At 45.7% G+C, this 72,089-nt stretch overlaps 1 long non-coding RNA gene across 3 annotated transcripts; it reads left to right on the top strand.

Moving 5' to 3' along the window:
• The first annotated feature begins 43,288 nt into the window (after positions 1–43,288).
• On the top strand, positions 43,289–68,348 carry LOC116738327. 3 transcript variants are annotated; one of them, XR_004344135.1, is made up of 7 exons: positions 43,289–43,454; positions 45,546–45,640; positions 47,727–49,203; positions 49,362–49,429; positions 49,835–49,936; positions 59,272–59,334; positions 67,760–68,348. It is a non-coding gene; the product is annotated as an uncharacterized LOC116738327 (long non-coding RNA). The 3 variants fall into 3 exon arrangements; XR_004344136.1 differs by adding an exon at positions 54,057–54,095 and having other exon boundaries at positions 47,727–49,429; XR_004344134.1 differs by having other exon boundaries at positions 47,727–49,429.
• Positions 68,349–72,089: the final 3,741 nt, after the last annotated feature.

Here is a 72,089-nt window from a genome sequence, read left to right as displayed (position 1 = left end):
CCTGAGATCTAAGACTTTAGCCCCCCACCAGAGCTTTTCTGATGAGGTCATGGAGGAAAGCAGAGGCAAAGAAATAATTGATATAAAATAGGCTTCTACAGATCCCAATTCTATACCCAGCCGTTAGGTCTAAGGTAATAACTATAGTTTCCTTTCTACCACCCATTCTATGCTTTCTATGCCCTCTGCCAGCACCATGTTTGGATGACATCCTTTACCTTTTATGACCCAAACCTTCATCGCCACAAGATCTGAGTCCTGAGGGCAGCTCTCTTCATTTGCATGCCACAGTTATCCCATGATCAGGACCAAAAGGCAAAGGGTACCAGGATATGCCCCTGGTGTCCTATGTTTGGAATCCCCCCAAATTCTAACCATAGTCATTCTTGGCCCCATTGTGTGGCAGCATGTCAATTTTTCCTTACTAATACAGTGATTCTCTTCTCTTTCGGTTCAGGTATATGAGGTTCCCATGATGGCCAGCAGCAAGCTCAGCTGATAATTCATTAGAACCATAGCTGTGGTCCCTGGGGGAAGCATTCTACCTTCGGGCACTAGGACCTCCAATCTTATTAAGCTCACAGACACAGGGAAAGGAGGCAACATTTTTTTCTAGGAAGGTTATTTCTTGTAACAATGAGAGGGGGCACTTTTACCACCACCCCTGGGGTTCCAAATCTGTGCATTCTCCAGGTGGGGCAATGTTGACCATATGTTGACTATTTGTCATATGCTGCAGATTGTGGGACAGCACCCTAACCTCACAGGGTAGTGCCTGACAGATAGATCTGTAACTGAGGCTTCTGCAGGCTGTCTTACTATTACTCCCAGGGTGATAGGCAGTCTCTAAAATGCCTCCCGATGATCCCTGCTTCCAGGTATTCATGTCCCTGTGTATTCTCTTCCCCTTGAATGTGTGCTGGACCTGGTGACCTGCTTCCAATGAATAGAATATAGCAGAAGGGACGGGATGTCACTTCTAAGATTGAGTTACAAAAAGACTCTGGTTTCTGTCTTCCTCACTTCCTCCTGCTTTCTTGTTGGCTTGTTCTGATGGAATCCAGCTGTTCTGTTGTGAGCGGCTCTCTGGGGGAGGTTCACATGGCAAGAAGCAGATTTCTGCAGCCAATAGTCAGCCAGGACCTGCAGCCTGCCAACAGCCATGTGGGTGAGTGACTCCAACCCTAGTCAAGTCTTGAGATGATTACAGTCTTGGCCAATATCTGGCTTCTAACTTTGTGAGGGGCTCTAAGTACCCAGAGAAACCATGCCCATAGTCCTGACATCTGGAAACTGGGAGTTAATACTTGCTGCTTTAGGATGTGAAGTTGTGAGGTAATTTGTTAGGTAGCAATAGATAACTAATACATCCAGCCAACTTCTTCTGGTTGTTGGGGTATATGGAAACATCAGTAAATTCTGTAGTCATGAACCCCATGCTGTACTATTGTTACAAAATGATTCCCTTACTTGGAGTCAACTTCATATGGAACACCACTCTAGCAAATAAAGCTCTCTATACAACCCCAAAAGATAATGCTACACAGCACTGAGGGTAAGGAAAGAAAATTCTGTAAATGAAATGGGTGTCTTTTCCTATGAGGACAAAAGCCTGCCTTCTCCATAATAAAAGGGACTCATCTTGCTAATCATCTTGCTACCAGGCTGGTCCCCGGGGAATGGAAACACATTACAGGCTTATAGTTGTTTCTTTTTGGGGCAGAGTGGTCTTGGCAATGGTGATAGCTATATGAGCCTTGGTAAGGGAACATTTATGTTGTTGGGCCCACATTGCCACCCACTCCTGCTGCCATGACTGTTTCTCACATGGAGCAAGCACAGGGTCATCTAGAAGAGACTGATATCCTTCAGACAGATCACCTTGTCCATTTGATTATTGGGAGCCCCGTCCGCAGTAAATGCCCTTGGTGAGTATGTATAGAGGACACAGATAGCCTCCCACTGTGTGCCTCTTCCCAGAGAGCCATACCTCTCCCCAACCTCCTTGTCACTAGTCTTTCAGTTCTTCTCTTTCCAAGTCCCCAGCCCATCAGAAGTTCTACTCAGAGCATTTCCCATCACCGCTGTCTCTTAGGGACACCCCTGACTGTGTCTGTAATAGTGGCCATCCACTTCTGTTGGTGCCAGGATCCCATGCAGACCCATCCATAAACTTGATCTGTTATTGTCTCTTCTTCTTTAACTAACCATGACAAATTTCCATGAAGGCATCCATATGGCTGCAAGGAGAAGGACTAAATGCCATTGGGGTCTGAGACACTTGCTCATGCAGAGTATTTGTGCCTTTCAGACCACACAACTGGCCGATTTTCTTTCCTTCTTTTTTTAAATTTATTTTTGAGAGACAAAGCATGAGCAGGGGAGGGGCAGAGAGAGGGGGCACAGATGATCCAAAGCGGGCTTTGCGCTGACAGCAGCAAGCCCAATGCGGGGCTCAAACTCACAAATCGTGAGATCATGACCTGAGCCGAAGCTGGACATTCAAGTGACTGAGCCACCCAGGTGCCCCGGCTTGCTGATTTTCTACCTGCATTCTCAGTTGAATATTCAAAGCTTCTAACTTGCCCTTTTCATTGTGTATACTCTTTTAGGGTCTCCAGAGATAGCCTGCCTGCACCATAATCTTTATAATCATCATTGTCACCTAAGGGACTAAAACCACAGCCATTGATCTCAAAACAATACCCATTGCATCGCCTGCCATAGCAGAAACGATCAAGTACTCCTAAGACCACAGCAAACCACAATAAACAGTGCCCCTCCACCCACAAGATAGTTGTATGTGTGCTTAATGGGTCTTAGCAACCCAATCCCAGATTCCCGTTTTGCAGGGCTGTTTTCTTGGGCCACTTCTGGTACCATTTACTATCAGTGTCCTGGCACAAAACAGACAGCACTCTGACTAAGGGGACTGAAGAGAATTCAAGAGGGTACTGTTCACAAACGTGTGGCTGGGATACTAAAGCACTCTGGGCGTGACTAACGAGAAAGCCACCACCACTCCCGCATCGGAGGAGGAGAGGAATGGAGTGGTTCCCAGAACCTAGTGGGGCCTCAAGCCGTAAGGGAGAGCTGGTTTCCGTAGAGGAGCACAGCTGTTGTGGAGGTCTGGTTGGCAGGGAGCTGGGGAGTAAACACTCTGAGCACGCTCTTATCCCGCTCTCCACCCCCCTGCCCTTGTCTGCCATGAGCCATCGACCAGATGTCAGAGGCAAGAGAGGCTGCTGATGTGCACACACGTCAGCCTCCAGAACTACAGAGCATGTGGACCAGGGTGGCAGGTGGATATGAAGGGGCAGATGGGGACCTTTCAGCACATGCCATCCTCTCAAGAAGGTAAGAACGGAGTTGGCCTAAATGTCAGGAGACTCCACTTTTATCACCACCTCTGTCAATCCTTCTCATCTATAAAGGAGTTTTAGTTTCCATGCTTGCCCAACTGTCTTAGTACCAATGGGGTTGGGGACACAGGCAGGAGAGCGCTAGCGTTGGCTCCAACTATGGTGGGATGTGGGTCTTGAGTTTTCCTTGAAGGTTTGAGAAACAAATCATTATTTCTTTAACATGCATTATGAAATCGAGCACAACGTTTCTAATTGTGTTGTTGAGATACTGTGCATTTAGAGAGGTGAAGTTTAAGTGCCACCCTCCCCCCCATTCTGTGCTGGGGACATGATCATTCTCACATGTCACCACGTGGGCTTTGGTGGAGGAATTCAGCAAGCACTGAATGATTCTCAAGAGTGTCTCCACATCTGACCTCCAGAGCTCCCAAAGATCCAGGCTTCTCCTGGCATTTGAGTTCCACTCCCTTAGAGCCTGGATTCATTTTTCAAATAGCCCCAAATAGAAAAGCTCAACTTGGGAAGGTATGAAGCCCTCTCAAACATGCATTGAGTTTGCGAGCCCATCACATCTCAGCCCCACCTTGAAATATCTGACCGGGATGCAGTGCTGCCCATTGGTTGACCTCCTAGCAATGAGCTGTTCCCTGGAGGGCTGCTGGCTTCCCAAGGGCAAGAGCTGGGCTCAAAACATAAGAAGAGTGAAAGGTAAGCAGACACTGGCAGCCAGAAGTGTCAGAGCAGAATAAGACAGGGATAATGGTGGCAAGAGGTGGAAGCAGAGAGGAGCTTAGCAGTTGGTAATGGGGGCACGGAAGTGACCGTGGAGGTGGTGGGACTTACTGTAGGTCTCGTGCTAAACTTCGCTGTTGCTGCAATAAAGCAAAAGGAAATAGACCTACATCCAGCTGAGCTACCATTATTTATTGGCTCGGTGGCAGGCTCTGTGTTAAGAACTGAGGACAGCACCCAGGGAGTCAACTACGGTCCTCTGCTCCGAGCTACTGAAGGGATGAGAACAGTACCCAGATAAGACAGATGAGTCTATCGGCTTGCATGGCACTTACATCTGTCTAACGGAGGCAGAAGAACAGAAAAATGAGGAAGGAGACTGACTCATCCATTCAGATACTGCTAGGTGCTATGAAGAAAAGAGTCTATGGGCTAGACAGGGGCTGGTGAACTTCCCCTTCAAGGGTCAGACGATAGTTTCAGCTTTGTGGGCCATCTGGTCTCTGCTGCTACCTGTCATAAATAGTACTCAGCTCTGCTCTTGTAGCACAAAGGCAGCCACAAGCAGCATGTAAATAAATGGGTCTGAGCAGATCTGAGCCTCTGACCATAATTTGCCAAGCCCTGGAATAGGACAAGCTGGGAGGAGGGGAAAGGATGTTAAACACCCCGGGGACCTGAATAATAATAATAATAATAATAATAATAATAATAATAATGGCCAATCATGGGTGGTCTTGGAGAAAAGCAGTCCAGATAGGACAGTGAGCACTTGCAAAAGCCAGGGGGTGAAGGATGCGGCATGTTCCAGGGAGAGAACGAAGGCTGGTGCATATGGAATATATTAAACCAGAGCGAAAGAAGTATGGGGTGATGTCACCAAGGTAGGATGCCACCGAGTCTGGAGTTTTTCTAAGTATGACGGGAAGCCACTGGAGGGTTTTGAGGACAGTGACAATCAGAGAGGTCTGTTTCTTGTCAGACAGAAGAAAGAAAATAGTAATTCCTTATTTACAGGGCATCTGGACAGTGTTTCGCACATGGTGGTATGTAATACCTTCTTGTGTATTGGTTGATAAGGCACTGTGCCTCCAAAAGTCATCAAACACAGGAGAAGGTGGGACTATAGAAACCAGCTGGTGCATCTCCTATATTTTAGAGCAGAGTGGATGGAAACACAGAGAGGTTAAACACTTTGCCCAAGATCAGTCAGCAAGTTAGCAGCAGAGCTCGGCCAGGAACCCTAGGGAGAGAGAATGTCAGCAGAGAAGCTTGGCCTGATAACAAAGCATTCATTGTGGGAAGGGCGGGATGATTCTGGACCCAGTAATGGTGAGGTCACTTGGCTATATCAGTGAGCCCGACTCCATATGGACTTAATGTAAGAGATCTGGGGAGAGACAAGCTATGAGCAAAACTTGAGCAGCAAAGATTTGTAGGTACTATGAGTTGAGCGGTGGCCTTGAGTGCACGGAGAAGGTCCTGGGCATGTATGTCCTTCCAGTGCCTGTTAGCTGAAGAATCATGGACACAGGACTCCAGTGGGAGAGGTCAGATGTGGACAAGAGGTCACGAGCAGCCCCCAAATGGAAGTGACAAGGGCTCATTTATGAGAGCGTTTAATAAAACACTAAGAGAGCTCAGAAATACTTTAGTGACACTTTGAGAAGAGCTGAAGGATATAGTAGCCGGCGAGACCAGTGAAAGGTGACTTCTCGCTGTCACCTGCATTCCATTTTTGCCCCCCTGTCTGGTGTGCTCTCAGGAAGCACGAGTCACGTTTCAAATCCAGGTGAAAATATATGCACCCATATCCTTGTCCATTCAGCAAATACACGGGCACCACCTTAAGTACCTATCTACTGGCTCTTCCAAAACATTGGTTTTTCTTGGAGCTCGTACACATAGCACTAATGACCCCAGACCTGTGCCAAAAGCAAGCTTTGCCAACCAACCTTGCATGCTGGTCCCGGCAGGATTATGAAAGACAGAAAGGGTCATACCTTTCGTGTGGAATACAGCAGGGCTGGGCACCAGGAGGGCCATGCTCAGGGTCTTGATGTCACCTCTCAGGAGATCGGACTCCCCCACAAGCGGGGGAAGCAAGGTCTCACCGACTTAAGATCCTGATGGCCTGCCAGCCAGGTAGCTTTCCTGTCATTCCGGGCTAGGGCCCCAGGTCCTGCCTCTTGCACGACAAAGCTAACTTTCTATTTTTAGGGGGAAAACTGCAATGAAATGTACTTTCCAATTTTAGGGCTCTTGCCTGGGTTCTATTTCTAGTGACCAACTGGAAAAATATCTCTCATTCTGCATGTACGTATTTGAAATCTGGCCAGTGACTTCAGAGTCCACTCCCTGGAGAGAGTTCGCAAGAGAGAATCAGTTCCAAACAATGACAGGACCGTGCTTTAAGGAGAATGTTAGCCTGTATTTTGCAGAAAAGATGTTAACCTTCCCGGCGCCGACCCTATCACCTTCAGCCACAGGGAAATTTGATTTATGTTTTGTTTCCCTCTGGGATTCAACCATGGCCTTGGGGCTTTCTGTCAGTGAAGATGATGAAACTTTAGAACACCTAAGGAAGAAAAGTCAGAGTTCCCAGAAGAATGCCAGCCCTTTTGTGACTTTCTCCCAATGGGTTCCAATTCTAGGAGGAATCATGGACAGAAGAGAAATGCCTTACTGTAAACAAAACTGAGCATAAGATGTGCTGCATGGGCCTGTATTATCTTCACTAGAGAGGATGTAAGCCTGCCCAGGAAAAGGTGTTGGAAGGAAGCCACAAAAACCAACATCAATTGAAACATTAGATGATCCACGCAGTGGGATTGAGACAGTTAAGGCGAGTCAGATCCGTTGGCCCAACAGGACAGTTACGTAGCTGGCATTATTCAACATGTCTCAAATGTGCTTCCACTTTTAGGAGATGGAAACCGTGCTCTCTTTTGGGGGATGATGACTCATCTTTAACCCCAGATACACTTGATGAGGCTGGGCAATGCGTCTGGAGCGCCCAGGCCTGGCTTCTCAATCTGGAGTAACTGTCCCCTGGAATTCCATGCACCATGACAGGTTCACGAAGTTTAGGAAAACAGAGCATATGTCTCTGGAACATTCTTTTCACTTGCAGGTTGGTAGTTTAAAAAATAACGGTAAAGTATATAATGTATCGGGGCGCCTGGGTGGCTCAGTCAGTTAAGCATCCAACTTTGGCTCAGGTCACGATCTCGCAGCCCATGGGTTCGAGCCCCGCGTCGGGCTCTGTGCTGATGGCTCAGAGCCTGGAGCCTGCTTCAGATTCTGTGTCTCTGTCTCTCTGCTCCTCCCCTGCTCACTCTCACTCTCTCTCTCTCTCAAAGATAAATAAACAGTTTTTAAAAAAGTAAAAAAAAAAAAAGGTATTTAATGTATCAATGAGGCCTATTGATGACCATATCGTATGTTCTGAAAGTCTTTCTCTATTGGGAAAATGTCTTCTATTGTGAGTCCTGCTGGGATTCACTCTTCCACTTTCCCTTGTAGCTAGGCTAGGGGCTGTGTCTTAGGTGATGCCAGGCAGATACATTCAGCTTGGCAGAAAGCCCTCCAAGAGAGGGGCCCTGGAGGATTCCACATTTTGGCACCACGGTGGCAGAAGCGTCGTCTCCCACGTGCAGCAGTGCTGGGTCTCCGGTATCATCTCCAGTGGGATCAGAGTGAGGAGACCCACCTGGAATGAGCTGTGGCATTTGTGTTCAAGCCTGATGCCCCGGGGGGTTTGCCGGGGCAGCCCCTGCCGGATGATTTGGGCATGGTTCCTGTGTGTGGAGAGCACGACTTTCTGGTTCTCCTTTAAAATCCACAGTTGCCCTTAAATGTCCTGTTCTACCTCAGCTTGCAGGAACGGCCTCTGCTGTCTTCAAGCAAGAACTCTAGCTGCTACCCATGAATGGCTCACGGAGCCAAAACAAAGGCTTGCCAGCCAACGTCCATGAAATTTCACACTTGTGTGGAGCACTGTAGGCTTAACTTTTTTATTCTTTTTGGTTGCTAAGGGCATGTTGACCGAAACGTCTTGAAAATCCCTAGCTGAAGGTAAAGTATGGGGGGACAAAGGAAATAAATGAGAGGTGGGAAGGAGGCAGGACAGAGGACAAAGGAGGCGCAGAGAGAAAGATAAATAAGCGAAAGCAGTGTTGGTGGGGCTCCGCGTCGGGCTCTGTGCTGACGGCTCGGAGCCTGGAGCCCGCTTTGGATTCTGTGTCTCCCTCTCTCTCTGCCCCTATCCTACTCGCATTCTGTCTCTGTCTCTCTCAAAGAGAGATGACCATTAAAAAAAAATTTTTTTTTTAAAAGAAGTATTTGTGTACATCATCGCCTCCTTAAAAAGGCTGAGGCATGCATTATCCCATGTGTTCCTCCCATCAACCTCCTGACTGTGCCCATTTTACAGATATGGAAGTTGAGGCCTACTCAGAGAGACTGTGGGACTTGTCCAAGACTATGTAGGCAGAAGGCAGCGGAGGCAAGTGTTGGAGCAGACACTTCTCCATCGATGGGCGGACGCTCTGTTTCTTCATCTTGTTTTCCTCAACAGCAAAGGAAACTGAAGCCCAGAGGGGAAGAACCAGAAGCCATCTTTCCGATCTCCCTCTCCCAGGATCCTTCTCTCTAAAACTTGTTCCCCACACCCAACACCCTGTCCGTGCCAGGTGACCAGATCCCCGTGGCCCAGCTGTCCGGCAGGTGTGGGTCTGCTTGGGTCCTGAGGTTTCAGGTGTTGGAATGCCCCTCTGAGCAGCAGGTGCTGTCCTCAGCGAGTGTAAACAGTCCCTGGCCAGAGGCACTGCGGCTTCCAAGGTGCCAGCTGGCTTTGGCGGGAGCAGGAGCTCTGTCTCTTCCTTCCCTGCCCGTCCCTCTCATTATGCAGTGTCACAGTGGCCTGAGCCTCGCATACACACGGCTTTGTCTGGAGCGACACGTGCCAAAAGGGACCTGGAAGTGAGAACTGGGCCGCTGACAGACAGCATCTCCTTTTGGAAACTCGCACACCGCCACATGGCCTGTGTTGGCAAGACAGCCTAGGGCAAGCCTGGGGAGAAGAGGGGAGACCCAGGGCCCCCAGGCGGGCCCGGAGCTTCTGGCTACGTGGAGTTGGAACGTGATACCACTTGTGGGCAGAAAGGAAAAGACATAAAGGGGGTGCGGGAGATACACCCAAGAGTCCGGAACTTAATCGCTGATGATTCTGGCTCTCATTTATTGAGTATTTACCATACGCCAGCCATTCTGTTGAGCACCTCCCATATTCGTTCTATTTGAATAAAAACCCTAAGATAGGTACTATTATTATCCTTATTTTTCAGACAAAAAAGGGTTAAGATATTTACCCAGAGTGACACCATTAGAGAACGGCAGAACAAAGATTTGAGAACAGGCCATGCCGTTTGCGGAAGCCACATTTGATTATGCTCTTATTACGTACTCAGCCTTTAGAGTTCTAGGTGGCTCATAAAGCCATCTAGGAACAGTGAACTTGGTACAGTGAATTTGAGCCTTTTCTCTCCCCTGCAGTCGCCCAAGGATTGTGCACCCAAATCCAGGCCGAGCTCCTCGGTTGAGCGACTGAGGACCCCTCCACGGTGTTCGTTAAATGCCCGCTGGGAGCTCTGCCTGGCACCCTACCAGTCCTGCAGGCTCCCCAAGGCTGTCAGCAGATCATCCACATTCATACCCAGTAAATACAAGAAACCTGACTGGTGGGATTTTCTTTATTTTGTTGCTCATACAACGCCAAGTCAGTACGGGCTGATAATATTTTAGTGCTTATTTTTGAGGCCGGGTTATTGTCCCCGACATCTTCAAACTCTTTATCCTCTGCTGGAGGAAGGTGGGACAATTTTTGTCACCATGGAGCATAGGTTTGGGCTCCATACCCCACTCCACCCCATCCCTGCTTTGAGGACTACGTCTCTGACTTACAGGGGAGGAGTACAAACAGATGAGAGAAATTATCATGCCCTTTTGTCATTAAAAAAAAAAATGCTGACTCAGAACCACCTTCCTCAGTATATGTCCAGCCCCTTGTCACCCAGCCAAGGTGGAAACAGGTGGTGGGAGATGGCTTTTACATCTAATACATGCAAGAGGCCTAGTTCATGGGTCTATAACTAAATGCTACTATGGAGCCAGGATGTAAAACTAGACCAACCTCCGGGATGACAAATATGTGGCCAAAGCAGACATTGCTAGTCAATCACAGCACTCCTTGGAATCAGGATGTGACCCCTCAAATGCTCAAGAGAGTGCTCTCAGCAGTGGATACAAATCAATCAGAGCACACGAGATAAGATCTGGTTTTAAATGTAAATCAGTCTCTGTGTTCCTTACCGGGAGAGACCCTAACTTTTGAATGCATTTGTCTCCCCTCAATGTAACTTAATTGATATAGTCTGAATAGCCCCCCATGCTGGTTGAATGCATAAATGGATGAAGCAGTGAATTAAGGTAGCTATTTAGACAGAGGTAGCTCAGTCTTCTTCTGGATGCCCTATCTTTGATGGAGGTGCTGGATTCTTCTGGTTACCAAAGCTGGAGTCTTCTGGGTACCAAACCTGTGTTTCGTTCACATAGATCCCCTCTTGCTGCTTTAGCTCTACAATTTTCCACACCGATCCCAAAGCTGGGGAACTTGTACTCCAGTGTCCTACAGGGCTGTTAAGGAGATACCTTTTGCCCATACTCTTCCTGTACCCTCCACCATAAAAGTCAGACAAGACTTCATTGAGTTTAAGCCAAAAGACCCATTAGAATAATAGACACTAGGGTGGATTTTCTCAGCCTCTGATGACTAAGTCTTTGTTCCCAGCCCAAGCTTCTCTGCTTGACTTGTTCTTCCCTTGGGATGAGTTCTCTCCTGGGAGGCACCTCATGCAAATAACCTTCTACTAGACCTGCCCTGTCAGCTCCTCAGAGTTTCCTAGTCACGACAGAATTTTAGCGGTGGACACCACAGCTTATACATAATCTTTTATTCTCCCTCTTAGCCCTACATGTGGGAGATCCTATGTAGCAGTTAGTTATTGCTACATAACAAACCAGTCCCAAATTTAGTGGCTTAAAGTAACAACCATTCCTTATTTCTCACAAGTCTACAGGTCAGCTGGGCGGTTCTCCTGGTCTGGGTTCAGCTTGACTGATGCCAGCTGGGCTCACCTATGTGGCTGTGGTCAGTTTGTTAGGTGATTGGGGATACCCGGTCTAAGATGACAGGACGACTTGGCTCTCTTCCATGTGCTCCTGACTTACTTCTAGCAGACTAGCCTGAGAATGTTCTCATGAGGAGGGCCAGGGTCACAGAGGGTAGGCAGAAATGGACTAGTGTTTTTCAAGCCTCTGTTGGGGTCAAAGTTGATTACATGACCAAACCAAGAATTAGTGTGAGAGGATACTACTAAAGGGGTAGATGCAGGGAGACATGAAAATGGGCCATGAATGCAATCTATCTACCATACCATGGAAGAGGATGTGGCTTTCACCAGTGGGAAACATTTGAAACAGTGCCTGGATGTGAGCCTGATTCCCTTTCATGATGGGAAAAGTTTCAAATCAATGATAGTCATAATTCGGTTGAATGTCTTAGGATCAAAAGCCTCAGTTGAAATGCTCTCTGTGTTGAATGGGCTTTGGCTTTGGTCAGTCTGCTAGATTTTCCTCAAGGACCTTACAAGATGAAGCAAAAACAAAGGACTTCCTTGGATGGTCAAAGCTGACTTTAGGGTCCCCAGCCACTTCCCCTCTGTGTCCTGAAAGTATTTCCTTTGTATCCACAATGACACAGACAACCAACTTCCTGTCACTCCCCATCACTTGGCTCTTGTACCAAGCTGGGCATCACTCCACTTGCTTAGATTTCTACAGCAGCTGTCATCATCTGGTGGTTTGGATGTGGTAGGTGTCAAGAGTGGGAGTGAGGATTCATTTTTGGTGCCTCCAGAAGCTATCTGGTTCCAGCAGCAACTCTTTAGCCAAAGCAAATTCTCGGTTTCAACAGGGAAGACGTTCAGGAAGTACAGACTGATTACGCCTTTCTGAAGGTTTAACTCCCTTCACGCCTATCGTGGACTAGCTGAGTCCTACTGAAGATCTGATCATTCTCCCGGGCTAGCCTGAACAGCCCTACAAGGATTATTGAATGCATCAAGACTGTAAATGGGCAACCACCTTTTGGGGATCATCTCAATTGGAGAGATCTAAAAAAAAAAGCAGTTATTTGCAGTTTTTTCACTCTTTGGGGAGATCCCTCCTTTAGGAATGAGCAGCAGGATTTTAAAGCCTTCTGCTCGTTGGGTGAGCAGATACACGACAAACCCCCCTATTCCTTATGTCCGGTACCCATTAAAAAATCCAAACCAATTCCAATCACCTTTCCCATTAATCTTGGATGTTAATTCACAACCCTTTTCTGTGCAACTTTCCAGGTAATCACTCCAACTGATTAGAGCTGGCAACTGAAATGAAGAAGATTTATCATATTGAATAGGGATGGACCAAGGATACCAAGAAGCTGGTATACGTTTTAAAAAAAAAAAGAAATTTGCACATAGATTCACCGGGGGAAACACCATATGAACATGAACACAGAGCTGTATAAACCAGGGGATATCAAACATTGCCAGCAAACCATCAGAAAGTAGGGCAGAAGCATGGAACAGATGCTATCACAGCCCTCAGAAGGAACAACCTACCGACATCTTGATCTCAGACTTCCAGCCTCTAGAACTCTGCGACAATAAATTTCTGTTGTTTAGACCCCTCAGTCTGTGGTACTTTGTCACGGCAGCCCTAGAAAACTGATAACATAGGTCAAGGAGAATCTTGCCTATGGAGCGCAGATTATTTCTAGGAGGTTCAAAGAGATGGGCAATTGGAATAAAGAAAGGCAGCTTGGAAACCAGATAGATGAGCTCTCACCCCTCAGCCACAAACCCACTTAGAAATACACCAGAGCCCAGAGAAGTTACAGGGCTTAACTATAGTCAGTGAGCCAGCTAGTCAGAGATGCGATTTAAGGTTAGGTAACTTTTGACCGTCACTTTCCCATGCCCAGTTTCAATGCGTACCTTATTTTGTCATTTGCTTACACACACGTCTCCTCTAATTTACCATGACACCTTGAAAACAGGGATTATATTCCTGGACTGTGGCTTGGTGCCTCCCATGTAGCAAGCCCTCAATAATATTGGGTACTTATGGCTAATTTTTCCAGGGTCTTCCACAGGGTCGTCTCCATGTTGACCCAAGACAGTGCCTTTCCAAGAGAAATGTCTGCTGACAATATGGCGTTCCGGGTGAAGGGAGCCGCTACGAAAAGACTGCCAGCCACCCGTAAGGTTTTGGCCAGCTCCCTTCTACAAATTGATGTCTCTTCCTCAGCTGATACACTTCTTAGAGGCAGGGACCCTTTTATTTATCTCTACACCCCCCCCCCCATGTTGCCCACAGCCCAGGGTCGGGCTCAAATCATGGCCGACTCCCAGTGAACATGTGTCAGCTTGGACAGACCTTCTATGCAGCCGCCTCGCTGTTGAGCACAAGAGGAAAATTTACAAGGTGTTATTTCGCTAAAAATATACCTCTGAGGGGAATCTGATGCTCTGCCTTGTTATTTGTAACTCTTTCTTTCCAAAGGAAGCGCTGAAAGAAATCATCATCAAAGTGACACTTTTCAACACTTAAAATGTCTGCCCAAGTTGAGAGAACAAAGCTTCAGTCAGTCCAGTCTTTGCAAGAAGGTCTCCCACGAGGCACGCGTATGGTGTAAATTTTACACCGTGCTTGATTTTCCATAATAAACAAATGCTTGTAAGAGCTTAGGACGTGGAACTCGTTTTATGCATAAACATACAGTAAGATCATGATTGTACTGATATATTACATAGATCAAATAAATGTCTTAAATGTACTTAGGAGGTGACCTCATAGTACTCACGTCTCGCTTTCATAATTAGTTTTGGTATGTTTATGGTTTCAATGGGTTCTGGGGAACAGAATGTTATTTGCTGTAATTGAACTGGTAGGAAGTCAGGATTGGCTTTATTCATGACAGCTATTCAAGACCTGCTTCGACTGTATACGGAGAGTCGCTGGTGGTGTTCAAGAGCAAGGTGAACATACGGCAGGCAAGTGGAGAATCTCCCCTTCCCCTTTCCTGCCGCCTCAACCCACCCCCCGCCCCCCAGAGGATTTCAGCCTCCACCATACACAGATTGGGGTAGATGAGAAGACCCCGCCATGTCAAATACACCATGGCACTGTCAGCCCAGGGCAGGGACAGCACTGCCATGCTCTCCCCCAAGATGTCGTGGGGTGCATGCCCCAACGCATCCCCCGCTGAATCTGCTCCTAGGTCTCCTACCGGGAGCAGATGGGAGCACGGGGCATCCTGCCCGCAGACGAGGCCTGGCAAGCCACCCTGGGTGAAGGTGGCAGCACTCATGGAATGGTGGTGGGGACAAGGCAGTCGGGTGAGGTCTGGGGCACTAGGAGGTGGGGACAGGGGGCAGGATCGCCAGTGATCTGAGCTTCACTGTCCCATCAAACTTCACTTACAAAACACAGATTCAAAGATGAATTAAGAAACGCAAGACTATAGCAATGCCTTGTGTCAGACTCAAGCAAGGTCTCCTGAGCACAAGTCTCAGATGACAGCACCAGCTCCTTGCCCTTGAATCCAGCCTCCCCTGGGACATTTGCAGAGGGGCTTTCTTTCTCCTATGGGCTTTGATAGACGTGCCGGTCCCACGTGGAGGGTGTAATGCTTTGTTCAATGCTGTGTACGAGCCTAGCTAAACTAGCTTGTAAGATTTGGGGGAGTCATCTTTATCCTTGTTTTCCCCAAAGCACGCAGAATGGTGTTTTCGACACGCAAGGCACTGACAAACGCCACAGAAGTCGTACGAGTCATAAACCGGTGAGCTGAGAGTTATTCTGTCGCACGTTATGTGGAGCTGAATTACAGTTTCAGTCGTGGCCACGCAGACCTCATTCCCATCCACAGATTTCCATGCAGCGTTTGTGGCAGAAAGGGTGGAGGGGGCAATTTCAAGGCATGATGCGGGACAGAGGTCCGAGGAGGGAGGTTTCTGAGAAAGAGGTTGCCTGTTGTCTCGGAGCCTCAGTGCACATCAGCGATATACATGCATCGTAAAGCCATGTCGACTCTTCCGGGAGAATTAGATAATGGTATGCCCTGGAAACCATAAGAAAAATGGAGACACGCCTTAAGTGTTGTGGTTGAAAACTGGAAACCACAAACTCTCAGCTCCTCACCATTGAGACTTCTTAATAACTAAATCCCTTCCTGACTCTGTGCATAATTGCCTGGAAGAGGGAGCGGGAGATGAGGTCCTTCCATCCTGTAAGGTCCACACGCCTATTGGCCCCATTCACTGGCTCCCTGCCGTTGGAGATCTTCATGCCAAGTGGCTGCTGGGAGAGTCACGAAGCCGGTGGATGGAAATAGCCCCACTCGCTGGGGGAAAGAGGACTTTGGAGCACCCTCGTCTTGTCTTCTTACAAATAGCAACCAAGCATTTCTGTACCTCTGCCGGTTGCCATAGAGACCGTGGGGGGAACACATGTAAATATTCGGCATGTGTGAGACATGCTAATGTCCTCCAGGGCAGTGTGGTTCCTCTTCTACTTGGCTTTTCTCTCTCTGGCCGAGCAGAGCAGCAGTTTGCAGCCACATCAGTGAGCCCTGTGGTTTTAGGCGTCAGACTCGTGCAGCTCGTTTTTAAGGAACTCATCTACCGGGAGGGACTGGGAAACACCCCACATTTAGATCATGAGACCTGGGCTTGCAATGCTTGTCTGTCTACTTTGTGGTTGCAGAAGCTTGTTCCACCTCCATCTTCTCGTCCTCAAAGCAGGGAAAATAAAGCCCTCTTCCCGTGCAGAGGATTACGAGAACGGACACAAGCTCTGGAAAGATGCGAGCACTAGGTGCGCTTAGTGACATTATTATGTCATTACGGTGCGCTCCCAAAGGCTCGTCAAACTGGATCCACGACTCAGGGGTTGGCATGTAGAAACGGGGCAGCTCGTCATGAGAGTCAGCGGCTGGACGGCAGTGCTCCTTCTCGGAGTTTGGTGTGGATGTCTCCACGCAGTGCACCTTGCTCTATTGAAGGCCGGTGAACTCACAGGAGGAATCCCAGGCCCTGGGGCTTTGCCCTGGCCTCTCTCCTTCCATTTTCCCAGGGCCTCCGTGGTGATCAAGGGCCCTAGCACAGCCTTACATCCATACGAGAGCAGAACAGCTCAGCCACTAATCTCCCTGAATCTTGAAGAAACCCAGGTGTCTTCTTAAAACGCAAATACACCCCCGAGGCTTGGAGAAGTCCACAGATCCAGCAGCAGGAACCTCCTGCTCAAGGGGGCACCGAGAACTGAGGGGTATGTGTGGGCTCAGCTCCGGGTTTGAATTCCAAAGTCAGCCCCTTGAATTCCAGCCCCTTGTGTGGCTCCTTCGGGGGGGGGGGGGGGGGGGGGGGGGGGGGAGCCAAGGATCAGGGTGTTGTCCTCGATGGCTGCCTGTCTGCTGCCACCCACGCTCTGAAGAGTTTCTTTCCCATCGGAATGTTCCTGCGTATCTCCTTGACAACCCGGACACGGTGCTGTGGTGAGGGGAAACAATGCGAGTCAGCCAGCTGGGCGGAGCCGGGCCTGCAGTGGCTTCCCGCACTCTCCCTTCCAGGGTTCTAGGTTCATGTTTGTGCTTCAGTCTAGCACAACAGCGACGCTGAGGCGCGGCCCCAGAAGAACCAGCCTGGCACATGTTTCTTGGGCCGCACAGCCAGGCTGTGTGGGGAAGTCGGGACACCCAACCCTGGGGCTCCAGCCTTCCCTGACCAGATTTGCAATCTGCTGAAGCACAGAGCTCACCACGTGGATCGCTGACCAGGAGAAAGGCAGGGGGCAGCCAGGAGGGAGAGAAGATGTATGGGAGCCGGCGGCTAAGAGAGACCGGCTAGGCCAAGAATGTTCCACATTCTCTTCCCTTGACGTTCTACAAGCCAAATCTCGCGTCTAGAAGGAAAATGGACAGACAGTCCTGACTTATGATGCTTTGACTCAGTGGTGTCCAACTTTACAGTGTGCCCAAATGATGCACACTGAGTAGAAACCGTACTTGGACTTCTGAATTTGGATCTTTCCCCAGGCTAATGATACGCAGTATGGGCCTCTCTGGTGACGCTGGGCAGAAGTAACAAGCCTCAGCTCCCTGTCGGCCGCACGATCGCGGGGGTCAAGCTCACAACCAGCCTGCACCCACACAGCCCTTCTGTGTGTCACTTTCAGTACAGTACTCATAAGTTACACGAGGGAGCCAGCCGACACTTTAGTATCAAGTGGGCCTTGCCTCAGATGATTTTGCCCAACTGTAGGCTAAGGTATGTATTCTGAGCACGTTTAAGGTAGGGTGGGCTAAGCTACGATGTTCGGTAGGTCAGGGGTGTTACATGCATTTTTGACTTATGATATTTTCAATTGACGATGCTTTTATTAGGATGGAATCTCACTGTAAGTTTAGGAAGATCTATAACATAAATATATATGTAAATATGTACCAGAATTTCCATGAATGATAGCATCTAGTGGGCTTTTGTTGTTGTCGTTGCTGTTGTTTTGTTTGCATTTGCTTTGCCAGGAAAGGAAAGAGAATTAAAAAGCAAGGCACTGAGAAAGGGAAGACATGATATTGACAATAACTAGTAGGAGCAAGCTGAGAACTCATGTATTCAATTAGCATGTATGAGAATTCGCTATATACCAGGCTCTGTTTTAGGCCTGGGGATACAGCAGTAAACACAATAGACAGAAATTCTGCCCGCGTGGAGCTCACATTCAGGCGACAAAGGCAGGAAATAAGAATGACAAATTTATTACCAAATGACAAAATTACCCAAAAACATTCCAGTAAGTGAAATAATATCGTGCGTGCGCATGCAAAAAGCAGAAAAGGATGGGCGAGGAGGAGAGATTTGCCATCTAGGATAATAATAACCAGGGGGATCTGAGTCAAGTCCTGACAGATAGAGATGTGAACTGTGCTGGTATATGGGGAAAGAATACTCGAGACCAACAGGAGGCCACTGCAAGGAAGGGAAGGAAGTGAGTGGAAGAAAGAGGATGGGGCTGTAGCGTAAAGTGTCAGTTCAAGTCGGGCCTCGGCACCACTGAAGGGATTTGGACTTTCCCTGTGAGTTAAACGAGGAGGTATTGGTGGGTCTTAAGCAGAGAAGGGGCACTGCTTGACTTCTGTTGAAGGGTCCTGGTGGCTGTCTCATGCAGAATGGACTGGGAATGGAAGGCCGCCAATACTCTGAGTCTGACGCCTGCTCTCACTTTGTTAAAGACGGGAACTGGAAAGTGCTCATGAGGTCAGAGACAAGGCTACCGCCAAAACTTTTGCTCTCATGTGATTAGAAGGGCCGAGACATTGGAGAAGTTGAAAATGGGATACTTGGGTGTGATTCAGTGCTAATTGATGGTGTTTACACACAACCTAAAATCACCCTGGCTATCACCAGTGGTTTATCTCCCATCCTTTGAAAAATGCGGTCCAGAGAGCAGCCCAACCGTCACCATACACAAATCTGTAATTTATCCAACCCGTGGAGGTTTCTCTGCAGGAAGTTGCTGTTCAGCTATGACTTAGGAGATGCTAAGCCTGACCTCTCCTTAACTCCATTGCTTGGGCTAACGTTCAAAACGTAAAATGTTTTTATTCAAGGGCAATGGGGTCACCAATTGATTCCCACACACTCAGACATGGAAAAACATGCAGCTCCTTTGTTTTTTTACCACTAATCAAACCTTTGCACCCTCCCAACCACATAGAACTTGGAAGAAAAGCCTGGACTTACACACTCAGTCAGCATATCTTGGCCTCTTCCACTATCCCCTGGTCTTCCGACATAGCACCTGCACCTCTGGTTGATGGAGGCGTCCTTACTATGTGTCTGTGGGTATGGGAAAAAGCATGGCGAACTCTGGTCTTGGTGGCCTCACCTGCTGGGTTTCTGGACCCAGCTAGTATCCTCAGTCGCCCCGGTCTAGTTTGTTTATTGGCATGGTATGGCATCTGTAGTCACGGGACATTGATGCTGCCCTTCCTCCCAGAAATCAAACTGCTTGATCTCACTGGCCTCCATTTCCAAGCCTCAGGCTTCTGCATTGCCAACCATCCCTGACCTTCAGCAGGGCACGTGGTAACGCAAGGATATATCACATCGCTGACTACCGAGTTCCCTCCATCTTCTAACGCTGCCGTGTCCTACTCAAGCCATGAAAAATGTGGGGCTTCCGGTAGACGCTTCCAGCCTCCTCCAGGTTATATGGGGGACATAGTTCACTTGCCCCAATGGTATTAGTCTCCCCATACCTTTCTGAACGCATCCATGGTTCCCTCCCCAACAAGGCTTGGCCCCAAGGAGGAGGCCCCAAGGAGGCACCCAAGTATGTGAAGGTCTTACCCTGCCCCCACCTCTCTTCTCATTTCTGTACCGTCCTGGGCAGGAAAGAGTAGGCCTTTCCCCGTGCCTTCCTTTCTGGTAAGAATGTTGCCCTCAAAATATCTTTTCCTTTGCTAGATTGGCACCTGGCCTGCCTACTTCCTTGGGGCCCTGATGGCTGTGTCAAGTGCGCCCCGAGAAGCAGACACTTAGGACAGAATTAAGAATGTAAGAGATTTATCGGGGAGTGACACTTATGAAGATAGAAGATGCAGAGAGCAAGATTGGACAAGGGACAGCCTCAGACCGCTCTAAGTTTTGGCCAATGCAGTGGGGGATTCCAGAACACAGATCACTCAGTAGAGGAATCTCATATTGAAAAGAAACGGCCAGGCCTATCACTGGCTGTGGCTCAGCCATTAGCTGGGGGCTGCCCCAGCTCAAAAGATGAAGCAGAGGCTAAGGTGCTAATATCTGGAGGCTTTAAGCTGACTGCACACCTTACAGCTGAACGGCCAGTGCTTTCTTGAAGGGAGGCCCAAACGGGCACCTCCAACACCACTACCGTGTGAAAGTGTTGCTAGAGAGATGATCGATCGGGGGGGGGGGGGGGATGGCAAAACCACATCAGTTTAATCTTTTTGACATATCTTACAAAATACCCAAGCTCTTAAAGCCAGCACTGAGACTAATAATAATCTCAGCCCACATCCTCTTCACTGGAGGTGAGGCTTCTCCACTGACTGCAGCATGGGACAAATCACACAGATGTGACTTCTCCTGAATCTCTCCTAAGAACATCTTCACCGAACACAATGCTGGTGTAATGCTTTAAAACCACGAGCCTGAGCGTGGCCCTCCTGGAGCCTTCTGCTTTTTACCTGAGGCTTTCTGTAAATACCCCGAATGCCCACTTTAATCCAATGTTTGGAACCGTCGAGTGCCCAACAGTTAATCTAAACCCAGGTGTTTCTGTTTTGTTTTGTTTTGTTTTGTTTTGTTTTGTTTTGTTTTTTTAAACCAAGGCTCTGTGTGCTGCTAGGGAAATGTTAGTGGTTTGTCAATGGCAAACTAACGGTGATAGATGTCTACAAATCTTTAGCAAAGAAATTTTCTGTGAGTCAGAAGCCTATCATCCAACTGTCTGCTCACCAGGTTTCCTTCCTGTGAGTCACATTAAGAAGATTGACTTCTTCTTTCTCAGTTTTCAGCCCTGTTTTTGGTTTAATCAATGGCAGTTGAAGCCATATTATAATTCTTGGAAGTGTGGGTATATGTCATTGGTCCTTTCTGCCAGACAGCCCTTGAAAGGAAGTCATAGAGAGGAACTGGAAAGAGGTGAGAAAGAAGAAGTCTGTATGTGGAGAGAGGGAGAAGGGTAAAAAAAAAAAAAAAAAAAAAAAAAAGACTAGAAGAGAGACCAAAGGACTAGAAATTTCTTGCTGCCCCAGAAGTCAAAACATTGTTTGTTTAGTCACGATGTATAACAAAGGTGGCCAGTGTCCTAGGAATGAGGTTGCCAGACAAAATGCAGGATTCCAGTTAAATTTAAATTCCAAATAAATTTTATCATAAATGTGTCAAATGCTATGTGTCAGACACACTAATATTAAATCGTCTTCATTGTTTATCTGAAATTCAAGTTAAACTCAATGTCCTGTATTTTTATTTGCTAAACCCGGCTACCCGACCCAGGAGGCATTTCAATCTCATCACCTTGGGTTGATGAGGTGACAAGCTACCATACTTAGGAGGAAGTAGAGAGGATGACACCATACGCCTATTTTCTAGAAGAAAGATCCAAATTATTTGGACTCGATAGTTCCTTCTTTCTGGGGCAGCCTCTGCCTTCCAGCTCTGGTGAGCGTTGAGCACTTAAAACTGACCATTGGTTCACACCCACCAGCCGGTCACTGAAATGGGACTCACTGTCCTAGACTTGGTATTTTCCATAACTGAGGTAAGCTTGAATCCCACCATTCTACCGAACCTCATTCTTGACTTAATTCCCACCATGTTTGTCCTGTCAACGGGAATGAAATTTTGCCTTGGTTTCTGCCTGTACCTGAGGCACTGAACTCTAGAGCATTCAGTTATGGTTTTGACATCCAGCCTATACCTTCTCTTTTCCCTCTTTTCCCTCAGCCCATACCTAGGATGTGTCTTCAAACCAAACATGGCAGCCGGGACCACAATGCTGACTCCAACCCTCATCCTCCGGTAGGACAGGAGTTACCAAACATTTTCTGTTAAAGGGTCAGATATAAAACGTTTTGGCTTTGTAAACCCTACAGTGTATCAATCCTACCACCGTAGCGCGAACAGACATGTCCTAATAAAACTTTATTTACAAAAACAGATGACAAGCCAGATCAGGCCCACAGACCCTAGTTTCTGGGGCAGCTGTTTCTGCCCCAAGGCTTCCACTTAGATATAGATGCTGCCCTATGCCACATCTTTTTCACCTGATATTATGTCGATGGCTGCTCCAGGACCCCATTAAGGGCCAGTCCTATTTTACAATCTTGGTGCCCTAGTCTTGAGCCTGGCAGTTCCCAGATTTCTTCTCTTTTCCTCTACCAGGCTCTGAGGTCCTAGCATGTCTAGAGGATGAGCACACTCAAGTGAGTCAACTTCTGCTTTGTTTCCACACTACAATAAGGATCCACCCTCTTTCTTTCCATAGACACTATCTTAGTTTAAGATTTAGTTGCCTGTGCTTTAGACTGGGTCTGGAGGAATGTTCCTCTGCTTATCGCTGCTGCATAGTAAGTCAATGACACTACCCACAGAGCTAGGCGTGGTTTATCTTGTAACAGCTATGGATTTAGAGAAAACCCTTCTCTCTTAGCTGATTAAAAAACCCAGGCGGAACCAGGTAAAATCAGCCAGTGCACAGTTTCAGGGCTACACATGCAGTGCTTCAGCATGAAGAAAAATCAGCATTATAAATTGTATTGATGCTGTTATTAGCGGTAATAATAGGACCTCGGAAAAACCTTATTATGGTGTGAGCAAGCAGGGCAGATTTCACAAGCAACTCAGGACATGCATGAATAAATCCACCTACTCATAGGGTAGGACTTTGGGATCTAGTGAATGAATGTTAACAAATAAAGTTTTAACTAAGGAAAGGACAACAGCTTTGAAAAAAAAAAAAACTGCACAAACATTTTCAATAATGTTAATTGACATTGGCTGCTGCTCTGGGACAGTTTGACCACCTTGTTCTACATATCCTTTTACTTTATGGGATAAGTATTTATCTCAAAGGTTGAGTGCAGTTAAAGGGTTTGTAAGCCAAATACGATTTTAAATAGAGAGTTCTAATTTTGGAGCCCTCATTCCCTCATTAAAAAATTGTTTCTATTTATCCTCTTTCATTATAACAAATTTGCAATAACCATTATATCCCCAAATTAAAACTCTCTATGCTTTCTTAGAAAAGAGTATTTTTGAATTATCTTTTGATAATTGTCTGAACTCCTTCAAACCAGTCAAATGTTGCAATTAATTTTGATGACTTTGGAAGAGATTTTTTACATTACTGTTATTTTGTGGTTTGATCATAACTGATTGCATTAGATATATGCTCAACAAATACTATTTGAGGTAAAGAGTTCTGTAATAATTGTGATCAACGGTCAAACCTTTATTAGCATAGACTTTGTTTTAACAGGTGTATTTTTTATAATTGTCCTGTAATGAACTGTGCACATTTAAAGCATATAGTATGATAAACTTTGACATATGTACAGACCCATGAAACCATCACTCCCATCGAGATAAAGAACATATTCATCACCTGCCAATTTGCTTATGTTCCTTTGTAACCCCTCCTTCCCATCTCTCCCCATCTGTCCCTCACCCCAATCCCCAGACAAGCACTGGTCTGCTTTTGCATTTTCTAGGATTTTATATAAATAGGACCATACATTATAAATTCTTGTTTGTCTGGCTTATTTTATTCAGCAAAATCATTTTGATATCAATCCATTTGAAATGTGCATCAATATTTTACTCCTTTTTGTTGCTGTGTAATCACTTGATAACGGTTTGCCCATTTACCTCTTGATGGACATTTGGATTGTTTCCGCTTTGGGGTTATTAAAAATAAAGCTGCTATGAACATTCATAAACAAGTCTTTGTATGGTTAGGCACTTTCATTTATCTTGGGTAAATACCCAGAAATAGAATGGCTGACTCACATGTTAGGCGTGTGTTTAACTTTTTTAGCAAACAGTTGAACCTGTTTTCCAAAATGTTTGTACCACTTTGCATTCCCACCAGTCCTGTGTGAGAGTTCTAGTTTTTCTACATCCTCGCCAACACTTGGTACGGCCGGACGGCTTTCACTTTAGCCTTTCCAATATGTGTGTAAGTGATATTTCTATATAATTTAATTTGCGTTTCTCTAGTGACTAATAATATTGAGAACTTTTTCATGGGCTTCTTTGGCATCTGATATTTTATTGGCCAAGTTGTCTGTTCAAATATATTGCCCATTTTTAAATTGGCTTTTTTGGCCAATTTATAGTAAGTTTGAGAATTCTTTATATATTTTGGATCCAAATTATATCACAAATAGATAATTTACAAATATTTCCTCCCACTCCGTAGTTTATATTTTCATCCTTTTAACAAGGCCTTTTGAGAGTTTATTTTGTTTCGGTTTAATAGACTAGGATGTGGTTTATCTTGCTATATGCTCCTTAGACACTTGAAAATAATGTATTTTCTGCTATCGTTGGGTGGAGTGCTCTCTAAATGGCAGTCAGATCCTATTGGTTGAAACTTCCGTTGAGTCCGACTTCGGCTCAGGTCACGATCTCGCGGTCCGTGAGTTCGAGCCCCGTGTCGGGCTCTGTGCTGACAGCTCAGAGCCTGGAGCCTGTTTCAGATTCTGTGTCTCCCTCTCTCTAACCCTCCCCTGTTCATGCTCTGTCTCTCTCGGTCTCAAAAATAAATAAATGTTAAAAAAAAATTAAAAAAAAAAAAAGAAACTTCTGTTGAATCCTACATCTTTGCCAATTTGCTCTCCAGGTATTCTGTTGATTATTGAGCAAGGGATGTTGAAGTATCCCGGAATAACAATGGATTTGGTTTTTTGTCCTTCCAATCACATCAGTTTTGCTTCACATATTTTGCTGCTCTGTTGGTTGGTGCACACACATTTAGGATTGCTATGTCTTCTTGATAGATTGACTCTCTTATCAATAGAGTGTCCTTCTCTGGCTCTAGTAATATTCTTTGCTCTGAAGTCTACTTGAATTCATACTAATGTGGTCACTCTTTCATGTGATTAATGTTTTCATGGTCTACCCATTCTTTTGTTCTCAACTTGCCTACATCATTATATTTGGAGATTTTTATAGTCTGCTTATAGTTGGGTCATGTTTTTAAATCCACTTTGCCACTTTTTGCCTTTTAATTGGCATATGTAGACCACTTACACTTACTATAATTATTTATATCTCAGGGCTTAAGTCTGCCGTTATGTGTCTTGTCTGTTCCTTTACTCTGTTTTTCACGTCCCTGTTTTTGCTTTCTTACCTTCCTGGGGGTCACTTGAGCATTTTTTAGAACTTCATTTGTATTTATCTGTAGTCTTTTTGAGTGCATTTCTTTGTATAGTAGTATTTTTGTGGGTTGCTCTAGGTATCACATTGTATATACATAGTTTATCACAGTCTACTGACATCAACATTTACTAGTTTGTGTGACGTATAGCCACTTTATTACTCTTTATTTTTCTTTACCATTCTCCATTTATAATTGTCTTAAATATTTCCTCTACGTAGGTTGAGAACCATATCAAACAATGTTAAAATTTTTGCTTCAACTATCGAACATAATTTAGAAATCTCTAATGGAGAAGGCAAGTCTATTGTGTTTACTCATATGTGTGCCTCCCATGTCCATTCATCTTCTTCTCTGGTGTTCCAAGATTCCTTCTTTTGTCACTTCTATTCTGTTTACAGAAATTCCTTTAGCAATTCTTTTAGGGTAAGGCTGGTTGACAGGTTCTCTTGCTTTCCTTTATCTGAGGATATACTGATTTTCTCTTTGTTACCGAATGGTATCTTCGCTGAATATAATAAGATTTTGTGTTAACGATTCTTTTCTTTGAGCACTTGGAAAATGTGTTGCTTCACTTTGGCCTCCGCAGTTTCCTCTGAGAAATCTACTGTCATTTGAATTGTTTTCCCCTTACAGGTAAGGCACTGCCTCTCTCTCACTGCTTGCAAGATTCTTTATCTTTAGTTTTCAGAAGTTTGACTGTGGTGTATCTTAGGGTGGCTTTAGTTGAGTAATCTTTGCTTGAGAGTTTTCTCAGCTTCTTAAATATGTGGATTTGTAGTTTTTGCCAAATTTGGGAAGTTTCCAACCTCTGGTACTTCTTTTTAGCCCTGCCCTCTTTCTATTCTTCTGGGCCTCTGATGACATGAATGTTAAATCTTTTGTTACAGTCTCACTGACCCTGAGGCTCTGTTCATTTCTGGTTTTACTTTTCCCAGCATATGTCTCTCTGTTGCTCAGGTTGGGTAATTTCTATTGTTTCATCCTCCGGTTCACTGATTCTTTTGTCCTCCCCATTCTCCTGTTGAGCCCATCCACTGAGCTTTTATTTCACTCCTCATATGTTTCAGTTCTAAAATTTCCATTCGATTCTTTATATGTGGCATTTATTTGCTGAGACTTTGCTGAGCTACTCAATAGTCTCATTTGTTTCAGATATGTTCCTAATTGCTCCTTGAAGCATTTTTCTGAGGACTGCCCTATAATATTTGTCAGATAATTCTTACATTTCTGCCATCTAGGTGAAGGTATTTATTGATTTTCTTTTTTCTTTCAGAGATCTTCCTGGTTCCTGGTATGATGAGTGATTGGAACTGGAACCTAGGCATTTGAATCTTATTGATTCAATAAGACTCTGAGTCTTATCGAAGACTTCTGTTTTGGCTGGCTTCTGCTGACATCTCTCTGGCAGGAGAAGGGGGTAAGTCCACTGCCTAATTACTGTCATGTTTCCCACTTGACCTCTGTTGATACCCAAGGGGGACTCCTCATTATTGCTGGCCAGAGGTGGGTGCCCCTCCACTGGTATCTCCCTGGAGGAAGATGAGTGTCTCATTACTGTTTCCCACGTAGCCTTCACTGGTACCATTGGAAGAGTGGCCACACTCTGCCACAGTGGTACTGATTCTTCACTAAGCTTCCTCTACCACCACTCCTGTTTGGGGGCCTGGTGGTGGCACCTCATTATTGTTGAGTGGGGATGGAAGTCTAGGTTTCCTTGGTCTTCACTAATACTGGAATGGGGCTTCTAATTACCACCTGGCAGGATGAAAGTCCTAGCTCCCTACTTAGCTTTTTTTAACACCACCCTGAAAGGGAATTGGGGAGGTAGGGGTGTAATGTTAGGGGGCTTGCTCCAGCCTGGTGAAGGTGGAGTCTAAGCTTTCCACCAGGTCTTTGCTGAGTGGGAGTGGGGTCATAGTTTTTTTGGTGGTGTTTGTCTAGAGTAGAGAAGTTATTATCTAAAAGTTTTCTATCTTGCTAGGCTACTCATTTCCTACAACTTTGGCCAGAGGGAGTAGACTTTTGGTGTGTGTGTGTGTGTGTGTGTGTGTGTGTGTGTGGTTGCGCCTGTTGGTGTTTCCATGTTGCCAGTTTCTTCAGCTCCAAGGCTGGGATATACGAGATGAAAACTCATCAATGTTTTGTTTGCCCATGGGTCCCAATGTTCCTAGACAATATACCTTCTTCTCTCCCGTTTTAGCGTCTCCTTACATATCTTTAATATATAATGTCCAGGGTTTTTAGTTGTATTTTTCAGTTGTTCCTCCAAGGAAGAATACGGAAAACTTTATCTACTCTACCTTCCCATAAGTGGAGTCACTCATTTGGTTTTGTTTGTTTATTTTGGAGTTATTCTCCGTGTGTGTGTGTGTGTGTGTGTGTGTGTGTGTGTGTGAAAAATAATGTGTTCCAGCAGGCAATATTTTTGTTCCAGGTTTAAAAGAATTATATGGTACTCTTTTTAAAAAGCAGATAGTCACTTTCCAGTTTACGTAATATTTCATATCGGGTTTTCCTAAAGGGTAACACTGCCTGTGTCCAGAAAAAAAGTTCTTTTGATGACAGTATAATCTAGGAGGCCACTTAGCTGCATAATAACTTCATTCTTTATATGATAGCTGTTTTTCAAACCTGGGCTCATCCCCAGAAGTATTGGATTCAGCAGCAGTTCTAGATATGATTATAGCTGCTCAGGAAACACAAAGAGATGATTATACCAAGACCAAATTACTTCACAGAGGAGAACCAGGCCCATTGGCCTTTCCAAGGGGAATGGCCACTGGCTATTGTATTACCTATACTGCTCAGTTGGTTTTTTCCTCATTTCTTTCAACCACAGAGCTTAACAGCCCAAACACGTCCTCACTGTTTCTACCCAGTTTTCACCAATAGGATTATTTATTGGTTAAATTTTAGAGTCGGATTCAATTTTGAATTGCATGATTGTCCTCACTCCCACTCTTGTGCTGGATATAGACTAGACCATGTGACATAGCACCTAAAGGAAGAGAGACAGAGACAGAGACAGAGACAGAGAGGAGAGGAGAGGAGAGGAGAGGAGAGGAGAGGAGAGGAGAGGAGTGAGTGGTTTTTCCCTAACAAAGGATGCTGGCAGCTCAGAACAAAAGGCTATAACACTAGTTCACAAGGGAGAGTGTTAGTCCAAGTATGAGATGTGGAGCAGGTGGGCTGAGGACCAAATTAATTGATAGGGAGTTTTCCAGGATGGGACTAGTAGGCAGCAAAGGTGGTAAGGACACCATCAAGATGAGATGAGAGGAGAAGTCGAAAGACTGAAAACCAATTCAGGAACTAACCTCACAAACATGACCCAGTCACTGAGGCATCCCCCTTATGCTCAGCTTGATGTGTGTTCTTGGGGAGGCACCACCCATATGAGTCCACATTTGTCAGTGGTGATAAAGAAGAAAGAGAAAGAACTGGAGTGGGTCAACAAGTCCTGTGCTGATGAGATTTGTATCAAGTTGGGTCAAATATAGAGCCCTCCCCAGAACGAAAACAGAGAGCTAAAATAAGGACAAACAGAGGGCTATGGTATAGATTTCATTCGCTAAGTCCAGGAAAGCAATATAAGAAGAGAAAGTGTCAAATTACATTGCTTCCTTTGGGCCTCCATAATATCACCTCTCTTAAGGAGATGACATCATCCACTTTTTTCCCAAACAAGTTCCCAATAGTGAATTTTAGACCATTGTCTCGGGAACAATGTCACAAAGACCTCTGCAGACATTACACAAGATCATGGAAAAGGAGGCGGGCGAGTTGGGTAGACAGCTGTTGGGTGGACAACCAGTAGAGTCTGTCGTTAGGGCAATTGGGCTGTTTCTTTGATTTCTCTCCCTCACAGAGGCAAAGCCACATCACACGAAAGGCATTTTAGGAGATGTGATCTGCCTTCGTGAGATCATGGATAATGCAGATGTTATAGTTCTGGGGCAAGCGATTCCATTTTAAAATCCTGTCGTGACTCTCCAAAGAATATTTCCTAAGTTACATGTAAAAGCAAGTCATTAATGCAAGTCACATTTATTTCTATGTTTAGCCTGTAATTCATCAAACCTCACCCTCTGGGCTAGGAGCCCACAGATACCTCATAACACTTACTAAAATGTGTAATAATTTGGATGTGTTTATTTTCTTTGCCTCTCCCATCATTTTTACTGTAAGACTCATCTGCCTTGTTCTCCATTTTTTCTGAGGCACACAGCACCAAACCTGGGCTAGTAGTCATTCAATAAAAAGATGCTGAATGAATAAGTGAGGAATGAAAATTTTGGATGCCTGAACCGTGAGGTAGCTCTTTGGAGTAGAAAGGGTACCTAGTAATATCAATGTCTTTAGCAAACTTTTGTTTAGCACAAAAGATTGTTTTTAATGCTCGCCTCTGTGGATTCTGCTAAGAATGCCCCCTGATACACAGTAGGAACCATTTCGTAGAGAAGGGCCAACAAAGGCACCCTTTCCACTGACTTCCATAAATGTTTGCATGTGGAGTTTGGACACATCAAAAATATTTCCTTTCTTCCCAGTTACGAGAAGCAGAGAGTAAACTGTAATTCACTTTTGTATTCCAGGACCCTGATTGAATATAAGAGAAAATGGGTTTTGTCTTTCCAACTCTCCAGGGATCACAAACTCCTCAGTTTTTATTACTGTGTGCTGAGTTCCCAGAGCTGACTCGGAGGGAACCCCATCCTGAAACAGCTGGGCACCAGCTACACGAACACTGCCTCTGCTTTCAAGTGGTGGGCTCCTTGGACCACCTTCCCTCTTGGGTAGAAAAGCGAAAGAGGAGAGTCTCTGGTGAATGTGAGAGAAAGGGAGTGTGGGAGGCCTTGGGACAGGCACCCGCCAACTGGGACTTCAAAAGCTGTGGAACAGCTATGTCTGTCCACTGCTCCTTTACCACAAAGAGGAAGACAAAAGGAAAAAAAGAATCAAGCTAAGAGAGGGAAGGAGTGGGCAGGTCAACCAAGTATACGTTAGAATCATTTTAAAGAATGACAGCTAAGGTGGGAAAATAATGGCGTCTCTGGAAAGTGAGGTGGGGCGCCGGAAAGTTTACGTCAATAAACACCGTCTCTGCTGCTATTGTTTTTCCACCTTTTCTCCTCTCCGTGGGTGCTTTTCTTGGCTGGAACTCCCTCCGACAAGTCCTAGGGAGCCTGAGTGGTGACACTAAAGCTGAGGAAGCGGGGAAGCTGAGGAAGCACTCGGAGAGCTTCTTCCTCAACACTCTTCTTCATGTATCTCCCTTGTAATCTAGTTTTGGAAATAAAGAGCAACCCTGGAAAGAGGTTCTGATTGCAGCCTTCCAAGGCTACCATCAGCCATTTCTTCTCTTTGCTCAAACCATCAAATCCTGTAAGGTTCTTATGAACTTTCTAGCAGAGGCCCTGCTCATTTGATGACTCATTATAAGGGGAATGGAAAACATTATGAAAGGATTTGCAACTAATGGGTAAAATGTGTAGGATGGCTCCTATCCAAGCCCCTGCTGCCTTGGAGGGCCCCTTTCTCCAGCCCTCAGTCTCCAGCTCAGTGTGAAAGGATGTCCTGCTTGGCCAGGGACTAAGCATTCTTCTGGGTGAGAAGAATACCCTGGGCGGGACCTGGAGACAGGCGAAGAGAACCCCAGAGGAGAAGGCCATGGGCGCTTGGCAAACCTGTACTAGGATGGAGAAGCTTGCCTCTAGGTTGCTAGTTCAAACCCCAACGGAACTGGGGTCAGGGAGACGAGAAATTTTAACTAGAAATTTTAATTGTAACTGGTTGGTCTCCTTTGGGTGCTAATTTCCAGGACACTGTATTGCTGCATTTATCCTCACACCTGTAGTGTGAATCAGCCATCTGGCACAAGGCGAAATGAGGCCAATTCTTCCAGCATGAGGATATATCGCCTTCCCGCAGCGGAAGCAGCATTTAGGGCAGGGCTGATCTCAGAGGGCCATTCCTTGGACAACTTCTCTTTTCTGCCTATATCCTCTCCCTAGGTGATCTCATTCAGCCTCGTGGCTTCATACACCAACACCCAAAGTTACATGTTCAGTCCCAACTTCTTCTTCGAGTTCCAGCCTCATTATCTCCCACTGCGTCCTTGCAACCTCCCCTTGGATGGCTAATAGACATCTCAAACTAACATGGGCAAACAGTATTTCAGAACCTTCTACTCACACCCATCCCACCCACATGTTGGTTGACGAGAAATCTGTTCGTCCAGCTGCTCAGGACAAAACCCTTGGCCCCTCTCTGTCTCACAACCCAAATGGTAAACCCTGTTGATCTCTACCATAAAATATATCCAGTTCTCACTGTCTGCACAGCTGGTCCAAGGAACCATCGCTTCTCACCTGTGTCACAGAATCACTTGTTTTGCCCTTACTGCTCTTCTGTCTATTCTCTCCCAACACCCTGAGTGACTCTTAAGATTTAAGTCAAATCAGGTCATTATTTCTACTGAAAACACTCCACGGGCTCCCATCTCACTCAGAGGGGAAGCCCAAAGCCCTTAGACTGGCCTAGGAAGCCTCGTGATCTTAGACTCCTATCTTTGATCTGGTCTTTGCTCACTCCCCTCCTGTCCCACTGGCCCCCTGGCCGTTGCCCTCATCTGAGGCTTCCTCTGCACAGGGCACCTTTCTCCCATGGTTGCTCCTCTTCTTCTTCAGATCTCTCACCTTTGGGTGAGAACTTCCCTAACCACCCTCCACACGTGGCAAAACCTTAGCCCCGGTTCCTGCTATCCCATGCCCCCCTGCCTTGTTTCTCTGCATGGGATTTGCTTGTTTTCGTGTGCATTTTCTATCTCTACCACAATAGGATGTTTTCTGTTGTTCACTCTTGTATCTGCAGTGCCTAGAATAATATCTGAGTTACAGCAGGTGAATGAATATTATCAGGTGAATGAATGATAGCTGGAAAATGTGCGTGGGAGAAGCATAGCGATCGGTCATCGAGAGACCTAAGTTCTAGTCCTTTTACTTCCATGAACCAGCGAAGGGGGAAATATTATCAGGTGAATGAATGCATAAATTTCGGATCCACATTCACCTTCTGATCCCAGGATGAGTATTGTTCTTGGACCCAGCATTTCAGCATTCATACCCATAAAGTGAGGGAGGGTGAGGTCTGGTGGTTTTATTTGAAGGTCGTGTTTTTTAAAGACCTTACAAGGAAGACATTACACTGAAAAAAGAATCTGTAAAAGTCCATTAAATTTTTTCCATTGTGACTGACTCATTTGGTGAGAACAACAAGTTCATGCAGTGGGGAATGTGGCTGGGGGAGTAATGTTGGCAACAAGGAGGGGAGAAACATTTTGTCATTTGTTAAAATGAGTGTTACCCCTCGAATTTCATTTCTTTAGATAAACCATCTGTTTTAAGTAGAGCATGCATACAGGAAGGTGCACGAACTTTAAGTGAGTTATTGATGGATTATTGCAAAGAAAACACATCCTGGCATCCACCTTCTAGGTCAAGAAGTGGAACTTAGTAGCACCCGGAGTTCACCTCACACCCTTCCCACTACTACCTCCTTCTTCTTTAAGGGGATCACTATTCTAACTGGTAACATTGGAGATGAATTTTTCCAGGTTTTGAACTTGATATAAATGAAGTCAGACAAAATGTAGGCTTCTGTAAATAGCTTCTTTCATTCCACACTGTATGTGTGAGATTCCTCAATGTTGAGTATAGTGATGGTTAATTTATTTTCATTGTGTAGAGTATTCCATTCAATGACTATACCACAGTGTCTTATTTGTTCCATTCTTGATGAATATCTGGGTTGTTTCTATCTTGAGCGTATTATGAATAATGTTACAAAGAATGTTTTTGTGCGGGTCTTTGATGAATATAAACCCTCATTTCTGCTGGATAAATATCCAGGAATAGATTTGATGGATTTTGTCACATTTACATTTAATAGATACGTCAAACTTTTCCCTAAATGGCTGTATCATTGTAGATTCCCACTGGCAAGGTACTTTACTGGCTGTTCCACATCCTCACCAACACTTGGTATTATTTGTCACTTTAATTATATTCATTTTCATTCAGGTGGGTGTTTAGTGATATGATTTTCATTTGTTTTTCCCTCATATGACTAATTGAGCACCATTTCATGTGTTTATTGGCCATTCTATTTTTGTGAGGTACCTATTCGTGTCTTTTGCCTGTTTATGTTCAAATGAGGTAGCTTTCTTTTCTTCTGTAAGAATTCTTTGTATACTGTGAATGTGAGCCTTTTATCAGTTATCAGAATATCTTTCTCACTCTGTAACTTGGCTTTTTTTTTTTACCTTCTTAATGGTATCTTTGGATGACCTAACATTTTTAACTTTAATAAAATGCAATACATAGATGCGCTTCTTTATGGTTAGTATTTTTGTGTCCTATTTATGGGTATTTGAGAATTATTCTCCTATGCTATCACTAGAAGTTTTCACCTACAATCTACAGACCACAGAGGATTGATTTTTTTTTTTTCCTGGTATGAGGTAGGAGTTGAATTTTATTCTTATTTCTCCATCTGGATATCCATTTGACCCAGGACCATTTATTGATAAGACTGTCCTTTCTCCACTACTTTGAGGTGCTGCCTTTCTTATAAATCAAGTGCCTATGTGTGCATGGCTCTGTTTCTAGACTCTTTTCTACCCATTTGTCTATTGTTGTGCCAACGCCACACTGTCTTCAGTACTGTGCCTTTAAAAACTTCTTCATATCTAGTTGAGTACGTCTTCCAGCTTTGTTCTTCTTTGAGGTTGTCTTGGCTATTCTTGGCTCTTTGTACCCCTACCTTACTTTTTACATGAAATACAAAGCGTGTTTTAAAGTAAAATGTCTCCCCATTTCAGTGGAGCCTCACGTCACCTAAGCCACCAGCTCTGAGCCACTGTCATAAAGGCTATACCACAACTGATTCTGCCAGCTGCTTCTAGTGTGGTCCTCACTGCCTCGACAGACACTGTCTGGTCCATACTCCCTTCTCCTACTTCCTTTTTTTTATACAAACAGCACTTTCTTGTGTGTAAGTAGAACACCGCACTACAATGTTCTGCAAGTTTCTGCTACTATTCTATTACGTCTAGTAGTAAATGAAGCATGTTGTGTTCTTACTATTAGTCAGGCACATTGCTAAGTGCTTCGCATGCACCATCTTGTTTAATCCTTCCCCTCCCCGTCATCTTGAGGACCCTACTTCCCTTCTCTGCCAGCTTCAACATCTCCACAGGACATAGTTCCTCTGAGCTGGAAGGAATCCGAGAGATAACTGATTTGGCAAATGAGGGAAATTAATGCCCAGGGAGGGAACTGATTTACCTAGAGCCCCCTTCGCTGGCTCATGGAGGTAAAAGGACTAGAACTTAGGTCTCTTGACGACCGATCACTATGCTTCTCCCATGCACATTTTCCAGCCATCATGCCCAGCAAACAGATGCCCTGCTGTAACCCACTTTATTTCTTCCCCATTTCCATTTGAATTTCTTCAAAGACTTGTCTATGTTGTTAGCTACTTCCACTTCCTCATCTCCCTTTTTCTCCTCAACCTACTCCAATCCTACTTCCTTACTGAAACTGCTCTCCTCAAGGCTCTCATTTCTCTGTTGCCTAACCCAGTGTCTCTCATATTTCTAGACTGCTCAGCTAGTTTTGACCCACCTGTTTATTCCCATTTTTCTTGCAACATGCTCTCCTTCCTTCGCCTCGATTGACTACACATCCTCAGATTTTCTTCTACCTCGCTGACTATTTTTTCTCAATTCTCCTCAGCTGGATCTGCCACCCCCCACCTGAACATTAGGTTTCAGAGTGTCTTGGGGTTGTTCTTTGACCCATATTTCCATCCACACCCTCTCTCAATGTGACTGCATTAGTCCTCTGGCCCTAAGTACTATGCAACTTCTGATGTTTCCCAAGTTAGTAGTTTCACCAAGTTAGTAGCTCCAATCCTGACTTCCTTCCTGCGCTCTAGACTTTTCACTTCTTAATTAACATCTCCGTTTGGAGGTTGTCTTAATTGAGTCCTCTGTAAAACAGAGCCCAAGGCAAGGATTAAGGATCCTGAAGTTTTAATCAGGATGTGCAAGTCCTTGGTATTGAGTGTAGGAGAAAAAAAGGAAAGGAGGCAGAGGTGTGATACGATGTGCCGAGCAGCATTATCATTCTGGCTTCCACCTTAGAAGGCTGCCAAGAGACCCAGGAGGTCACTCAGAAGTTGTGTTCACTCAACATATGGGACTTCTCTGGAAGAGCTGCTTGAGGCTATTATATCCTTGAGTTGTCCACAGGAGAAGGAAACATGAAGACTTTGTCGGGTTCCTTTTTAGCCCCATTTCCCTTTGTTCACGGTCCACCCTCAGGTTGCTAACTCCATACTTCTGGTATGTGTAATCTCAACCCTTGCCGCCATGTGGGAAGCCACCTTGCAGGGTGATATGCCATTAAAGTCTGGATGTGGGGAAATGCACAGAGCTGATGGAGCACAGACTGGGACTGAGGAAAAGAAGGAGGCTGAATAATGTTTGTGACCCAATGCACATGTCTATCAGACATATCAAAATGAGCATGACCAGACGGAACTCTTGATTTCTTTCTTCCAACCAAACCGATTCCTTCCTTCCCCCACAGTCTTTCTCATCCCAGAAAGCGACACCATTGTCTCCACCGCTAAACCTTAGCTGAGGGACCCATCACAGAAATGGCCTGTGAAGTGGTCTCCTCACTTCTATTCTTGCTGCCTTTCGACGTATTCTTTACACTGCAAGAGTGACCTTTCCAAAGGTTATACAGCAATGCTCTCCTCCCCAGCTCTGGGACGCTGTTCCATCATTTAGGTCTCAGATCAAAACACTTACTAGGTAGGCTTTTCCTGACTTTCCTCTCAAAAGAGGATCCATCTGCTAACACTGCCTGCATTACTGCATCCTTAATACTTACCACTCCCTGAAGTGGTCTCATTATGTGTGTGTTATATATTGTTCGTCTCCTCGCTATAATGTAAGCTCCATTCAGGTACAGACAGTCTATTATTTGTCTCACTGGACCCACGGCACCTAGTACAGTCCTGGGTACATAGGAGTGGCACTATACATGCTCATTGAATGAGTGAGTTGACATAAGGAACCGTCGGTGAACTGAGGCCATAACTGTGTGGCAAGGAAAACATTCATTTGCCTGACTTCTGATCTGGTTAGGTCTTTCTATAACTAGAAATTCTTTTGAGCGTGGAATATGGGAAACTTGAGAAGCATTATGTAGGTCTTACTAGAGTTCAAGGTGAGTCTGGGGATAGTTAACAGTCTTTCTCCTCTCTCCTTGGTTTAAATTAAACTTTTATTTGGAAATAATTGTAGACTCACATCCAGCCTTAAGAAAGGATGCAGAGAGTTCCCTTCCATTCATATTCAGTTTCTTCCAGTGGTACCCCTTGCAAAAACTATGGCATAATATCACAACATTATGTGATTTTTAGCAATAAATTATCTTGTAATTAAGGTAAACACCTTGTTTTTTTTATTAAGCCATAATGCTATTGCACACTTAATAGACTGCAGTGTAATGTAAACATAACTTTTATATGCCCTGGGAAACCAAAATAGTCATTTGACTCACTTTATTGCAGTGGTCTGGAACTGAGCCTGTAATACCTCGGAGGCATGCCTCCAGTTCATTCCTTCTGTATTGCTAAGTAATACTCCATGGGATGGAGATGCCACAGTTTGTTTGACCATTCACCCGTGAATGGACATCTGTGTTGTTTCCAACTTGAGGATATTACCAATAAAACTGCTATGAACATTTGAGTACAGGTGTTCGTGTGAAAGGCAATGTGTCATTTCATGGGGATAAGAGGGCACGAGTGCGATCGCTGGGTGGTACGGCAGTGGCGTATTTATTTTTTTTATACGAAATTTACCGTCAGCTTGGTTTCCATTCAACACCCAGTGCTCATCCCAACGGGTGCCCTCCTCAATACCCATCACCCAGCCTCCCCTATATATTTATTTTTTGAGAAACAGCCAAACTGCTTTCCAGAGTGGCCGTACCATTTTACAGTCCAGCAGCAGGGTCTGAGTGATCTAGTCCCTTCACATTCGCACTGCCCTTGGAAAAAACAGACGGGTATTCCTTAGATGCTACTACGGGTCCGGGGGTTTGGGAATTCAATAACCGATTTTTTCCCGCCCTATTTTTCTCAAAAGGCTGATGTTCTCTGTTCCTAGTTTAGCTCAGTAGGAGATTAACGATAAAAACCAACTGTCACCTAGGTAGAACAACCCACCAAGCATTTTCCTTTAAGAGGGGACAAGAAAGGAAACTCACACATTCCCTGGCCTCCCCGGTCCACTTCAAATAACATCGGAAATGATGAGCATCGCTTGAAGCTTTGGAATAGTCTTATGGCCAGATTTCCGTCAAAACCTTGATAAGCCATAGGAAAGCACGCACTCAAGCCACATCAAGCGGGTAGAGGACACCTTGACATGTCTCCAGGCAGAGAGTTCCACAGATGGAAGCAAAAACAGCAGAAAAGCATGTTATCTTGCCAGAGCGCACCCTGGATTCAAGGCTGCGTCTAAGGTGGGAAAAACTGAGCTCTGGTAGTTGGGACTGGGGCCACGCTGGGATTTTTGCTTTGGGGGCTTGACAAGACAAAACTGAGAAGCAGAAAGGTCTGCTGTCACCTTCTGCCATGATTGTCCACGGTGTCATATTCCTGTTTCCTCCAGAGACCCGGCAACCTCAGGCCCCCCCCCCTTGCCTCCCCAGCCTTGCCTTTCTCTCGCCTCCTCAAAGTCATCTGTTGCTAACACCTGAACTGTTTGTATTTTATTCAACACGTACTTATATAGTGGTTACTATTTTCTAGGCATCATTTTATACACATTAGCTCCATTAAAACATTTAGTGACTCCATATGGTAGGAATCATTAATGGCCCAATTTCACCTGTGAGGGAACTTGGACACAAAGAAGTCAGGTAACTTGCCCAAGGTCACAAAATGAGATTCAAACCCGGGCAGCCTGGCTCCAGCATCCATGTGCTTAATCACTATATTATGGTGACTTTCTATTATTGACAAATACGCTTTATTTTTTTTTTTTAAATTTTTTTTTTTCAACGTTTATTTATTTTTGGGACAGAGAGAGACAGAGCATGAACAGGGGAGGGGCAGAGAGAGAGGGAGACACAGAATCGGAAACAGGCTCCAGGCTCTGAGCCATCAGCCCAGAGCCTGACGCGGGGCTCGAACTCACAGACCGCGAGATCGTGACCTGGCTGAAGTCGGACGCTTAACCGACTGCGCCACCCAGGCGCCCCGACAAATACGCTTTAAACGATTCTCTTTTGCAAGGCCATTGGTATTTCAGGAAGGGTTGGGGTGCCAGACTGGCTCTCTTGACCTCAGAGTTGTGAGTTCAAGCCCCATGTTGGGCACGGAGCCTACTTAAAATAAAAATTAAAAAAAAAAATAATAAAATTAGGTGGGTGTTTCAGTTCAAGCCTTCCCAAAGGAATGAAACATTTAAATGTGGAACTTCAGACAGCAGGTAAGAGAGACATCTGGGGGCACCACTGCCTTTCAGGTGTTTTTGATCTATGTCATACCCTGTCACCCAGGCTAAGGCATGGACAGGAACCCCACAAGGAAGAATTCATTGCACATAACAGCATTATCTTGTGAGGTTATTTCAAAGGACTGCAACTAACATTTAAGAAATGGGATTATCGGGGTGCCTGGGTGGCACAGTCAGTTAAACCTCCAACTCTTGACCTTGGCTTAGGTCATGATCTCATGATGTGTGAGTTCAAGCCCCGCATCCAGCTCTGTGCTGATGGCGTGGAGCGTGCTTGGGATTCTCTCTCTCTCTCTCTCTCTCTCTCTGCCTGTCTCCCCCCTCATTCTCTCCTTCTCTCTCCTCCCCTAAATAAATAAATAAATAAACTTTAAAATTTTTAAAAATAAATTAATAATAATAGAAAGAAAGAAATGGAATTGCTATGTGCCAGAAACTGAGCTAGGAGCCATACACACAATCTATCAACGGCTCTGTGGGACACTGGACATTAGTTCCTTTTTAGAGATGAGAAGACCGAAGCATCGAATGGTGGTGAGTGGCCAAGGAATTTGACTGAGGTCACGCAACCTGAAAAGGGCCATCCTAGTTAGGTGTGTCTGAACCCAGCCCTAGGTCTGTCTGGTCTCTTCTTGCTAAACAGAAAATGACTAAAAAGTTCAACCTTCTAGTTTTGTGTTCTTTATTTTTGGTCAGAGTATCAATTTTGGCAAATGACAAGGTAAGAATAGAACCTTCCATTTCCCAACCCATGAATCAGTTACTCCCTCAGATTTTCACATTGTAGAATATGGCACCATTAGCCTCGTACTCAGATAAGAAACCCAGAGCTGGGTCTTTGTTACCCCCTTATCCTGCATCCTTTATGGCAATTTAGCAGCAAGTAATGTCAATTTCATTTCCAAAAATGCATCCTGAGTCTACTTCTGTCCACTCCACGATCTCCACCAGCCCGTGAGCCCAGGCTACCACCATCCACTGCCTCAACAGCATCAATTGTGCTTTGCGAGCACACCCCACTTCGTGTGCAATCTACCTCCAAATGGAAGATGTGTATGGGCTTCTTAAGATAAGGATTGGATCTCGTCCCTGTCTTCCAGCTGGATTCGATGCCATATTCCCGCTCTCTGACTAACCCCCAGCCGCAGCGGAAGAGCCATGCGCTTCCACACTTGGGGCCCTTCGCTCGTGCCGGGGTGGTCTCCTTCCGCCGTTCCCGTCTCCTTCCGCCGTTCCCGTGGCTGCGACCTCCTCAAAGAGTCCCGCCGGATCTGCATTTTCGACATCCTCCCTCTGCTAAGATTAAGTGTATCAGTCTATCCACCCAAAGGCTCAGACCGGCACCTGGCATACAGTAAGCGCTCAGTTAATGTTAGTTCCTGTTAACTGCTTTGATCATTGTTGTTCTAGTAGATACTCTAAAATTGCACGCCTAGGTGATTAGTTAAAAGAAGTAGGAAAGAGTAATAATATCAATATCTGGGCCCCCAGGAGCTTTTAAGAGAGCTATTTTCAGAGGAGTAAGAACGTGGGCTTGTAAATTTTTTTCCCTGCCTTAAAACAAGAGTTGTCAGCTGCTATTGTCACACACGCAGTTACTTTGTGTCTAATGACAGTATGTAAAACAATAGCAACATAAAATGTATTTGGAGAAAATACAAGAGTACTTAATAGATTGTTAAAGGCAGTGTCTAAACCTGATTTTCCTTTTTTTGAATGTTTATTTATTTTTAGAGAGACAGAGAGCATGAGCGGAAACGGAGCAGAGAGAGAGGGAGAGAGAATCCCAAGCAGGCTCCCGGCTGTCAGCACAGAGCCCAACGTGGGGCTTGATCTCACGAGCAGTGAGATCGTGACCCGAGCCGAAATCGAGAGTCAGACGCTTAACTGACTGAGCCACCCAGGCGCCCCATCTGATTTTCTTAAATAAATCTCACCCAGCCTCTTACAGTCCTGCATCACCTGTTTTCTATTACTTAGCAAAAGATACCTAAGCCAAAGTTTGTCCTCTTTTTTAACTTGCCAGTGTGCTTGCTGACAATGTGAGAAATCACTTCCCGAGACATGAGAAGAGGGACAAGAGTGAAGAAAAATTGGGTTAGAATAACCCACGAAACGGATCATTAGAGTTTGTTCAAGTAAGCACCACTTTTTAACGGAGAGAGAGGGGACAGTGCGGAAGCCCCACACCCGACAGGTGGCGAGGCTGGACTCTTCTTTGACAGATGGTGCTCCGGTTTATGCACAAAGTTGTCCGTCACGGCAGTCCTTGCAAGATATCACGTCCAAGGCCGGGGCCTGCTTTCATAGGTTACGGAACAGCCATTGGATGAACTATCATAAAGCCATTAGAATGATACTGGCAAGGAAATTCCAAAACATCACACGTTCCAGGGAAGTGCATAAACAAGGACTCTGAATGGGATGCGTTCACACGGTCCTTGTGCTAAAAGCCCTTGTTAAGGTTTTACTTTATTTCGGGCATCGTTCCCAAGTGCGGACAGACAGGACTGGCTTGGAAGGGGTCAGAGACGGCACCGCGCCACCGACCCCTGAGTCGTTCCTCCTCATCTAAAAGCCAGGACTGGAGCCACACCGAAATATGAACACTGCACATCATCGCAGGCTTTTCTTTGTTGCCCCTCCGCAGTTTGCAGATGTTCTGACGCTTTAAAAAGAAAACGCTTTTGTTCTCTTTCAGAGTTTCCCTGGAAACTTCTAAAAGGCAGCTGCTGCGGTATTGCATCGTCCCCTCTTCCCTCCGCAAATGTGCAAATAAAGCAACATCTCTATGCCTTTAATTTATAACAGGCTAAACTTTCCCCCGTAAGCTGATACTCTGACCAGAAGTCTGTGGGTGGGATGGGTGTTGTGTTTTTTGTTTTTTGTTTTGTTTTTTGTCATAGCTTCTTTGGGCCGATAAACTAGCACTTAAGTGTTTCCCTTTTCCAAACCTCCAAATGACAAGTGTCTTTGTGGTGAGGTGGCCGTCCAACTGTCACTGCCAGCATGAACGGTCCCGGGCACACTTATTTTTAGTTTGCTGTTTAAGCAACAGGCCGGGTAACCAGGGGCCTTGAGGCCTAGGCTTCTATGACCCAGAGCATGGAGCTATTAAAGAGACAGCAAGGCGAGGTAGGCGGACCTCGTCGGGAAGGCCCAAGCACCTGTTCTCCAGGTGGGCCAGCAAGACGAGGCAGGCATCTCGTCTTGGGCGACAAGATTGTAATCCACTTTTTACGCGGGCAAATTTTACCAAGGATGCTCTAAAACAGGAACATGTTGACTCCTCTTTGGATGCACGTAAAACCGGGCAGCCTCAGGGAACTAATTATAGTGACGAGGCTGATGGTAAAAAGCAGAGACCGTGGAAGACATCTGTTCTACGGCCTGCTCAGCATTCTGTTCGCCCTTCTGACAAAGCCTGAAGCAAGGTGCCTGACCTCCTGCGGGTCAAGCAGGGGTTTGTCCCCAAGCAAGGCCGATTAAGTCTCTCCAGGGAGGAGAAATCCTGTGTGAAGCGACATAAGGGAACCCTAGCTAAGGGGGAGCCCATTCGTTTCTCCGACCTAGGTTTCCCAGCTTCCTGTACTGTACAAAGCCAGATTCCATAGCTACCCTGTGTGTGTGTGTGTGTGTGTGTGTGTGTGTGTGTATTTTTTAATTTTTTAAAAAAAGTTTATTTATTTTGAGAGAGAGAGAGGGAGAAAGCATGGGGGAGGAGGAGACACAAAGGGAAGGAGAGAGAATCCCAAGCAGGCTCCATGCTGTCGGTGCAGAGCCCAACATGGGGCTCAGACTCACGAACGTGAGGTCATGACCTGAGCTGAAATCGAGAGTCAGGCGCTTACCCGACTGAGCCGCTCAGGCACCCTTAATTTAGTTTTGGATTAAGTTAGCCCATGTTGGTGTTTCTTTGCTTGGAACTAAAGAACTCCCCCTCAGATAAGAACCCCAAATATTTCATTGAATATGCTCATCTCTGGCTCTGGATAGAAAGTCAATTTCTCCCCGCACACCCTCTGCCTCAACATCCTAGCCCAAATATTTTCAGCTTAGGGAAAAATGAGTCCTCCCCCTTAAATAGGAACTGTGACATGCTGGGTCGTATGAAAGCATTGGTGATTTTTTTTTCCCCTTCCTTTTTCCATGAATGCAAACTTCTTACCATGTCTCACCCAGGGGCAGCCAAACATCTCCTCTCAAAAGGACCCTTCAGAGAGGAGAGGGAGTGAGGGCCTGCCCCCCATCCGAGTCTCACGCATTGCTGCTGTAGGACCTGGCTTTGCTCATCCTATGGGCCTCGAGCTGTAAAGCAGGCTCTGGCATTGACCCCAGAGATCGGCCACCTCTAGCAGAAGCACCTCAGACCCTATGAGAGAGGTCGTCGGACATCAAAAAGCAGTGCTCTCAACCACACGGGGCTGTGTCACAGGCAGTGCAGGAAGAATAGCCCCACCCACCCCAGCAAAATCTTTCTTCTCCATCACAGCTCCGCGCAGAGGCAACATCAACACGAACGGTGCAGGACGGGCAAGGACCCTCGATTGCCGCCACAGCCACTGCTGCTGGGCAAGCGTGGACAAGATCTCCCAGCTCCAGAGGACATATTTACATCTCAAGGCATCTCTTCCTGCATCGGATGCATCTCAAAATCCCATAAGGTATGAAAAGCCCGCAACCTTAGTCTCATTTTCCGGGTATGAAAACCGAAGCAAGTGGCAGTACATCACGTTCGCTCTTGGAGGACTATTCCTGACAATGACAATGGTGGTCAGAGACGTCAAATTACCAGACCTCTTTCCCAGAATCTCTTTACAGCACGGCAGAAACAGTAATCGTTCATATTTATTGAGCGCTCCCTAGGGGCTTCACATTTATTGAAGTAGATGCGATTGTCCCTGTTGTCAAGGTAAAGGAACTGGGGCTCGGGCAGATTAAGTAAGCTGCCTACAACCACATGGTTAGTAAATGGTTGAGTCAGCATATGAACTCAAGCGGTCTGACTCCAAAGTCACGCCCCGGACTAGAAAGCCACATGTCTGTTCGTCCATTTTTTAAGAAAAAAAAAAAAAAAATCCATTAGAGTCAATTGGCCAGACTCTTAGACTTGGCTCTGTTCTAATCTGACCCCCACGTGTCACACTTGTGAGTCTGAGAGTAAACATCCCACGCTCACCATGCGCGGAAGTGGCTCTTCACAAATATTTTCGGCTCAGAGTGAAAAGGTGCAAGAACTCAAAGGAGAGGGTGCCCCAGTTCATTCCCTAGGCCCAGATGGCTAACAGACCTGGGGTAACCACTCAGCTCGAAAACGCTCACAAAACTCCCAGCCGTGGCTCACCTCGGCCTGAGTGTGCCAGGCCAACAAAAGTCGTAGCCTGGGAAACGTCCAGGATCTAATCAGTTCATGCTGAAACCAAAGTCGACTTCCTTCTGCAGCGTGTATCTCTGCCATGTTGCTCTGCACAGCCCTGCAGACACCCACATGTGGCAGGAAACCCAACAGCCTAGGCTAGCAACGTCACTGTCAAAGTAGTGTTCAGAGGCTGGCGAGGCAAGGCAGGTCAGACAAGATCTTATGAATAACATAGGATCAAAGGTTTGATAGGACTTGGTATCATTCAGATGACACCCACAGACATTGGAAAGGTGTTATGCTCACATAGGCAACCTGGGGCAAGCTGATGAGGGCAAGGAAGTTGGTAATCAGCAGCCTCGCCATCTCTCAGTGCCCCTTCTTCTCTTGGAAAGTCTACTTCAGACACGCACTGCCCTCGACTCTACCATTTGTCCCCAGAACTGGGGCCTCTCCAGGGTCTTCCACACAACTCTGTCCTGCAGGGACAGAGAATGTCCCTCGATGTGTGTGTGTGTGTGTGTGTGTAACTGGTAGTGACCACCTATCTAAAAATGCACTATTTAAAAAACGACTTCAGTGAATTTTGATTCCTACATTTGAAAAACAGCACATCTGTTATTCAAAATATTTAAATATATGATATATTCAGGCCACAGACACGTGTGTATATTTACAGACTCCTTGCAATGACTCTGAGGCTCCCCACAAGCTATTCCTGCCCGGGGGCTGGGGACTGTAAACCTAAGTGATCTATTGCAACCTGTATTTGGTTCCTATTTCCTCCTCCTCCTCCTCCCCCCTCCCCCGCCTCTGATTCTCAGGGAAGAAGATGCCGAGACAGAACGAGGAGTACATAAGGTTTTGGGGGGAGTAACACCTGGGAAGAAATGTGAGGAAGCAAGAATGGTCATGAGGAAGGCACCTGATCAGGATACGGAGCAAGAGCACCTGTTGGATCCGAGTCCTCATCAGGAGGAAATGGCCAGGTCTTTGTTCCATGGCCTTGCTCACTTACTGGCTAGTGCCACTCAGAACCGTGTGTGACTTTGGCTCAACAGTTGCTCACAGAGGAGGCTGTGAGCTAGCTACCCTCTCCATCGCTGGGCAGGGAGTCCCATCTTACAGGGGTAGCTGGGTAGTGTATCTGTATCTGCCACACCCCACCTTCCCCCTGACTCTGTGAGGCGATTTTACCCTTCGTGGTTCTTCATGAAGACAACAGAACTCTATAAATGACAGTGTGTGAATTGCCCTTGGGAAATAGGCCATCTCTCAACCAGCAACATTAGAAAGAAAGTTATAACCATACGTCAGTATAGTTGAATCAGCTAAAAGGTGAGGTGCCCCTGGGATATGGGACTGCGTTTCATTTAAGCAGAATCTCCTTCTGCAGAGGGAGCGCCCTGCGAATCTGAAATAAGATCAGAGAAGGGCTTGCTGCAGCAGTCTGGCCATCCTCTGCCGATGAACATGAACCCTCGTGAATAGGTGAGTCCTGCCTGTTTACTGTGGGGAAGTCCCTTTGCTAAGAAAGATGAAGCAGTCCCAGGATGGTAGGAAGCAGCCGAGGGAAGGAGCCTTAGGAAGAAGGAGTCTATTCTCAGGTCAGTCCCTTCACTTAGCCTGGGCTAGGAGGGTGTATTGAGCATGTGGCATCAAGAAAAAGACTGAAAGCGATCCAGCTAGTGGAAACTATCTGTGACATCAAAGCTGAGAATGGGGGCCATGTCCTGTTAGGCCAGTTTCAAACATGGGAACAGTTAATCTCCAAAGATTCATCTTCCAGAAGCTACCATGATGGTTTCCAAGGGAGAGCCTACGTAGACCAAGGAGAGCGGAGGGGAGATGGGAGACAAGGAAAGCCGGGCCATCCCCTAGCCTTGCCTCCAGCTTCCTTCAGAAGAGTGGTCCCATCCTTATCTGTCGTATTTCTTAGGATTGTGTGTGAGGTTACATTTAAGAAAAGGTTCTTTCACGAAGATAAACGCGTCCGATAACTACAGTTTCCTCAGTCTCACCTGAAATCTACTGAAATAGAATCTCCCAGGAGTGTGTTCTTCCACAATGCTGCTCAATGCGCCCCCTGATAGGATGGGTAGCTGGACGATAGATGACATAGATAGATGGTAGGTAGGTAGGTAGATAGATAGTATATTTACCAACATACTAATATGTAATGCATATTGTAACATACACACAAAAGTAGAAAATTTTAAATAAATGTAATAGAGGCTCTAGTATTTTCTCTTTGCACCCAAGGGATCATCTTGATTTCCCCTGATGTAGGCACACCTTGCACTGGAGCTTTCGCACAGTCTTATCTACGATAGCAAGAACGTGTGGGAAATGAGGGGATGACGCAACCCTGCTTACAGGTGTAAACCCATCCCACTGTGTTTAATGGCCCCCGAGCCACTGAGAGAGCGAGCGGCACGCTCCATCCTAGCCCATTCCTTCCTCTGTACCAGGGCTAGGGCTTAGGGGCAGAGCGCATAGTGACTGTCGTTCATTACTACAAGGTGGGGAAAGAATAAATGTCTTTTTCCAGACCAGATGGATCCTTTCTCCCTCTCCCCTTTGAGCACAGATGAAATCCAACTGAAGCAAAGTTGATATTTCAAAACTGAGCTCCAATGTTTAGAACAATGAGTGGAGCTGCTGACGCTTTAGTTGCTGGAATGTTCTCTAGCTCAACTCTGAAAGTCAGTCGTCAGCATGTGGGCCTGATGTCTGGGCCACAATCAGAGAAGGACCAGTGTGAGGGGCATTGTCCCCGGGCAAGGTGGGTGGAGAGGAGACTGCAAGGCCTGAGCGGGCAAAGGCAAGGCTCGTCAACACCCCGGGGTCTTAGGATGTATGAGAAAGGCACCGCATGTGTTTGTGTCACTTCTGTGACTCAGCTGCTATTTCAGCCACTGATAAATAAAGGACTGTTTCCAGGTATGCTATGTTTGGTTAAACCCTAAACTTGGACATTAAGTATAGCCCTAAGGTTCCCAAGACTACATTGCTCTAAACCACAATTATTTCACACATGCTGGAGTGAAAAGAAAATTAAAATTAGAAGCGTAAAGAAAATGAAATAAATGTCTGTGGGTTTCCCACACAACCTGCAAATCTCCCTTCTGTAACAGTACAACACAGCAGTTCTGCTTCTGTTCTGACAGCTCTTTCCACCTCGGGGACCCATTTTCGGTACTATTTCCCCAATGTGTTTCCCCCCCCTCCCCGTTTTGTTCATTCACAGTCTCTCTCCCCACCCCCCACGCCTTTCCTTCCAAATTCCCAGGTGCCAATCTGCTTTTCCAACTCCACCTCCAGATACATGTACGGGCTTTGCCCCAAAGCCTCCCTAGTGAGCAGTATCACTTTCTGGGGATAGTAAGCACTGAGTCATCGCCTCCTTCTTACCACAGTTTCCAAAACACAGTCTTATTTCCCCCTGGTCTCTACCCAGATCTCCGAAAGTCTGGGCCACCACGTACGTAAACAGACTCCTAATGGGGGATCCCCGGCCCATCTTCCTAACACCCTCTCACTCTCTGTCCCTCCTTGATGTCTGTCCTCCCAAAAGTCGGAAGAAAGCAGAGCTTAAGGGACTAGGACCCTTCAGGATCCATCCTTCTCTGTAACTCAGACACCTGGTCAACAGAGGAAAACACGCTTCTGCTATGAAAACAAGACTCGGAGATTTGTAGAGAATGGCACCGTGAAGACAAGATGGTAACCATGGTCCATTCCCTCTCAGCGGCACCACCTGGGCAGGAACGGTACAACCTAAAGATGAGCCCAGATTTTCTCTGAAGTGGGTAGCTAAGTGAATTGTATTCTTTTGTTGTTGTTGTTGTTCTCCCAGCCCCAGTGAGAAGCAGCAAGGGATTTAAATGCGAGTAGTTGAAGATGAAAGTTCTCAAATTTTTATGTTAAATACAAGCGTACTTATCCCTTGATCATATCCATACAAGGCAGCACCTTTAAGACACTGATCTGAGGGGGATGCGTGTTCAAAATGAGAACACTGCTAGGCAGCAAAATCAATCAGATTGCCCTCTTAGATACACCCAAGGTGAAGCAGCTTGAACTGGGTGTTCCTACCTCTTTCGATCCTCCCCCTGCTGGAAAAATCGGTCTCCTGGTGACTCAGAATTAGTTCAAGATACTTCCCCACACCCTTACTCTCTGTCAAGATCAAGCCTGTTCCCCGCTGATTTCCAACACTGACCCCACACGCCCTCAGGTGATCCCTCTACCAAGGCGCACACGGCTTTCCATTCGGGAGGCAAAGGACAGCGTGTATAGCAGCCTGTGCCTTTAAAGCTCCTCAAAGCCCTGCCCCAGCCTTCCCGGAGGAATTTATTCAGGAATTCTTTAGTCCACCGTACCTTCATTTTCCAGAAGAGGAAATGCCTTCTTGTCTTCCAGAACTGCTGCTTGTCTGGCTTAGACTTTAGAGACAGCGTGATCTAGAACACTTACAAATGCGGGCTCATTGCAAGACTACTGAAATAGAACAAACCAAGCCAACAACAACAACAGAGGAGGATGGGTAAAGCATCCCCATGAATAAAATGGGGTGTTGCCCCTGAAATGATGCAGTGGGGGAGGGGCCCCTGCAAGGAGTCCGCTCACCTGGTCCCCAGGCCTCAAAAAAGAATTTGCATTCCACAGGGCTGCCCGATGGCACACTGCGGATCATCTAATGTTCCTTCTGCAACATGTCCAATCATATTTGGGAATTAGCATCTAACTCGGGAGCTACCTGTCTCAGGGTGGGTCCATGAACATGACATAAACCCAGTGCTCGGCAGCCACAGTGACTCAAGTAACCAGAGGTCAATCGATCCCTCTTCTGTCTTCATCTACCTCCCGAACAGAGCTCTCAGCCAGGACTGTCTGCGGCTGCCTCTGATCCCTTTTCCGGTGCCCTTCTTCCAGAACATGTGAAGGAAGCAGAGGTTAAGGAACCAGGACTTCCAGGATCCAGCTCTCTTCTGTATGTCAGTGATCAGATAGAGTATTTTCGCTGCCAAGGAAGACTCTGAACCTCTTAGGTAAATAGGATTATAAAATTGAGAGTAGTCGGTGCAGTCATTTCCAACTTAAGTTCTCTCCCTGGGCCGGAAGCTCAAAGCGGAGTTAATTTTTCTCTGAAGAAAGATTTCGCTCATTCATTCATGCATTCAATTAATTTTATCTTTGTGGTCATCAGATCTGAGGATCAACAGCCATCAATAACCACAACTCCTCTCATCTCCTTGGAGACCACAGACCGTACAGGTACCTGTCTGTTTTGTTTTCTAAAGGCCACGACTTAACTGTGCCATGGAGAATTGAGGGTTAAGTCACCTCTTCTGTGTTGTGGGATCCTGAGTCCTGGAGCATAAGAAACAGAAATCAAGTCTGGATTAACTGAAACAGAAACGATATTTGTCGGCAGGGTTTAGCGACGTTCACAGAATAGACAGGAAGGCGGGAGAGGGAGGCTTGGGAAAAAGCAGAAACTAGAGCAGGTCTGAGGATCCAGGGAACAGTAAGCACCATCGAGATCATGTCTTAGGAAGAACTCGTTCAAGACATGTTGTGGCTACTACCGGTGGTCTAGCTGACCTCCTTCTGCTGTTACCACCATTTCTGCTGATTAAAGTCTTTCTTTGTGTCCCTCCATCCTACGCCATGATCAAGAGACTCCGTGTCCTGCAAAGGAGCATCTGATTGGATAAGTGGAGGTTACAGCCCACGCTGCCGGAACTCAGAAGTTCCCTCTTCAGGCTTCTATAGGAGGAGGTAGGGCACCGGGTTCTACCAATGCAAAACACATCGGGGTGGGGAAGTTCCCCCAAAGGGGAGCAGGAAGGTGGAGAGCCAACAAAAATAACAAGCATCTACCACGTATTTCAAGCTCCTCCAAAAAAGCCAAATCTATAGTTATTCCTTGCAGAGCTATCTCTCCGGTCAGGTCTTTTAAGGGTCTTATCTTACACATAAGAAAAACTCTTTGAGACGCCTGCATGGTTCAGTCGGTTAAGCGTCTGACTTTGGCTCAGGTGGTGATTTCGTGGTTCTGAGTTCAAGCCCCTCATTGGGTCCCGTGCTGACAGCTCAGAGACTGGAGCATGCTTTAGATTCTGTGTCTCCCTCTCTCTCTCTGCCCCTGCCCCACACTCTCTCAAAAATAAACACTAAAAAAAGAAAAAAAGAAAAACTCTTGGCTGAAAGGACCCACTTTGGGCTGTAGAGCATAGCCCTTATTTTTCACATTATCTGGCCTCTTCTGCCAAATTCTGGCACAGTAAACACATTGTTTATGTTCGTATCTATTATTCCTTTGGACACTTCCAATACAAATTTGATGTGGCTCACAAAATTTAATAAGTTATAAAACAGGTCGATGAAAAATGAAAATGACCCAGTTGGGACCCTGTGTGGTGGCCACCGCTCTCAGTGTTTCCAGGGAAGCGGGAGGCTAACCAAGGAAGATGGGGTCATTCTGGACTCTCGCATTCTCTTAAGGCCTGATGGGTTGGTTGGGTCCACAGGTATGGAGCATGGCTCAGATGTGTTCATGACAAGCGAGAACTAGGCTAGTGAAGGGGGCTAGAGTCATGGCAGGGACTGGCCAGTGGCTAAAGCAGGACCATGGACACTGGGCGGCAAGAGGAACCACAGCGGGCCTCCCGGTGGTTAATAAGTCATGGCCAAAACCAACAGGGTAGGGATGCAAGGGCTAAGGTGAGGTCAGAGGATAAGACTGGGGTTTCACCCAGAGATGGGCCTCTTCTGGCCAGGGGCTCGCCAAGTGCTGCCTCTTAGAAGGGAAGCCGGAAGTGGTTTTTCCAAGAGGTAGCCAAACCCAGAGCATTCTGAGTGGCAGTTCCGAATTCTTCATCTACTTATGACTCTTTAATCAGAAAAAAAAAAAAATTCAAATGTTATGCTTTGAAATGAACCTTTCAGACAGCAGGATGTGGTAGAAGGAGGCCTGACTTTTACTTGAATCCAGCTTTTCCATTAACCAGATGTGTGACGTTAGGTAAGTCAAGTTTCTCAGGGTCTCAAAGCCCCTCTATTAAATGAGAAGATTGGGCGAAGTTTTGCCTAAAGAGTCTTCTAACTCTGAATATGTCTGTCTAGTCCACTTCAGGTGCCTGTGTTACACACACACACACACACACACACACACACACCCAAGCACGCACGCACCAGGGAGGATTCTGCAAGTGTGTTCCAAGAAGGAAGTCTCAAAATACTGTCCCTGCTGCGCAGCTCCTCTACCCTGAAGCTGGCTCTGGGAGAGGCGAACTTCCTCACCAACCACAGCTGTTGAAATAGCTCCCGGGGAGTTGTACTTAATTCCTGTTTCCTCACATCCTGGATGTGAGGTCCAACAGAACTGATAATGGGGTACTTCCCCCCAGTGACTAACCACACACTGAAAGGGGGAAAACCATGCTACCCAAGGACCTAGCCAGTAGTGGGTAACTGGGGCCAGAAATAATAAGCCTGACCTGGGACACACCAGTTCATAGCTCGGGAATGCACAGTGGTAGCCCAGCTAGGATTTCCTTTTTTCCAAGACAAACCATGTCGGCTTTGATGAATCTCCTGGTGGCGGCTAAATCCCCCTCCTTTACTCACATCCTTATTCCCAAGAGCGCACTGTGCTCCATCATCGGAGTTTTGGGGGAAGTCTTGGAAATTATTCTAAGTGACGTGCGTTTACCCGCCTCTCCGCTGAGCGACTGGCCGTGTCTTTATGTGCCAGTCCCCTTGCCAGGCATCAGGATCACCGCAGTAAACGGGACCGACATGGCCTGGGCCTTTATGGGACTTGTAGTCCAGGGGAGATTGAAAGCCAACAAATAACGAGGGACATAAAACGAGAGGTGGAGGGCGGTGCAGCAGTGGACAATAATGGCAGGGGGCCACCAGGAAGATGTTTGCCTGGAGCAACTAGACATCTCTCCGTGAAGGTAGCGTTAGAGCAGAGACCCGAAGGACGATAAGGCGCCAGTTTCGTGTAACACAGGATAGAGTAGGAGCAGCATGCAGAGGGTGTGTGTGTGTGTGTGTGTGTGTGTGTGTGTGTGTGTATGAGACGCATCGAGAAGTGGAGAAAACAGTAGCCAAACTGGCAGAGGGGGGAAGAGCGCGTTGGTAGAAAGCTCCACCGGTGGAAGGAGCGGCGAGAGGTCCGTGCGGGTGCGGCCCAGGGGAGGTGATAGGAGATGAGACCGGTGAGCTGGGCAGAGGCTAGATCGCACAAAGCCTTTTCAAAAATCTGATATTTTTTTCTTCAACTTTTTGCAAATTCAATAGGAAAGGACTAAGGCATTTTAGACAGGAATAATGATGATCTTGTTTCCGTTTTCTGTTTGCTTTGTGGACAACAAAACAAGAATACAGATAAAATTTGAAGCAAGAAGTCCAGGTAGGAGATCACTGTCGTTCAGTGAGGAGATGGTGAGGACTCGGACCAGGTTGACCTCGGTCCTCCAGGGGACACTGGGCAGTCATGTCTGGAGACATTTTTTGATGGTCACGACTGGGGCCTGCTTCTGGCATCTGGTGGGTAGAGGGCCAGGGATGCTGCTAAACATCCTAAAAATGCACATGATAGCCCCCCAAATGAAGAATGATCCCGGCCCAAATGTCAAAAATACCAACATAGACAAACCTTGGATTAGGTGATGGCCGGAGAAGTGAAAAGAAGGAATTGGATTCAAGATGGATTTTTTAAGTCGAAATGACAAAGAATTCTAGAGATTAAAAGTGGAGTGTGGGAGGGGCGCCTGGGTGGCTCAGTCGGTTGAGCGACCGACTTCGGCTCAGGTCACGATCTCACGGTCTGTGAGTTCTAGCACCGTGTTGGGCTTTATGCTGACAGCTCAGAGCCTGGAGCCTGCTTCAGATTCTGTCTCCCTCTCTCTGCCCCTCCCCTGCTCATGCTCTGTCTCTGTCTCAGAAATAAACATTAAAAAAATAATAATAAAATAATAAAAGTGGAGTATGAGAAAAAGAAATAATCCAAAGATGGCTTTCAGACTTCTGTCCTGAGCAACATATCAGGAAAACATGCTGGATGAATAGGTATTAAAATTTATGTCCAGGGGATAAAATCAATTGCATGGTTTAAAATTCCAGAAATACTATTCAGCAATTGTGGGGTGCAAAACGCACAAGCATTCTGCCTTCGTCCCCCTATCTATAAAGTGAGGATTACACTGTACCTTCTTCAAAGGTATGGGATGAAGATCCATGATTCCATCATGTGAAGGGTTTCAAACAGGCCTGGCATGCGGTCAACAGTTGAGTTTTATTTACTTTTGTTGTTGTTACTATTGTTAATAATATTATTATCATGGTCTGGGTCTCATGAGAGCTATTCAGATGGGACATAGGAATTCGTGAGCCACCAACATAGAGATGGCTACACCAATATAGACAGTATGCAAAGACTTGAGATGAGCATATACATAGGAAGGGTCCAGGACTGATCTTGGATACTCTATTGTTGGGACACTGGGGAGATGAGACGAAACCAGTGAGGAGACTAAGCAGGGTCAGATGGTGAGGTAAGAGGAAAGTCAACAGAAGAAAGCATTTCAAGGAGTGGAGGTTCAACTGGGTTAGGAAGAGGATAGAAAAAACATCTCTTGAATTTCAAGGTCATAGGTAACTATGGGGGAAGGTGAGCGAGAAGACATGACCACGATTGACCCATGAGCTGGACCCGAGCCATCCTCGCCCCCTACCCTGTCTTAGGAACGTGGGTTCTGCTTACCTTTCCTGCTCCCAGAGCTGCTCCAGGGACATGGCCGTAAGAGAGTGATGTGGTGTTAAGAATGACGTGTGTGTGCAGTATTCATGATTGAAACCCAATTAAGGCCCTTTATAAACTTTTCAGATTTGGCAGTGGGGATCCATTCATCTTGCTGCTGCCCAAGTAAGTCCCCTTCGCTTATTAAATTGCCACTTCCTATCCTGGAGTGGCGGACTCTTTCTTTGGTCTCTCCCTGCCCTCTGCATAAGGGGGCGTGCTTCAGATTACGCCTGGGAAGCTCCCAGGAGGGTTACTAACTGGCAGTAACTTTGACAGAAATGACTTCTTCACTTAAGAAGTGGGAACGGAAGCCAGTCTGGGCTGAGCTGAAGCTTAAGTGGGAGAAGATATGCAATAGAGTATGTGGGGTATGTGGGAAATTTAGGGGAATTTTGGCTAAGGAGAGCAGAATTGGTGGGGGGGGGGCATTAAGTTAATGAAGGACTCTCAAGCTGTTTTTTTAAGATAAATACTATTACGTTATAGTTATGTATCGATGGGAATAACATGGTAGAAGGGGACACATTGGGGAGAGAGGAGGGAAGGTGATAAGTCAAGTATCAAAGTCCTTGCAAGGATGAGAGAAGGCAGGTCTTTGGTTAGATGGGAGACACTTTGTGTTTGGAAACAGGAGGCCGGCAGGAGATGGGCACCGTGAAGACAGGTTTATAGTTTCTTGCTTAGGGAAATTAAGGTAGTGCCTGTCTGGTCACTTTTACCTTCTTAGTGAAGTATGGGGGGCAGGCAGGGCCTCAGAGGAAAGTAGAGGAAGAGAGCATATTTTGAGTACAAAAGAGTCACCTCGGAAACCACGAAGGCTACTCATCTAGAGAAGAGTGGTAGAATTGTTAGACATGTTTTGAGATTTAGGATCATGAATTTTTAGTGACACCAGCGAACTTCATTCCTTGATTTTCTTCTGCAATGTCCAGTTGTTCAGATAGAAGCACAGAGAAGGGAGGAGGTAGAACATTGCATTCGTTGAGGAGTTGGAGTCTTGCCAGATGCATGGGACACAGGGTGAGGCAAGGGAGTTGGGGGCATTTGCAAGAGAGTGATTATAATGGTGGTCCATGGAATCTAAGCTGAGATGAGAGGGGATGAGAGAGAGAGGGAGAGGGAGAAAGAGAGAGAGACGGTTGCTTAGCAAGAAAGCATACTTAGCAAAGGGGCAGGAGAGAATGGGGAGGACACCTCTTCCCCACCGGGAGTGAGGTGCACGGGGTGTGAGCGAACAAACTGTCTCTGGTTGACAGACCTAGAAGCAAGCGGTAGTCTTGTGAGCTGGCAGCTCTTAGTAGGGCAACGACGTGGAGTTCAGAGAAGAGGCCCAACCAGCTCCAACCCCTATTTGCTTTGTACACAGCAAAGTCTATTACACAATACAAAGTCCGGGCCTGCCTGCTTAAAGCCTGTTCACTCCCATCCCCCCTTTCCCCACTTCCGGTTCAGGGAGAAGATTTTCAAAAGTTTGCAGATGAAAAATAACCAGAGTAAGCTAATTAAGCAGCATGAGTGGTTCAAACAAAGGCCCACACTTAGCACCAATGTGGGGTAGGGAGAGGCTGTTTTTATGAACTCTACATTGTTTTGAGAGCCGTCCCCCCACTCCCCACACCCAGCATTCAGTTCCAAACAAACTTTTAAGCTTTGTTTTAAATAGTCTAGATTCAAAATACCTTATAGATATTGTCAGAGAGAGAGAGAGAGAGAGAGAGAGAGAGAGAGAGAGAGAAGTCTAATGAACTCCGTGCTTGCTATGGCCTTTTAATTTGATCCTCACCCTTACATATGGCAGATACCCCAGAGCTATTCATGGTACTCATCCAAGATCAGGGATAGCAATGCAATTATAATTAACATTTATTTAGTGCTGACCGTGTCCCGGGCATTGGTCTAGATTCGGTTCCTTTGTTACTGTGTGTGATGTTCACAACACATTTATGGGTTTTCATCCTTGTTACAAATTAGGAAAGAGACACATTGAAGGGGCAAGCGACTTGTCCAAGGTCATCAGTCAAGAGGGGTAGAGTTGAGAAGGTCTGCAGAGCTTGCGCTCTTGACCATTCGTCACTGCCACCATACTCTGCAAATACATAGCATGTACCCTTCCTTTGTTGTTCAGAGTGGACACCACTGGCCTGTCACAGAACTATCCCCCCACACGTGGCCCCTAATCTGCTGCTCTGGGAGCTCTGACTAGCTGACGAGTGTTGACGCTAGAGGAAATCTCTCTGCCCTTCCAGGCCTAGACCCTCCTCCCTTGGTCATTCCCATTCTCCCTCAACCCCTGTCTCTTCCCTGCTCTCGACGTGGGGGTTCTACTTCGACTCTGACCTTCCATACTCAGCCTATGGTCTTGGTCTCTCACAAGTCTGACTCCAGCTCAGGCTGCGACTTGTCCCCAGGCCCCTCTCTGCCCTTCTTTCAGTTCTTCCTCACCCTCACCCCATCCTGAGCTGTCTCCAGGAGTGATTTGGTCGGTGTCAAGGCATCTGTGGAGAGGGGCAATAGGCAGGACGGAACGGGAAAGGTCTTAGTGAAGGCCCATTCTCGGAGCCCTGAGCTTCAAGCCCTCTGTGCACATTTCTGTAAGAATGGTATAGATACAGGGATTTAGAACGTCAGTCATGTTCTGGACCTCCTGCAGTTGGAAACATACCACTGAGTTATCCTGCCCATATCTTTTTAAACGACCCCCAAACACTCCCTCAAGTTTAGTCAACTGATTGGCAAACCCAAGAAAATCTTTTCATTTTGGAGGAAAAGCTTGGATATTTGTTGGGCACCAAAGGTGCCAACTGGGGGGCTGAAAAGTAGTGAGTTCTAACCAGCGGTGCAATGTTGGAAAAGCGTTTCGCCTCTCCGAGCTGTGGCCGGTCCGTAAAGCGGGCCGATCGAGCGGAGGGCCTCTCGGGTCCCTTCCAGTCTCAGCACTTTGTGTCAACGCAGCCTGAGTTTCAGAGGCTTCTTGTCATCTCCCCTGTTGCTCCCAACAGTCACCAGGAGGTGCTTCTCATATACTGACGGGACTTCTGTCAGTTTCCACAAGTCAGATGACATCTGATGTCTCCTGCTGTGGCTCTGCCCATTATTGTGTCCACAGAAATTACCTATGCCGTCCCCCGAGTTGCTGCCTCTGTGGGGTTTAAAGTATATCTACCTATCACCACCATAATGGCCCCGGGGTATTCATGTCCTCTTGGTGCCAAAGCCCTTTGAGGACTTGTACACTCTAGTGTCGAAACCTGAAGCAGGACTGCCAAACTCCATGGCGGACCCCTGAACTGTGGGTGCACTTGCTAAGAGGTATTGTTGTGACGGTGAAAACTTTAGGGGCCCCACTCAAATTCTTGACTGCATGTCAATCTCTCCTCTATTTACACAAAGAACAACACGAATTGGCAGAACACCCAAGACTCGCAAAATACAGGATTGACCTAATCTGTCCCTGGAAACCATTGAGACAAACCCATTATCTGAGGAGCCAGGACAAGGTATAATTAGAAGCCCAGTGAGTCACAGCTCTTGGGAGTTAGCTCGGAGGCTCATAAATGACACACTAGTTTGACGTCTGCTTGGGCTCATCCTGGGCATCAGAATTTAGCCTCGTCCAGGGACTGGGAGGATTTATTAAAGCAAGATTCATGGAGCGCAAGAATGTTCACGCTGGGCCCGGTCTCCCCAGGAAGAAGGAGCATCAGATACAGGAAATACAGAAAAAGCGATAACAATTTTTTTTTTTTTTTTTTTTTTTTTGCTAGCAAAAAATTCCCTTCACCGCATACGTTTTCTCTTTAATTTTTCTTAAGGACGTCCAGTTGCTAATTTAAGCCCGTCACATACTTTCCCAGCAGTGAATTGAATTTATGAGTTTCCTGTACATCCTTCCAGGCCCAGCAGATTCAGAAAGAGAACGGGTTTTAAACTCCCAGTCCCATGACCTGCTTACTGACCGTGTGACTGCAAACAAGCTCGTCAAACCTTCTAAACCTCGGTCCCCTAATTTACAACATGGGGGTTGTAGGGCGATTGAAAAGACGATAATGGCTGCAAAGCACCTGGCTCAGGATCCCACCCATGGGGGTTGCAGTCAGCGTGAGCTTCCTTCCTCGTGGAAACCATCCGAGGCTACCAGCCCCGGGCCTTCCGTCAGACACAGAACACGCCCATGCAAAGTGCTAATGCCAGTTCAGCTCAGCAGACACCTCGTCTCAGGAAAGCCATTAGAAACCCCCAAAGTACTATATTTTTCTCCTGGCAAGTAGCTCACTTCCCACAACTTCCCACCACTTTCTATTAAGTGAGCCCAACAAATGAGTCACTCTGCTTACAGATGAAAATTTGGGAGCCACACCCCAAACAGAGGCAGCTTGACTTTTCCCAAGAAGCCGGCAGGACCACCAGAAAGAGGGCCTCGGGGACCCACGGTCAGAAAACCCCAAACTCCCAAGCTACCTCCGAGGTCATAGGCAAATCCAACACCTTAGTTTTGTTTTTGTTTTTTTTTTGTTGTTGTTTGTTTTTTTCTTAAGCGAATTTTGGTGACAGCTGAGAGTCACTGAACAACGTTTAACCTCTTGCTGAATCCGCTGTTTGAGGCCGGGTGGCATGGATACAGAGGGGTCCAGGAAGACGGGCCAATCATTTTCTTTCCTAGGTAAATAGGCAACACTAAATTAAATTGAAAATAACGTCCTAGGAGGGCCTGGGTGGCTCAGTTGGTGAAGCATCTGACTCTTGATTGCAGCTCAGGTCCTGATCTGACGGTTCATGAGTTTGAGCCCCACATCAGGCTCTGTGCTGACAGTGTGGAGCCTGCTCGGGATTCTCTCTCTTCCCCTCTCTCTGCCCCTCCCCCACTCACATTTTTTTTCTCTCTCTCTCTGTCTCTATCTCTCAAAAATCAACAAATAAACATTAAAATAAAATAACGCCTTACTTGTTGTATCATTTAGAAGGTGATTATTTACTTTTCAAAAACATCTACCATAGCACTTAAAGGATGACTGATTTTCATAAAAATCTTCAAGAGTCGATCCATTATATAAAAATACAATTATTTATATAAAAATGCAAAAACAGACCAAGGAAGCCTGCCATGTGCCAAGGTCATAGGTGAAGGAAAAAGTTGCACTTAAGATATAAACACTCCAAGTCCGCAGCAAACACAGGTGGGGTATTTGAATTTTTACTACTTGTGTTGTCTGAAAGTCTTATCTGAGGAATTAACATAAAACTGCTGTAGAACCATTGAAAGCCCTGGAAGCAGAAACTAAAACAAAACATTTCTTTACAGGCTCTTCCCCAATCCAGAGGACATGGGCCTTCTGCTGAAGATAAGCTCACAACATCAAAGGAGGTAAAATGATAAACTATGTGAGTAAGTAAATGCCATTAGAGAGAATCATCAGGTACCATAAACAAAAGGGTTAGCACCCAAGGTGCTGAACTTGATAGAACAATCTAGAAGAGACAACAAAATCATCATGTTTCAAGTAACTAAGGAGTTTTAAGAATGGAGGAAGGAGGGGCGCCTAGGTGGCTCAGTTGGTTAAATGTCTGACTCTTGATATCCGCTCAGGTCAGGATCTTGCAGTCATGGGACCACACTCGATGCTGAGCGCGGAGCCTGTTTAACATTCTCCCTCTCCCTCTCTTTGTGCCCCTCCCCTGCTTACTCTCTCCCCCTCTCTTTTCTCTCTCTCTCCCTCTCCAAAATAAATAAATTTTTTTTTTTATTTTTATTTTTTTTTAACTCAACGTTTATTTATTTTTGGGACAGAGAGAGACAGAGCATGAACGGGGGAGGGGCAGAAAGAGAGGGAGACACAGAATCGGAAACAGGCTCCAGGCTCTGAGCCATCAGCCCAGAGCCTGACGCGGGGCTCGAACTCACGGACCGCGAGATCGTGACCTGGCTGAAGTCGGACGCTCAACCGACTGCGCCACCCAGGCGCCCCTAAATAAATTTTTTAAAAAGAAGGAAATAAGATCTATAGTGAGAGCAGAGGAAAGTACAGCAAAAGAAAAGACAGATTTGCAAAATAATCAAAAGAAAATGCAGTGAATAAAATAAAGAATTAACAGGATAGTAGAGCTGCTGAGAAAATTGGTGAACTGGAAGACAGAACTGAGGAAACTCTCTAGACTGTATCACAGAAAGCAGATGGCAAATACAAATGGCCGGATAGAAAATATGAAAGCTAGATTGAGAAAATCCAGCAGATATAAAATCAGGCTGCCATGATGCACAATTCTAAAGTCTATCCCATTCATTGGGAACCCAATATAAATGGTGGGTTTTGGATTTTTACAATGTATCAGCCTTTATTTGATAAGAACTCCAAAAGGAGAGAATAGAGAAGATGAGGATAAAGTGGTCATTAAAAAAAAAAAAAAAAAAAAAAGATAATAGATTAGAAACATCCAAAATGGCAGAAAGATGCACGTTTTCAGATCTCAGAAAATGTACCCAAGAGTCCTGGTCAGGATCAGTAAGAATAAATGCACGCCTAAACAATTTGTGAGGAAACTGTCAAAGACGATGAAAAACAACCAGAAATTAAAGAGATTACCTGAAAAGTAATGAGCAATTGGGATTACGGCTGTGTGGCTCTGAGAAAACCCGTCAAACTTTCTAAACCTTAGTTCCCTTATGTGTAAAGTGTGGTTTATACGACGATGAGAAGACAGCAGCAGTGTATGCAAAGCATCTGGCTTGGGATCCCTGGCTTTTTATCAGCGACATGGCATGCCAGGAAAAAGGAAATCAAATCTTTAAAATGCCGAAGTGGCAGTCCCATCATTTAAAAATTCTAAACCCGGGAACATTTTCGTCCCACCATAAAGTATGGCTCATTCACACAGTGGAAGCACACAATGGAGAGAGCATTTTAATACATTCTTAGGTGAAACAAACAAAACAAGACAACGAAGCAAACAAAAAAAACCCCTTAGTGTTAAAAAGGAGGGCAAACATGCAAATATCTTCAGGTTACAGTAACAGCATATAAAACAGTGGAAGACTACCCACCAAATGGATACACTTGGCTACCTGTGGGGGAAGGGAGGAACTGAATAGATGGGGATGCGAGAGCAGAAGTTCTCGCCACTTATATCCTTGATTATCCCTTTAAAATTTGCATTTAATGGGCAAATTCCTGAAGCACAAAATCTACCCGGGCTGAGTCATGAAGAAATAGAAAACGCGAACAGAACCATAACTAGAAAACAGGATGAAGTAGTGACCAAAGAAACCTTTCAACAAAGAAAAGCCCAGGGCCAGATGGCTTCACTGTTCGATTCTACCGAATGCCGGAAGAAGCGTCAACACTAATCTTCTTCAAGCTCTTCCAAATAAAATGGAAAAGCAGGAAACATTTCCCAATTAATTCTATGAGGCCAGCATTATTCTGATACCAAAGCTAGACAAAACACAAGAAAACTAGAGACCAGTATTGTATATCGGTGTCAACATTTTCAGCAGACTACTAGGAAACAGAATCTAATGGCATATTATAGTATTTTACGCTATGGCCAATTAGGATTTATTTCTGAAGTGCAAGGATGGTTCGATATATGAAAAACAATCAGCATACTCCACTACGTTAACAGAAGGCAGGGTGAAAAACCCACGTGATCTTCACAAATAATACAGAAAAAGCCTCTGACAAAATTTAACACCGTTTCATGGTAATGAAAAAGCTCTCAACAAAGTAGGAATAGAAGGGAATGACCTCAACATAATAAGGGGCATATATGAAGATCCCACAGCTAGTATCATATGCCATGGCGAAAGACTGAAAGGTTCTTCTCCAAGGTCAGCAATGAGACAGGGATGCTCACTTTTGCCACTACGAGTCAACACAATATGAGAAGGCCTAGACAGAGCCATTAGACAAGAAAAAGAAATAAAAGGCATCCAAATTGGAAAGGAAGAAGTAAAACCATCTTTATTTGCAGATGATATGACCTTTCATGTAGAAACCCTAAACATTACACACACATACCCACACAACTGTTGGAACCTACAAACAAATTCAGCAAAGTTGCAGGATACAAATCAACACACAAAAATCAGTTGCATTTCTATACACTGACAACGAACAATTTCAAAGGAAATTAGGAAAGTAATTCCACTCACAATAGTATGAAAAAGAGTAAAATACTTAGTAATAAACTTAACCTGGGAGGCAAAAGACTTCTACACCAAAAACGATAAAATGTTGCTGAAAGAAATTAGACAAGGCACTAATAAGTGGAAAGACATCCATTGTTTATGGATTAGAAGACAGAATGTTGTTGGGGTGCCTAAGTGGCTCAGTCAGTTGAGCGTCCAACTTCGGATCAGGTCGTGATCTCACAGCTTGTGAGTTTGAGCCCCACGTCGGGCTCTGCACTGACAGCTCGTAGCCTGGAGCCTGCTTCGGATTCTGTGTCTCCCACTCTCTCCGCCCCTAACCTACTCGCATTCTGTCTCTGTCTCTCTCAAAAATAAATGAACATTTAAAAAAAAAAAAAGACAGATTGTTGTTAATACCATTCATGGTGATCTATAGATTCAATGTTCCATTGAATCCCTCTGGATATCCCAACGATGTGTTTTCCAGAAATAGAAAAATCCATAAAACTCATATAAAATCCGAAGGAACCCAAAGAGTCAAAACCATCTTGAAAAAGAAGGACCATGCTACAAGTCTCACACTTTCTAATTTCAAAACTGATTACAAAGCTATAATAAACAAAACAGTGTAGGGTGGGCATAAAGACAGATATATAGTCAGTGGACTAGAACGGGGAGTCCAGAAACACTCACATATAAGGTCAAAAGATTTTTGACAAGAGTGCTTAGACTATTCAATGGGGAAAGGACAGTCTTTTCAATAAAAGACTTTTTGGTGTATATCCGTTAAATATGTTGTAGATATATGTGTGTATGTAAAATATACCAACGAGAATTGTTATCTGTGGGTATAGATGGGGCTGAATAGACAAGGGTGATCCTTTCTACCCTCTGGACCATTATATACACGAAAGCTGCTTAATCCCCCAAACATTTTATTATGGACATTTTCTTGTCTTTCCTTTTTTAAAGTAGGCTTCGTGCCCAGTGCGGAGCCCAACGCAGGGCTTGAACTCATGACCCTGAGATAAAGACCTGGAATGAGATCAAGAGTCAGATGCTTAACCGACTGAGCCACCCAGGTGCCCCTTATTATGAACGTTTTCAAACAAACAAGAAGTTGAAATAATTTCATAGTGAGCAGTCTATATCCACCACCTACATTCAACCATTAACATTTTCATTATGCTTCTTTTATCACATATATATCTATTCTTCTTTCCATTCATCTATCTGCTTTTTTTGTAAACTTGTAGGGGTCAATACATATCACCCCCAATACTTCATCATGCACATTAACTTCTGTTTTGACATCATTTGGGTACAATGGAATGTGCAAATCTTGCACATCCACTGAGGTTTGACAAATGCATGCAGCTGTGTAATCCAACCCTCCCAAGCTCTAGTACATGACCATCACCTGAGAAAGTCCCCTCCTGCCCTTCCCAGTCACTTCTGCCCTCGCTCTCCAGAGGCAACACACGTGCGGATTTTTTTCCACCATAGGTTAGTTTCACCTGTTGCAGAGTTTCATGCAAGTGGAATCAGGTTTCTACTCCACGTAATTAGCACGGCTTATTCAAGAGCTCAGCTAGAGGGGCTTAGGGACAATTTGATTCCTTCTGGTCTCCAGTGATGTTGGAACACCCATTTGATGCGGCTGCCGTCCCTGTGAGCCACTTGATGTAGCAACGGGACTCGCCACAGTCCATGAGATGGATGAACATGCCAGGCCACCATTCACGGGAGTCAGAGGAGAATGGAAATCATAGGTTAGGTGTTTATGAATTATGTGCAAGAAATAGCGACTGCCCAATTCTACTAGCGCATTTCTAGGGAGTAGTGAGAATAGCCTTTTGTCATTAATCATACAGTTTAACTCCACGACTATTTGTTTGACAGTTTTGCAATGAACCCTCCAGGCAACAAAAACCCATATATTTTTAACTCAACTAAAAGGGTATGTTTAGTGGAAAATTGAATACTAAACTTCTGTGTCTTATGACACTTGATGATGGCGCACGAAACGTGCTTGGCATTTGCTATGCATGAAGAGTGTCACGGCAAAATGGCCAACCAGTTGGAAACCAGAGGATTCGAATCCGTTGCTGAAGAAGCATCAGCATCTATGTGACCCCGGGTGGAATTCAAAGAAGAATGTGACCACAGCAAGTGGCTACTCCTTATATACCGCACGTGCAACAACATTTGCTGAGATGTGCCAGCTGCTCTGGAGTACGAGACGAGACAGTGAAACCTCATTTATGATTTTCACAGACCGAGTCAAAAATCAAAGCACAACCTCCAGGGTCACAGTGAACTTGGAGGGAAGTGTCAATAAGATGTGCTCTGCACGGAACAAAAGCTGCCGGAATCTGGAAGACTCCTCCCCGAGCGAAGGATTGACTTTGAGGTTCACTCCAAAGGCTGAACGGCCACTGGGAACAGCTGGCCTCATAATTTTGAGGATTTAAAGCACTGCGATTCCAGTCCACAAGCGCTAAGGTAATTTGTGAAAGCGGTACACCCAGAACTGGGGTCAAGCTCAAAACTTAACAAGATCCCTTTTCTACTGGAATGTATTGTTGGCTAATTGCTCTCAGCTGTTTAGCTCGAAGAGCTACGTGGGGAGAAGGCTTGGGAGCGGCACAGAGAACAAGGTGATTTAATTATTTCTCACATTTGTCTCATGTCTCTTTCCTTTGGTAGTTCATTCGCAAACATTCCTTTCGCCACCTTCTCTCTTCTTTGAGGTTGTACCAGCAACTATCTGCCCCAACTTATGCAAAACTATCTGAATAATTCATAATGCAGATGAGCTTATCGGCTTGTTTCCATTTCCCTTTGCCCAAGAATGATTAGCAATGAAACATTTCAAACATACAGAGAACTAGGTAAATAAAATCACCCGGCTTTAACAGTACTCCACCATATATGCCCAGTGTAATATTGCTCTTTAGTCGTCACTGCTGTATTTACAAGAATATTTTTCCTTTTGCTACGACGGGTGATATGAGCACATCCTTGTGTGTAAGTTCGACATATTTCTCTGACGTGCTTACCTGGCTGTCAGCCCCGTGGTCTTTGTTGTTCCAATATGGCCCACTCCGCAGGGCAGGGATGAGACCAGACGGTGTAGTGGTCGTAGCACGGCTTTGGGGCCATGCGGATCTGCCTTCCAATCCCAGAAATCCCAGCTCAGTGGTGGGCAATTGCCTGTACCTAGTTTCCCATTTATATTATGGGAACAATACTACCTACCTCGTAGAGACGTTGGGAGGTGATGTTAGTAAAGCATTGGAAGGGTACCTAGCACAGGGTAAGTGGCCGTTATCAGCTTGTATATCTTTTGTATGTGCCGAGCAACCCCATAAAGCTTGGGTCCATCTCTAACCGATGCTGTATTTACCGGGAACCAGCCAACCACTATCCAGATAATTAACAACTCTTAATTATGGGCTAATCCTTGTCAGCTTTGCACATGAGGCCGGGTTTAGCCAGGAAAATGGTGGTCTTTGTATTTACTTTTTAGCAGCTGAAGGTGAGTTTGCCGCGTGTGTCTGATCTCCAAAACACAATGAAGTGTAATAGAGTTTTGTGGCACTTACCTTTATGTAAAGCCGAATTAGCCCATGAGATAAGGGCGCGGTTGGTTATAACCATGAAGCAAGCCCCCTGGTGACCATGGGCATTATTTGATTGTTATTTCGGTGAGCATCTCCTTCTCATCATGTCCTTAGATGTGTGTATTATTTATCATTAAAGCAAATTGCCTTTAAAAGACCACATGGTTTAACATAGTGGTTCTCAACCATGGCTGGGCCCCAAAATCATCTGTGTTTAAAAAAAAAAGAATCTATCCATCTGTCCATCCATCCATCCATCCATCCATCCATCCATTCCAAGGCCCCCATCCAAGACATGCTGGGAATCTCTGGGACTGAAATCTTCATCTCCTGGAAGACGTGGAAGGGATCAATGTTCCAGCCAGGGGAGGCTCTTAGAGACCCAGGGTTGAGAATCACACTGGGTTAACCTCTTGAAGTGGTACCTATCTGAAGGGCAGTTGAAGATTTTGGAATTAACCAGCAAGTCTTTTTTTTTTTTTTCTTTTTCTTAAATAATTTTGCAAAGCAGGATGCTGCTATCCCAAGCCTTCTGTTGCAAATTATGTCTTCCACAGGAATGAAGCATACACATGGTCCATCCAAGCACAATGTAAATCAAACCACATGTCCACAGCTGGACCAAAAGCATTAGGACTGTCTAAGTGGATTCCACTGGAATGAGCCTATGTGACACCACGTCAAAGTAATTGTGCACAACCCCGCCCCCCAAAAGCTACATGAAGGATGGCCAAAACACACACCAAAAAAAATGGATTTAACTCCATTTTCTAAAAAAATTAAAAGCATAATGCATATACTGTATCTTTTGCAAATAAAAGGACACCAATTGTCCGAAAGCGACACAAGGGTACATTATTTTCCAGACATGAAGCCCAGACGTCTACTCACCAGTACTTCCAATATTCACATTCCCTCCTCCTTTTCTTTATTCCAAATAGCAGTGTGCTCTCCCAGGTAATTGGGCGGAGAAGTTCGTCTGAAGATGGAGGCCGTTAAGAAATCACGCTTCCCTTTATTTATGAGTTTCCGTGGCAAGAGCAAAATAAAAGATGATTGTGTTTCAAAGCAACAACACGAAAAGAAGCAACATCTCCCTCAAGTAGGCAAACCTCCGAGGGAAAGTAAAAGTTACGCTGCCCTATGTGCCTTTCCCCAAACCAAGGGACATCATTTGAAATGGTGCTGGCTACATGTAGACACTAACTCCGGAGACCAAGAAGCTACTCCCGGAAGGTACTAGCTTTTGTGTTTTCTTTGGGTTTTCTGCTGTTAACCTTCTCTTGCAATTGACTCCCAGAAATCAGACAGTGAAATCTCTGGGGCTTTCCTGGCCACCTGATTCAAGGTAATCAGGAACCTGAGTAGGGTCAGGATGTTGGCTGCCTTCTTTCAAAACACAGGGACCTAGAAATTGGGCTACTGAGATGTTTAGCCAGCTCTACCCCTTAAGATAAAGTCAGCAGGTAAAATACCCGAGATAGTTGGCTTGTGTAGTGCTTGAGGCAGGCGAGTCCAAAGCCAGATCCCTCTTCCTCGGAGCAACCAAGGTCATCACTATGTTACTCGTTAGAAACATAGGGGTCATACTCCCGCCCCCTCCTTATGGGTGACCTCTGCCTCACATTCAAGTGCCTGGTTCATGTCAGTCTGCTCAAATCATTAGTTTCAAGTATCAAATCATTAGTTTCTTCACCACCCAACACAATGACAAAAATGTTCATTTTTGAGAGAAAGAGCAAGAGAGAGAGAGTGAGCAAGAGGGGGAGGGGCAGAGAGAGAGGGAGACACAGAATCCAAAGCAGGCTCCAGGCTCTGAGCTGTCAGCACAGAGCCCAACGTGGGGCTCAAATTCATGAACCGCGAGATCATGACCTGAGCCAAAGTCAGATGCTTAACCAGCTGAGCCACCCAGGTGCCCCATCATTTTTCTCCTTGATTAGCCTCCACAGCCCTATCTTAGAAGAGTGGAAACTTAGGCATAGATAGAATGGTGAAAGCAGCGGTTTCTAACCCTTCTTTTCTTCTTTTTACAGGAGGAAATTCCCTCAGTGGATATTTTGCCTTAGAGCAAAAATGGTATCTCAGCGTTGGGCTTGCCCCTACATTCATTCATGTTGGTACTTTTTATTTAAGTTTTTATACTAGCTAGGTTCCCCTTTGCCTAAAAACCCAAGGGAAAAAACCCAATTCTTTAATTTACTCACATCCTGCTAGGCTTTCTCAGGCTATTCATTTTCTTACCCCGCTTCATCTTCAGCTGCAAGGAAGCTGGAGTTTGGAGGAAAGGGGGAGGCAGGTCAACCGGAGGTTGTCCTGACCTCAGAGGGAGAGCCCCCCTGTCGTCAACACCAGGGCTACCCTAGGCTATTGCAACATGTCTGCAGGCTCAGTTCTAGAAGAAAATACCATTTACTTCCCAACGTGCTGGGGCTCAGTGGGGCATAAAGAATAAATGAAGTAAATTAACTGACAAAATTTGGTAATTGCCAGTTCCTGAGAACTTAAAAGAGAAACCGTAAAAGGGATCCTGAGCCTTCGCGAGCGTTTAGAGACTATCTTGATCCATAAAAATAAAGGAGTGGGGCGCCTGGGTGGCTCAGTCGGTTGAGCGTCCGACTTCGGCTCGGGTCATGATCTCACGGTTCGTGAGTTCGAGCCCCGCGTCGGGCTCTGTGCTGACCGCTCGGAGCCTGGAGCCTGCTTCCAATTCTGTGTCTCCCTCTCTCTCTGCCCCTCCCCCGCTCATGCTCTGTCTCTCTGTCTCAAAAATAAATGAAAACATTAAAAAAAAATAAAAAATAAAAATAAAGGAGTAATGTGCTCTGCAGATTTGGAGAGGACCTCTTCTCTTGTTTTGAGGGTGCCCCTGGGTCCCTGGCTCTCCGAGACCACCCAGCCAGCAAAATTGACAGTTGCTTAAAAAAAAAAAAAAGAAAAAAAAAGGCATAATGCTTGCTCTGCTTACCGCTGGGATCTGTGGACTGTTTTTACTCTAAGGGTGATTTTAAATTCTTCTCTTCCTGTCATGGCTATTCCATGCTGTGCCCCATCTCAAATCTTTATATCCAGGTTTGATCACACGGAAATGAACTCTGAGCATCGTCAAGGAACCACGAATGGGGGAAGAGGCGGTAAAGAGGGGTCAGAAGGCCTACTTTGGTCGACAAGGATAGTCATGATCTTGGGGTGGGCTCGGGGGGATTTAGTGTAGATATGTGAGACAGGACCAAAGATTGAAGGCGTCCGTTTTACTGCCTGGCTGGTGAAGCCAATTTCACTGCTTGACTGCCACATATGAATATGGACTGCAGGTCTTTTCTTAGCCCTTCCTGGCAAATACACTTGTAGCTCCTCCTCTCCCGGTCCCTCCCTGGCCATCAATTACCTCCAAAGCAAAGTCCCATGGCCCTCAAAGTATGGGACCTCTGGCCACTTGGTATTTGTAATGTTGCCCCCTGAAACCCTTATGTCTCCTGAGCTCACACACTTGGATTTTGGCATCATATTCTTCAACCGTAAAGCCCTTCACTTCACGGCCATTCAGAAGACCTAACTAAGCAGGCAAGACTAATGCATCTAGGCAATGGCCAATTGACTCCACGGAAATTTGTTCCTCTCATTGCCCAGGACAGCTAGGTTTCACTCTGTCCCTAATAGCCATTTGACTTTGGGGAAAGACCTGTCTTTTCTCTAGATTTTAGTTTTCTCCTCTTTACAAATGAGAAGCTGGCTGGGCAGTCAGTCATATTTGTTTCACCTGCACGTTCTTTTTTTTTTTTTTTTTAACTTGAGAGAGCGCTCAAGCAGGGTGGGGGAACAGAGGGACAGAGAGAGAATCTTAAGCAGGCTCCGCACTCAGCAGGGCTCCATCCCACAACCCTGGGATCGTGACCCGAGCCGAAAGCAAGTCAGACGCTCAACCGACTGAACCACCCAGGCACCCCTCCGCTGTACGTTCTGTGCTTTGTAATTGAAATGTTGAAGATCAGAACCGCACGCTCCAGAAGGACTTAAAAATAATAGTACCTAACGTGCACTCTCCACGTATTAAGGCATTTAATCCTCTTTAGAATCCTATGAGTGAGCATTGTAATTGTGACTCCTATTTGCTGGGTGAGGAGAATGGCACACAGAGGTCGAGCAGCTTAAACTGTCATGCAGCGGGTGGTGCAAAGGGATTTGAACTCAGACATTCTGGCCGTAAGCTAGGTACTAGAGACCAGGAGAGATACAGGATAAAAGGCAGATCTGAGGACAGAGCTCCCTTGACGTTATTGTGCTTAGGTGAGAATCACAGTTTATCTGCCAGTCAATAGCAGTTAGCAGGAACCAAGACGAGAACCAGCCGGTGCCCTCTCCACCACCTGCTTGGTTCTCCTGCGTTATTTTGGACACCTATTACCATGGATAAGCACAAGCACTGTGTGGCAGTGGTGTGAATCAGGATGATTCTGGAAGGCAAAGCCTAGAATCACGAAGATAAAATGACCAGCTTGGGATCTCTTCGCCACCTACTGACCTGTCAGCGTATGGATGTCGTTCGGGGTAAGAAATGTTCACATGATACTGAATGAGGGAACACAAGAAACCTGCCAAAGAGAGCCACTCCCAAGACCCATTTCAAGAAATAAGCTGTGTCTCCAGGGGTCTTGCAAACATAGCCACCCTGAGGTCCTGACTGCCCTATTCTGATGTCCTGGCTGTTCCCCTCAAGAGCAAGTGCCTTTAGTGCTTTTCATGGAAGCCAATCCTAGCCCAGGGAGATCTTTGCACAGGAAAGACAACATGCTCACTCATTTCTAAAACAGGCCCATTGGGGCACCTGGGTGGCGCAGTCAGTTAAGCGTCTGACTTCAGCCAGGTCATGATCTCGCGGTCCGTGAGTTCGAGCCCCGCGTCGGGCTCTGGGCGGATGGCTCGGAGCCTGGAGCCTGTTTCCGATTCTGTGTCTCCCTCTCTCTCTGCCCCTCCCCAGTTCATGCTCTGTCTCTCTCTGTCCCAAAAATAAATAATAAAAAATAAATAAATAAATAAAACAGGCCCATTAAGAACCCCAAACTCAACAAGACTCTACGAGGAAAGTTCTTGCCAGTTCACTACAGAGAGGTAGTGATGAAAATGTAGAAAGCTATCTTGAGTCTAAGCTCATGGCCATTAGGGCCCAAGGTCTTGAATGGGGACTCTTTTCAACGCTAAAACATCATGGGGTGTTAGACGTTGTTTCGTTCTGTGCCCTTCGGGTCTTTTCCGTCTTCAGTCCTCTTGGAGCAGGGTGGGGCTGAGCCGGGAACTAGTGTAACAACTCAGGTTGCAGTTATCCTTGGGCGAACCAGCACAGCCGCAAGTCAACACCACCTTTTGGGGGAATCTAACACACCAGTGCTGTTTGATGACAGGTGTTATGGCCAACTTGGAAGGAATGCCACGCATCGACACTTTCTTTGACCTTATCAACTGAATAGCTATGTGGCATACGTCCTATCATACTGAGTGCAATACCTTTCTTCCCCCGGAGCTAACAGCACACCATAATAAGAAGTTACAGATTCTTTGCCACCATGTCACTGACTTATCTACTGTACTTTGTAACCCAAAACTATGAATCATCCTTCCTAACTTTTCAGCTAACAAAACGTGTTCCTTTTGATACAATCTCTTCTTTATCTAGATTTATTTGTTCTGAAGCCTGATGCATTCTTAGGGCATTATTTCTTACCGAAGGCACCTCTCCCTCAGTGTTTGTTTAATGATAATTTTTCTTTTAAGCTCTTCCTGAGTAGTATGCTTGTCCTTTCTCAAGGCTTTATACTCCTAGTCAACTGAGTCAACTGTCAGATTTCCCGCCTTCATCAAATACGGGCAAGGGGGGGTGGCATCTTTCCTTTCCTCTCTGAACAGTGCTAAAATTCTGAATTCCTTGGGAATAGAACTCAGAGACAATCTCTTAACTTTCCCCCACTTCTCTTCTTATTCATTAGTTTTAATTTCTAATGAATAGAATTCAGTGATTCTGAGTGATGCAACAGATCATTTATTCATTCCAGCACTAGTTGAAGAGTAACCATTCTTTGTTGGGGACCCAGAGATGAAGAAACATGGTCTGCTCTCAGGACGCTCACAATATGGTGAGCAAGATAAGGTCATGATTAGAAAAGCAATATGTGCTCCGAGAAAAGGTCTGTAAGGCCTTTGTAGGTGTGCAGATCCCAGAAAATCCATCCAAAAGCCAAGAAATGATGCTTGACCTGAACTTTAAAGGACAAATAGCAGGCCTTTTGGAAGAGTCCAAAAAACAAGTGGATTGATGTGGTTGCAGCAGACAGAGGGACATAACCAAGGGAGTGGCTGGAGTCATGGTCGGTT

This window comes from Lynx canadensis, chromosome D1, assembly GCF_007474595.2.
Source record: "Lynx canadensis isolate LIC74 chromosome D1, mLynCan4.pri.v2, whole genome shotgun sequence".
Classification (NCBI taxonomy): domain Eukaryota; kingdom Metazoa; phylum Chordata; class Mammalia; order Carnivora; family Felidae; genus Lynx; species Lynx canadensis.
This window is presented reverse-complemented; position numbering and strand designations above follow the sequence as displayed.